General features: G+C 43.3%; 1 protein-coding gene across 4 annotated transcripts; it reads right to left on the bottom strand.

Moving 5' to 3' along the window:
- Positions 1-19,073: 19,073 nt before the first annotated feature.
- On the bottom strand, positions 19,074-50,623 carry HEMGN (hemogen). Of its 4 annotated transcripts, none has more exons than XM_056552106.1 (5): positions 50,472-50,623; positions 27,704-27,794; positions 25,958-26,337; positions 20,489-20,542; positions 19,074-19,482 (listed from the first exon to the last, which is right to left on the bottom strand). In XM_056552106.1, exons 1-5 carry the CDS (start codon positions 50,563-50,565, stop codon positions 19,373-19,375), a joined length of 729 nt encoding a protein of 242 aa, XP_056408081.1. In that variant the 5' UTR covers positions 50,566-50,623; the 3' UTR covers positions 19,074-19,372. The 4 variants fall into 4 exon arrangements, with proteins under 4 accessions (XP_056408081.1, XP_056408082.1, XP_056408083.1 ...); XM_056552107.1 differs by having other exon boundaries at positions 27,716-27,794; XM_056552108.1 differs by lacking the exon at positions 50,472-50,623 and adding an exon at positions 38,247-38,505.
- Between the last annotated feature and the right edge of the window lie 21,466 nt (positions 50,624-72,089).

The raw sequence follows: 72,089 nt of genomic DNA, 5'->3' as shown, positions 1-72,089 counted from the left end.
TTGCCTTGAACGGTCAGATGCGTCGTTGTCAAGGCAACGGCTCTATTCCGGGCCGGAAGCGCGGAGAAGAGGCGCCCCCGGTGAAGATAGCAGCCCGGAACCGCTATCCCACCGGACCACCTCCTCACCGGACAGCCCTGCAGGACCGGACCAGCGCCGAGCGGAGGTGAGTACTCAGAACTAAAGGGGGTGAGAGGGGGCTGGATGATGTTGAAGGCCGCAGTGGTCTTCAACCTGCGGACCTCCGGAGGTTTCAAAACTACAACTCCCAGCAAGTCCGGACAGCCGATGGCTGCCCGGGCTTGCTGGGAGTTGTAGTTTTGAAACCTCTGGAGGTCCGCAGGTTGAAGACCACTGAGGGCGAATGATGAGAAGAGGATGATGAAGGGGGGGTGTGGGGATGATGAAGGGGGGTGGGGATGATGACAAGGGGATGATGAAGGGGGGGTGTGGGATGATTACAAGGGGATGATGAAGGGGGGATGTGTGGGATGATAAGGGGATGATGAAGGGGGGATGTGTGGGATGATGACAAGGGGATGATGAAGGGGGGGATGTGTGGGATGATAAGGGGATGATGAAGGGGGGATGTGTCGGATGATGACAAGGGGATGATGATGAGGATGTTAATGACGGGTCTGGATGATGACAGGGGGGGATGAGGTATTTCCCACCCTAGGCTTATACTCGAGTCAATAACTTTTCCTGGGATTTTGGGTTGAAATTAGGGGTCTCGGCTTATACTCGGGTCGGCTTATACTCGAGTATATACGGTAGAAACGCTGGAGGGGCCAGATATATACCCCCCCAGCGATTCTATACATCTTTGCCCACCACAGCACTTCTATATTAAAACCCTGCCAGGAGCCCTGATTGGCTCCTCGGTCCCGGCCATTCAGGGCTCCTGGTGGGGAATTTAAAAATGAAAGTTTACTGTACATTGCAGGGGATCGGAACATGCCGCCCGCTCCCCAGCTTAATAACATCTGATCGGATTGGGTCTCAGAAGTGAGACCCGGTGAGATCAATCCCTCAGCCCCTCTACTACTACCCCCAACATGGAACAGACCCTGTTCCATGATGGGGGTAGTAGTACAAGCACTAATGTAGTCAGAATTTGCAGAGACTTTTTTCTGTTGCACAGAATACATTTTGTGCGACAGAAAAAACCCTGCGACAGAAAGAAAGGGAAATTGGGAGACAGATTAGCATAAGAAAAAAAAAGGAGTAAAGGACTTGCAAAAACACAAACCCACACTCCACTCTTAGTAAATGAGGGCCTACATATATATGAAACATTTTAATGACTTTAATGTACATAATTTTCCATGACCAATAATACATGTATACAAGGAGGAAATATATTCCACCACACACATGACTGGAAAATACCATCATCCTGTACTCAATAGAAAGCACTATACACAGACAAGTATTCCCCCAAACAGTGCCTAATATAATGGTAAATACCAGCTGTACACAGGACAGGATCTGCAGACCATATAAGTGATTATATACAGGGCCATATGGAGGTAGATACCAGATGTGCACAAACTGTAATAATGCCCCTCTTGGTGTCCTGCACAATAAAAGGGCAGGTAGGTAGCTAATTAGGTATCCAGGTATGTAGGTTGGTATGTAAGTAGATAGCCCAGTATGTAGGTATTCAGGTAGGTAGTTAGGTAGCCAGGTATATACATAGGTAGCTATTTAGGTAGCCAAGTAGTTAATTAGGTAGCCAGGTATGTAGGTAGATAGTTCTGTAGCCAGGCATGTAGGTAGTTAGGCAGCCAGGTATGTAGGTAGGTAGCCAGGTTAGTTGGTAGATAGTTAGGCAGCCAGGTATGTAGACCAGGTAGGTGTGTAGGCCAGGTAATTAGAGCCAAGTATATAGTTAGTTAGCCATGTATGTGGGTAGGTAGACCTCCCCACACCCTTTGTGCCAGGTTGAAGGAAATAAAATAAAAGTAAAAAACAAAAGGAGATACTCACCTGTGCCACACAGTGATCTCCTCCGCACTACTGCCAGGCCACGTTTTTCTTTCTCCACAGTGATTTAGACTTCATCAGCCCCTGCACTGCGTGGGAGCGGAGGTCACGGCTCCTCTCAGTGTAGGCCACTAATGCAGCTCACACTGAGAGGACACAAGTGTCCTGGGTCCCCAGTAGCAGCAGCGGGCCCTTTACCCAGCCGGGCCTTCGGCCCACCTTTGAATGAACCAGTCAGCCCCTGTTCATTGAGTAGCTTTCTCCTATGAGCACAAGGTCTATGCTATTTAACATAGGGGCCCATTTGAAAAGGGGTGGCCCAAGAAGTGTCAAGTGGACTACAGTCTGAACAAAATGTATGATAACGTCTTGATGTTAGTTGTATAAAATGTGCTAAGAAGCAGTAGGTAAATGTATAACATGTGGACTAGCGGCTATATATTTTGTTTTCTGTCGATAGAGCTATACTATAGAGAACACTGAGGCTACTCCCCCTTTTTTTTGAGATTCTGTGGTGCTTTGACTAGGTAAGTACAAATTTACTGAAACTCTGATAGGAAGTGTTGATAAATCTTCCATGGATTCCATGAAAGAGCATAGTAGGCATAAAACATGTCTAGGATCAAACGAAAAGTCTTTAGTAAATCTGAGCCTTACCACAAGTATTACAGCATCCAGCACAACCTTTGCAGTTCCATCCATAGAGGAAGCAATCTTGCCACAACGTGTATTATATATGCAGCATGCACTTGCTCTTTGGGGATCCTGCTTTTGTAAAAGTTTTGCTTTGATATTGATTATTAATAGACTCTTCATAACATTTTGCATATTTCCTTTTTTAGTGACTTGTCTGTCTTTTGTGCTTGATATACAGTACAGTCAAATATCTATATGCTGCAAACAGGAGCCAGTTTCATGAGTATAGCCTGTAAACATATTTACTCTCTCCATTTATAAAACCCAACACAATTCATTGGGTAATCTTTTATTTATCCATACAATTCATACTGTTTGTTCTTCATGGGCCACTAACTTTGAAATTAAGTTTCTAAATGTTTATTCTGTAATGTAGTAGTAGAGTGCCTATCGAGATAATCTTCTGTTGAAGGAAATACCATACAAGCCAAAAAAGATAAGAGATTATTTATTGTTACATGTAGGAACAAGTAATATTCAAACAAGTGTTTGTTCATTTAGCTACAAGTTGTGGTAGTTATTTAACAATAGATTTGTTGAGATTACTTTAAGGTGCCACTTATAGTCTGGCCCAAATGCTGCTTCCACTTTGCATTGCTTTTTCCTTGATGCATATGTTCTGTAAAATGTAATGCAAAATTATTATAAGGTTGTTTACAAGTTGCTTTCAAATCTGAGGCAGAAACCAAGGCTGACTTTGGGATTTCAGACATGAATGTTCAGTTTGCGTTGCTGTGGATCCACACAAGGACCCCACCTATTGTCATTTATCAGGGCTAGTCCTCAGCTTTTCTATTCAGAATCCACAAATGAGTAGCATGCTACATTTTCCATTGCAGACTTGCGGCAACCTTATTCCAATGTATAGGATGTGGATTGTCATCAAATCTGACATGGATTTTTAGCTCAAAATCAAGAAGTGCATGAACAGAACCTTACAGAGCTACCATTAAAGGGGTACTCCGGTGAAAAACACTTTTTTTTTAAATTTAACTGTGCCAGAAAGTTAATCAGATTTATAAATTACTTCTGTTTAAAAATCTTATTCCTTCCAGTACTTATCAGCTACTGTATGCTCCAGCTGATAAGTAATGGAAGGATTAAGATTTTTAAATAGAAGTAATTCACAAATCTGTTTAACTTTGCTGCACCAGTTGATTAAAAAAAAAATAATAATAATTCCACCGGAGTACCCATGTATGCAAGTTATCCCCTATCCACAGAATAGGGATAACTTGCTAATCAGAGGGGCAACGATTGCTGGGAACTAAGTAAAAATGCAGTTCCGAATTAACAGAGTAGGCTCTGCATGTGCTGCCACCACTCCAATGATTCGGTGGGAAACTATTTGTTTCATATCAACTTGCTCCAGAAAGTTAAAGGAAAACCGTCACCCGTTCACCCGCACTATAACCCGATACATCGGGTTATAGTGCGGGTGAACAGGAGACCGATGCGTGGTCTCGGACTGCTATACCTACCTGCAGTCCAGAGCCCCGATCCCATGAAGGTCCTCCTCTTCCAGCACTGACTTGCACTTTTGAGGCGAGCCCGCCGGCTAGATTTAAATATTCATAAGCGCTGGTAACGTGAGCGCTCGTGCCTACTGAGACCTCACGTGACCGACACTGATGAATATGTAAATTTAGCCGGCGGGCCCGCCTCAAAGTGCAAGTCAGTGCTGGAAGAGGGGGACTTTCGGGGGATCGAGGCTCCGGACTGCAGGTAGGTATAGCAGTCCGAGACCCTGCATCGGTCTACTGTTCACCCGCACTACGCACTATAACCTGGGGTAGCGGGTTATAGTGTGGGTAAACAGGTGACCGTCTTCTTTTAAAAAGGTTTGTAAATTACTTCTATTAAAATATCTTAATCCTTCCAGTACAACATCAGCTGCTGTATACTACAGAGGAAGTTGAGTTGTTCTTTTCTGTCTGACCACAGTGCTCTCTGCTGACACCTCAGTCTGTATCGGGAACTGTCCAGAGTAGGAGCAAATCCCCATAGCAAACCTCTCCTGCTCTGGACAGTTCCTGATATGGACAGAGGTGTCAGCAGAGAGCACTGTGGTCAGATAGAGAAGAAATTTTAAAAGAAAAGAACTTCCTCTGGAGCATACAGCAGCTGATAAGTACTAAAAGGATTCAGATGTTTTAATAGAAGTGATTAACAAATCTGTTTAACTTTCTGGCACTGGTTGAGTTGAAAAAAAAAAATAGTTTTCCACCACTTTATAGAGCCTCCTAAACAATGCTGAGCACAGATTAAGGCTAAGTTTCCACTTGGTTTTTTTTCTGGCAGTTTTTGGATATCTGCCACTGCAGTTTTTGAGCCAAAATCAGAAGTGGATCCATAACGGACGAGAAGTGTAAGTCCTTCCTTTATATGTCCTATTCCTTTTGAATACACTTCTGGCTTTGGATCAAAAACTGCAGTGGCAGCATTCCAAAAACTGCTAGAAAAAAACACAAGTGGAAACTTAGCCTGATATCCCTATTATTCTGAATGGGCCTTGTTATACGAAATGTCATTTGTTATAAACATTTTTCTCACATATACTTCCATAGGTTGGGCTAACTAATAAACCTCAAAAAATCAACAGTGAGTCATCTAGAGTATGCTTATGTTAAATTGATGATTTAGGATTTCAAACAAGAATACTATGTACTATGACACCACACATCCATACACTGTAACATCACATTTACACGAACTCTTTTTACTCTTGGAGAGCTAAATAGTCTAATATACATTGTATTGTTAACTAGCCACCTTTATAATTAGCATTTGTTAGCTACTTTATTCTTTCCATTAGCAAATGAAGCATGTGTAAATGCACAGGTATCTACTATACTTTGAGCATTTGTGCAATAAAAAGGAGACATTATGATATACATCTCAATATTGAAGGTTAAGACAGTAAGCTTTTGATCTTTTGTTGCTCTTGCTCATTTGAAAAGGATGACTTGTAAGATCGAAATCTGATTAAAGGTATTACAGCTACACTACATCGCCTCCTAAACATTCCTTTTGTAGACTTTTTGTTTTGTAAAGCATCCAGGACATCAACTGATAACCTTCTGCTTCTTTTTCTATGTAGCGCATTCTCATTAAATCTATTCATTTCATTTATGCTGACTTTTGGGTATCTCTTTATGCTAGGTGGTAAAAGCTTGGCATTTTTGCAGTATGATGAACTGAGCTGTATTTCAAGTGTTGCTGTTAGTCTTTGCAAGTCTTGTCGCCAGCTGGTATCCTGCGTGTTCCCCTTGGTTGACTTGCTATCACTTGTCAAGCTTTCCTTGTTGGGAGATGGTGATTGTTCTTGGGTCGGTGCTTTACAGCCTAGTTTGGAAGTAGTTTGCAGGACCTTGTTTTTGGTTGCATTGTAGAATTTTGTCCTTTTATCCCAAATGAGAGCTGGAATAGTTTTGTAAGGCTGTTTATATTGTATCCTATTGACTTTTGCAGTAGAATGCTGCTGTGATTTCTTCGGTGCTTGATGAGTGGTTCCCAATGTATTTGAAGTATCTGCTATATGTAAACCATACTTCTTAAAAATGTCTTTTAGCATAGTTGCAATTTTGACATTTTCACTTAAGGCTGCATACCAGAGTACAGTGTGTTTCCATTTATCCGTATGATTTAAATCACAGTCTAATGCATTGAGGAACAATATGACAAGGCTTTCTCTTTTGTACATGACCGCATACATCAGGGCATTTCGACCCACCTTGTCACATAAGCTTAACTTTGCGCCATGCGTCAGCAGCAGTCTTGCTGATCCCAATGCCCAGGTCTCTCCGTCATGTAGACAGCAGTTTATCAGAGGAGATCTGCCTTCCTTGTCTTGTAGGTTAACATCAGCGCCTGATACCACAAGAGTTCTTAAAAGGTTAAAATCTCCTTTAGATAATGCCTTATTTATATCCAATACTTGCAGCATTTTCATGAAAAAAATGAATCCACGCAACTTATATGTTGCTTGTTCTCAGTTGTTCAGTTGCAGCAGTTGCTTGGAGAACATTATATTGTGGAACTGCTACTGACAAGCTGCTTTATCGCTAGGAAAACCTCTGATGTAAGTGATACTGTTGGGAGGGCTCTTGTTGACAGGACATCATTGATTTGCAATAATCTGTTAATTCTGTTTGGCAAAGTTAAACGTAGGTTTGCTTAAACTTTGTTAAACCTCCTGTACAAATGAATGATTAACAGATTAAGGGAACAGTAATTCCATGTAATTTACGGTTATGCTAGAAAAGAGACTGACATTTCTTTATTAACTTTACAGCACAGTGCCAGCTATAGATTTAGGCATTTGACCAGGTATTGTGGAAAACCAGGGAGAGAGTAGCAGTGTAATGTATAATAGATTTATCACCAATGTTTGCCCTGTTGATAAATGTATCATAGTCTTTAGACAGAGCCAAGACCAAGCTGACTTTCTACAGTTTTCAAAGTAGAAAAGTGTTGAAAAATGTTGCTAAACAAGCCACTAAGCCATGCTAAGTTTTCTGGCATACACTATATACAATTGTAGTGGCATCGGGCTTCATAAATATGACATTTGGCTCAAGCAAGCACAATTTTCCACTCACATTTGGCATACGCAGGAGCAATAGACTGTAGAGGTAATCACATGGTTATATCATGTGTCCCTGTTTAGGAGTATAGTACACTCACTGTGCAGCTTTTTGTATCTAGAATTAATGTCATATACAACAGGCGATTAAACAATTAATAATGTACAAACATACCGTATTTACTTACAAATATAGATAACTAAAAAAAAGTATGACATAATCGTAACAATTACAGGAACAGGAAATAGATCACTATATTATCTAGCTTACAGTCTAAATGGGATGTGAACAGAAATAGGAGGTGGGGTAGGCAATTGGTATACTCAAGTTTCTGATTTGGTATTGAAGTAAAATTCATGGAAGAGTTGATTAAGTTGTTCGAAAAGCTTACAAAGTACTTGTAAATACAATCCTTTGTGGAGGCAGCATGTTATTGAGCAGAAGAGGGTGAATAGATTGAAATATAATTTTTTGGGGGAAAAATTTGAATAACTTGTAATACATTGATCTAAATCTCTGCTCATTAGAGGCCTTAGGAGTCCAGTTGGCCATCCTACTCGGTGACTGACAGCTATCTTCATGTAAAGATGAACGTTCTCAGTAACTGAGTAGGACCACCCAGTAGACTCCTAAGCATAGAAAGAACACCTCGTAATCTCTGGGAGAGGACTGCGACTCTCTCATTGATGAGCGTGTCCCATCTATCATGCACTCCATTTATTTCTATGGGAATGCCGATGATGCCAGAGTGCTGTACTTGGGTCTTTGCAGTGCTCCCATAGAAATAAATGGAGTGCGTGTCATCTGCAGCACATGCTCCTCACTGAGAGCTGGGTCCCGTTCTGGAGATTATGGGAGGTCCCAGCAGCCCCCCACAATTAGCTACTTATCCCCTATCCTGTGGATAGGGGATAAGTAAATTTTTGCCGAAGTTCTCCTTTAATATTCTGTCCTATGGGCAGTATGCTACAGATAAAAAAAATGTGTGCCATTTAACCATAAGGAGGTCCTCTTGAAAAAGACTGCAAAACGTGTGTTGAGATCGGGGAAGGTGCCAATGCTAAACCATTAAAGGGTAGCTCCCACCATCCTATTTTTTTTTTGCTAGCCCGTTCAACACCCCCCCCCCCCCCCCCGCTACGGCACTAGCCCGTTCCCTCCTCCCCCTCCCCCCGCCCCGCATACCCCGTTCCCTCATTACACTTGCAGTTACTGCAGAGTCCGGCAGCGGGCGTGCAGGGACAGTGGCGGCAACGAGGCGGCGGCGATGTGCGGGAGGAGTGGCCTCCCAGCCAGTGGCCGGGGAGCCAATGCTCTCGCTCCCGCCTGTCTGATTGACAGGCAGGGAGCGAGTGCAGCCTAACTGAAAAAGGACTGATTGCCACTCCAAAATCAGTCCTTTTTCAGTAGCCGGTTTTTAAATGTAAATTAAACCTTTTTAATGAAAAAAAAATTATAAAAGTATATTAGAGATATGTTGTAGTACATAAGTACTACAACATATCAAAAAATAAAGTTGGTGGCAGTGCCCATTTAAAAGATATGGGTAAACAGAACACTGCATTTGGTGATATGTGTATGTGATAGATACAATTGTAATATAGGGGTTGGGTCTCCACAGGTGAGAGATTAATTTCCCACCCCAATACATGCTGTTATATAGAGTATTGGTGATTTTGCTGCATAAAAGCATAAATAATCCCATGTAAAATTGACATCTAATACAGTGATAGACTTAATATCTATGTACGGTTTGGCAACTGGTATTCCTCTTCCTTCATGTACTTTATAGTACTGGATTGTTGCAATAAAGGACCTGATCATGCGTAATATATGTTTTATGGAATTTAAATAAAGGTAATATTTTATTGGTTAAACAGTGGTTAGGCTCCCTCTCTTCTTTTTGTATATATATTGTCATGGAGCAGCATGTATACTGCAATAAGGTCATCTGGAAATAAGACTGTATAATATAATCACGGTGATGATGAGAATAACAGATCCATACCCAGTAAAAACTATTGTGTATTTGTTACGTAAATGTGCAGCATGGTGTGTTAGGGCCCAGGTGGCTATGTCTCCAATTTACATCCACTGTCGCCAAGGGGTTAAAAAGTTTTTTTTTTCACAACTTTTTAATTGATTGCCTATCCTTGTAATATGTTTGAATGTTTGAATTTGTGAAGCCCAGCAGCCCATAGTTTAGGATAAATTGACATCTACCAACATATTTTTCACACTCACAAAAAGGGAGTGCAGGTTAAAAACTTAAACCAGCCAATGGAAGGCAAATACATAATAAGTCACATGATATGTGTAACACTCACGGTTGGAAGACAGGAACACTGGAGGTAGTGGATCCGATGGACCTTTGTGTCAGATGACACAGGCCGTACCAGGGAGTGGAGTCTAATTTGCCGCTGGTTTTCACCAGAGCCCGCCGCAAAGCGGGATGGTCTTGCTGCGGCAGGCGGCACCCAGGTCGCTACCCCTGGTATGACTCAACCACACAGGCGGCTGAGAAGATTCGAGGTACAGGAGGGATACAGCAACTCGTAGTCAATATAGAAGAAGGTCAGGGCTGGCGACACAGGTGCATAGTCAGGAACGTATCAGGAGGTCAGTAGGCAGGTGGCACAGGAGCAAGGTCAGGCCACAGAACAAGGGGTCAGAAACAATGCAAGGCAAGTCAGAATAAGACTTTCTAAATGGCACAAGGCAACAAAGATCTGGCAGAGATGTGTGGGTGGAGCAGGAATTTGTAAGTAAGGCACAGGTGTAAAACTAATTATGGGCGTACTGTCCCTTTAAATCTTATAGCTCCGGCACGCACGCGCCCTTGGAGATAGGGACACATGCACCAGAGCTGAGAGGCAGGGGAGGAGATAGCAGAGGACCGAGGTGAGTGACGGTCTGGGATTCACATGCGGGCACGTCCCTCGATGCGAATCCCAGCCCTGCCGGCTGGAGGAGAGAGCGGGTCAATGCGCTCACGGTCAGCGCGAGCGGCCGGAGCGCGGATCATAACAATATGAACCCAAGCTGAAATCCTGAGCCTGTACACAGACATTATAAGAGTGAAATTAAACTAAATAAGTACCTTACAACAGAGCAGTATCTCAGTAATAATGGTATAAAAAATAATTCTAATTTAAATCACTAGGGAACCTAGTATTGAAATGGAAAATATATTCAGCCTCTGTGGGTAGGAGGCGTTGCCTCCAATCCCCTCCCCTTTAGACATTTTAACCCTTTTAATGCCATAGCATAGAAATGAGGTAGAATTCACCTGTCTACCTTAGTTGGTGCCCTTTGTGATATTTGTGACACAGGCAGAATATATCTCACATCTGAATACTAGGTCCCCTAGTTGCTTAAATGTAAAAAATGATTTATTAAACCATTATATGAATCCTGAGGATAGACCATCAATTAAAATGTCATATAAAACCACTTACCGTATATACTCGAGTATAAGCCGACCCGAGTATAAGCCGAGACCCCTAATTTCAACCCAAAATCCCAGGAAAAGTTATTGACTCGAGTATAAGCCTAGGGTGGGAAATACCTCATCCCCCCTGTCATCATCCAGACCCGTCATTAACATCCTCATCATCATCCCCTTGTCATCATCCCACACATCCCCCCTTCATCATCCTCTTATCATCCCACACATCCCCCCTTCATCATCCCCTTGTCATCATCCCACACATCCCCCCTTCATCATCCCCTTATCATCCCGCACATCCCCCCTTCATCATCCCCTTGTCATCATCCCACACATCCCCCCTTCATCATCCCCTTATCATCCCGCACATCCCCCCTTCATCATCCCCTTATCATCCCACACATCCCCCCTTCATCATCCCCTTGTCATCATCCCACACATCCCCCCTTCATCATCCCCTTATCATCCCACACCCCCCCTTCATCATCCCCACCCCCCTTCATCATCCCCACCCCCCTTCATCATCCCCACACCCCCCCTTCATCATCCTCTTCTCATCATTCGCCCTCAGTGGTCTTCAACCTGCGGACCTCCAGAGGTTTCAAAACTACAACTCCCAGCAAGCCCGGGCAGCCATCGGCTGTCCGGGCTTGCTGGGAGTTGTAGTTTTGAAACCTCCGGAGGTCCGCAGGTTGAAGACCACTGCGGCCTTCAACATCATCCAGCCCCCTCTCACCCCCCTTTAGTTCTGAGTACTCACCTCCGCTCGGCGCTGGTCCGGTCCTGCAGGGCTGTCCGGTGAGGAGGTGGTCCGGTGAGGAGGTGGTCCGGGCTGCTATCTTCATCGGGGGCGCTTCTTCTCCGCGCTTCCGGCCCGGAATAGAGGCGTTGCCTTGACAATGACGCAGAATTACGTTGGCAATGAACGCACCTCTGCGTCGTTGTCACGGCAACGTGACTATTCTGAGGCCGGGCCCGAAGCGCTTAGAAGAGGCCTCCCCGGTGAAGATAGCAGCCCGGAACCAGTATCCCACCGGACCACCTCCTCACCGGACAGTCCTGCAGGACCGGACCAGCGCCGAGCGGAGGTGAGTACTCAGAACTAAAGGGGGTGAGAGGGGGCTGGATGATGTTGAAGGCCGCAGTGGTCTTCAACCTGCGGACCTCCGGAGGTTTCAAAACTACAACTCCCAGCAAGCCCGGACAGCCGATGGCTGCCCGGGCTTGCTGGGAGTTGTAGTTTTGAAACCTCTGGAGGTCCGCAGGTTGAAGACCACTGCGGGTGGGGGAGTTCACTCGAGTATAAGCCGAGGGGGGTGTTTTCAGCACGAAAAATCGTGCTGAAAAACTCGGCCTATACTCGAGTATATACGGTATCTATTTGTCTTTTATTATGGCCTGTGGAGGAGGGTAAGTTGGATAAAACCCATATGAAACCCAAAATGCAGTTTTTATATGTGGTCTTGACTTTATTTTTTATTCATGATTTTAGTGTCATACTGTATACCCTGACAATATGGAAATATTTTTATCTTTAATTTTTATATCAACTGACCTGTATATTTCACTTTCTTGCAATAATAGTATCTTTCATGCCATCTTAATAGCTGAAATTCAACATGGATAAAGTTGAACATATTCTTAAACTGTTGTTTGATTGCTTATTTAATCCTTTAAGTAAATGCCTTTACTTTAGCCTCCCAACATTGCCTGGGGTAATTCTTGACTCTGTTCTCATGCAAACAATGGAATCCAAACACTTGTGTATATTTGGCTTCTCAGAGAACAATGACAATGGAAGAGATTTATAAAAACCTGTGTAAAGGATAAGTGAATCAATTGCCCATAGCAACCAATCAGATTGTTTCATTCATTTAAAAAAAAGCCTCTGAAAAATTAAAGAAACCGTCTTCTTGGTTGCAATAGGCAACTGCACCACTTTTCCTCTACACGTATTAAAGGGGTACTCTGCCCTAGACATCTTATCCCCTATCCAAAGGATAGGGGATGAGATGTCTTATCACGGGGGTCCCGCTGCTGTGGACCCCTGCAATCTCTCCTGCAGCCCCCCAAGTCTTCACTGGACGGAGCTGCGTTTGCTCCTTGTGTGATGACTCACAATACAGGGGCCGGAGTATCATGACGTCATGACTCGGGTGGGGCGTGGCGTCACAAGTGGGCGGAGCCGTTATGTCACGCTACTCCGGCCCCTGTAGCGTGAGTCATCACGCACAGAGCAAACTTAGCTCCGTGCAGTAAAGACTTGTGGGGTTGCAGGAGAGATTGCGGAGGTCACTAGCAGCGGGACCCCCGTGATCAGACATCTTATATAAGATGTCTAGGGCAGAGTACCATTTTAATAAATCTCCCCCACTGGATCCCAGGGAACAAGCACAAACAACACAAGAAACTTAAAAAAGAGACCTCAATTATTACATCCTCACATAAGAATACTGTATATTGTAATGTAACATTGGTTTTAACTCATTTTTAGATGCTATTTAAAGTTTTTTTTTTTTCCTTATAACTTCTTGTGTTGATAGAAATGATGCACAAATTTACAATTACACTAAATTTGGACATGGTTCTAGAACTGGGATCGAAAACTGGGATCCAGGATATTGTGGCTATGTTGAGCTACACTGCAGATAATGTGTAAGATGCACAGAAATGTGTAAAGTCATCTGAGGATAATACTTGTTTTTAGGTACATTTTTTTGTTATGATCATATAGCACAGGAGCAAAGACTCCCATCAAAGACAGGAGCCACTACTTCTGTACACTGAGTGGTGAGGCATACACTGTATGCCTCGCCGCTCAGTTAACATCGGCTGAGACACTGGCCCAGCAAATTTGTGGTGTCATCTGGAGGTTGAAGAGAATTTGTAATTTAATTTGTATTTCACCACAGCCAAGGTGACACAGGTTTCAACTCTGGCATGCCTCTCTTGACAATACGTGAGTGTGGTTCACATATAAGCCTTTTGACACCAATTTGGCATTGGCTAAGGGACCTTCTCATTGTTGATCATTTTATCAAGGTATGACATTTCATATTTTTATGTATCAGTATGATTTTTTTTTTTTTTTATTAAAGACATAAAATATAATTAAAAATAAAGCAGCAAAAATAAAGTGGCATAAAATAACTAATATAACATAAGTAAACAACTAATTAAAATAGGCCACTAAATAAGAAAAAAAGTAAAAAATAAAAACGTAGTTTTTCAATACATCAGGATTATTTTATGCCAGAACAGTACATCAGTAAAAACGCTAAAGAGCCTAAGGGACCTTACTGTAACACACCCTGTGCTCTTTTTGGTACCTTAAAGTGTACCCGTCGTTAAAAAAAACTTTTGATATAATGTAGATAATACCATTATATGTATATTTCTAAGATACATTAATTAAAAATGTTCTTATATTTTTGGGTGAAATAATGCTGTCCCTGCAGCTGTTACCTGTGTGTCTCTATGAGGAGTCCAAATACATGAAGTGAGGGCAGGACAAGCAGGGTTATGTGCAGGGTCCTGACTTGTCAATCATCGTGATGTGTGAGCTGGGGGCATGTCACAGAGCCTCAGTGTACAGAGCCCTGCTTGTCCTCAGTGTACAGAGCCCTGCTTGTCCTCAGTATACAGAGCCCTGCTTGTCCTCAGTGTACAGAGCCCTGCTTTTCCTCAGTGTACAGAGCCCTGCTTGTCCTCAGTGTACAGAGCCCTGCTTGTCCTCAGTGTACAGAGCCCTGCTTGTCCTCAGTGTACAAAGCCCTGCTTGTTCTCAGTGTACAGAGCCCTGCTTGTCCTCAGTGTACAGAGCCCTGCTTGTCCTCAGTGTACAGAGCCCTGCTTGTCCTCAGTGTACAGAGCCCTGCTTGTACTCAGTGTACAGAGTCCTGCTTGTCATCAGTGCACAGAGCCCTGCTTGTCCTCAGTGTACAGAGCCTTGCTTGTCATCAGTGTACAGAGCCCTGCTTGTCCTTAGTGCACAGAGCCCTGCTTGTCCTCGCTGCACAGAGCCCTGCTTGTCCTCACTGCACAGAACCCTGCTTGTCCTCACTGCACAGAACCCTGCTTGTCCTCACTGCACAGAGCCTTGCTTGTCCTAACTGCACAGAGCCCTGCTTGTCCTCACTGCACAGAGTCCTGCTTGTCCTCACTGCACAGAGCCCTGCTTGTCCTCAGTGTACAGAGCCCTGCTTGTCCTCAGTGTACAGAGCCCTGCTTGTCCACCCACACTTCCTGTATTTGGGCTCCTCACAGAGACACACAGTAGGGACAAAAATATGCACATTTTTTAACCAATGTATATTGCAAATATACTGTACAGATAATGGTATTATCTACATTATATAAAAAGTTTTTGTTAATGACAGGTACACTTTAACCTGTTGGGGAATGAGGGCGTACCTATATGCCCCTTGCCCACTCCCTTTTTATAACGCGGTGCCATGCGCAATTAACCCATTAGACGCGGCGTTCAAAGTTAAAGTGAAAGTAAGACATTACCGGTTAGCTCAGGGGGCATCCCGAACAGCTTACAGGACAGCAGGAGGGTCCCTACCTTCCTCCTTGCTGCCCGATAGCCAAATGACTACTCAGTGCCTGAGATCCAGGCATGAGCAGTCAAGCGGCAGAATCATTGGTCAATGGTTTCCTATGAGAAACCATTGATCAATGTAAAAGATCAGTGTGTGCAGTGTTATAACCCTCTATGGGAGCTATAACATTGCAAAAAAAAGTGAAAAAAAAAGGTGAGCAAAGTTCATTTAACCCCTTCCCAAATAAAAGTTTGAATCACCCCCCTTTTCCCATAAAAAAAAAAACAGTGTAAATAAAAACAAGAATAAACATATGTGGTATCACATATGAGCCCTCATACCGCTGCGTCTGCATGAAAATAAAAAAGTTATAGGAGTCAGAAGATGACAATTTTAAAAGTATACATTTTCCTGCATGTAGTTATGATTTTTTCCAGAAATAAGACAAAATCAAATCTATATAATTGGGTATCATTTTAATTGTATGGACCTACAGAATGAAGAGAAGGTGTAATTTTTACCGAAAAATGTACTGCGTAGAAACAGAAGCCGCCAAAATGTACAAAATGGCATCTTTTCTTCAATTTTGCCGCACAATGATTTTTTTCCGTTTCGCCGTAGATTTTTGGGTAAAATGACTAATGTTATTACAAAATAGAATTGGTGGTGCAAAAAATAAGCCATCATATGGATTTTTAGGTGCAAATTGAAAGGGTTATGATTTTTAAAAGGTAAGGAGGAAAAAACGAAAATGCAAAAATGGGAAAACCCTCCGTCCCCAAGGGGTTATAGAGAACCTGACATCAATTTCATACTGCCCAAAGCATGTGCAGCATAAGACAGCATACAACAGTCTTTGATTTGATCTGGATTTCTACTGTGTATCAGAGAAAGCAAGGATTCAAAAATGACCGGGGAACGGGGCTATAAGTCACTGGGCCCTTCCTCTTTTATCTTTGAATTTTCACCCCATTTCTAACTGGTTTTTAAACTTTGATTTTACAGAAAACATCAGTGTAGCGGGGTATGTTATATCTGGTTGTAACAAGGAAGACTGTCATTGCATTATTACAATCATTTCAATGTTTTTCAATGAATTTCTTACTTAGTTTCTTATATGTGCCAGTCATAGTCTCACTTTAAATAGCATTAAAATTGCCTTTTCTCATTTTCTATATACAAAGCATTAAAATTGCCTTTTCTCATTTTCTATATACAAAGAATTACTTATCTTTTACATACTGCAGTACCTATATTGATATAGTCATGGCATGATGCATCAAAGGAATGCTCGGTTATGAAGGTAAAAATATTCCCCTTACATACTTGTTTACAGCACGATGACCATTGCTGAGTGAGTCAGGGCCTTGTAGTCCCTTCTGACTGGTTCAGTGAATCTGACAAATGGGAGGTTCTTTATTTCCATATGGGCTTTGTTCGGCTTAGTTCTGTGCAGTGACTGTATGGGGTGTGAGATATCCCAGGGGAATTATCTCAGGGATCGTCCCTCTAACATCAGAGGACATGTTTTCATGCAGGGGTAACCACGTCACATCAGCTGCCTTGTGAAGATCTGGCTCCTCACCAGGTTTATTAGGTTGCAGGAATAACAAAACAAAATAAAGCCAAACAAAGCCCTCGGCACCTTGGCCACTAACTAAACTTTTATAGCTTGCCCTAACTATGCCAGAAGAGGGCTCACCCCTTTCACACTATAAAAACACTTCCATTATGAACGCCAGTTTGGAAATCGGCAGTTATACGGCCGGTACAAAATACCTAACATACGTTAGAAAATCCCATTATAGTCTATGGGATTTTTCTAATAGCCGTTTTAACAGGTTATTGCCTGTTATTAATAACGGCCGTTATTTTGTGACGGGCGATAGTAACGGGAGAATTAGTGCATGCGTTATTTCTCCCGTTCATTCGCCCGTCACTAAATAATGGCCATTATTAATAACCGGCAATAGCGGTTTAAAACGGCTATTAGAAAAATCCCATAGACTATAATGGGATTTTCTAACGTATGTAGCAGTTTAACCCTGCGATCGCCCACTATTTTATAACGGGTGCTATATAACAGGTACTTTTCATAGTGTGAAAGCACCCTAAACTGACTCACTGGCTTCCTTAAAAGCACTTCCCCTCTCTTCCGGGTTTCATTCATTAGGCACAAGCTGGAAGCATATCCCAGGTCAGGCAGGCAAACACACCCTTTCAGTTCCTGACTATCACAGGGGGCATGCATATTTAATGAAGGGCCTCGTGAGCAGGAAAACCTGCCCTATGTGCGAGGCCACACCCCTTTCAATAAATATGCAGGTCCCCCATATAGTCACTGCACAGAACTCAGTTGAACACAGTCCATATGAAAGTAAAGTCCCACCCATCTGACAGATTCAATGGATCAGTCAAAAGGGACTACAAAACTCTATAACTAAGCAACAGAGGGGCCGATCATAACGCTGTAAATGGGTATGTAATCAGCCCCCCCCCCCCCCCCAAGCTTTCTACTGGTTACTTCAACTCATTTAATAGATCCTCTTTAATAGATATATATAGATGTTTAATAGAGATCCCTTTGTGTAGACCTAATTTCCTGTGATAATGCTCAATTCCATCATCAGGGCTGGTGCAAGGATTTTTGCCACCCTAGGCCAGAGGAATTTTGCCGGAGCTTGACCCTACCCATTTTTCTCTGCCCTTTGACACACCCACCTTACTACTGGGGTGAAACACTGTAACACACCTCTTGGCTTATAATCACTTTACTACTGGGATGACACACTGTAACAAACCTCCTCCTCATGTAATCACCTTACTACTATGGTGACACACTGTAACAAACCTTCTCGTCATGTAATACCCTTACTACTGGGGTGACACACTGTAACAAACCTCCTCATGTAATCACCTTACTACTGGGGTGACACACTGTAACAACCCTCCTTCTCATGTAATCTCCTTACTACTGGGGTGACACGCTGTAACAACCCTCCTCCTCATGTAATCTCCTTACTACTGGGGTGACACACTGTACCATAATTACTATACTACTGGGGTGACATCCTGTAACAAACATACATAATCGTTCACTTACACATGCTGTAAGAATCCACACACAAGCCCCCTTCGGCTGTCAGCAGCACCATCATTGTCCTCTTTTGCCGGAGCGGTGGTGGAGGGGTGGAGACAGAGTTGTGATGTCATGGGGCCGAGGACATCATCGATTATGCCTGTCTGCCTCTGAGGAGCACATCACCGCTGAAAGCAGTACTCCTCTGAGGCGGACAAACGTGATTGCCCGGAGGGGGGGTGTGGCGGTGGTGCTGGCAGGGCGTTTGCTTCGAATAAGAGGCGGGTGCTTCGAAAGCTGGCTGGCTACTAACTTTTTTTGCAGCAGGCAGAGCAGCGTCCCATCAAGAGGGCGCTCTAGGCGGCTGCCTATTTTGCTTATAGGCAGAATCGGCCCTGTCCATCATTTTGTATACTGGCCAACCATGAGAGAACCACTCCTCTAGATAACAATTTTTCAATATAATGTTGTATGGGTGTTTTAGGGGTCCTTTTCTGTAATGAGAGTTCTTTTTTAGTACCAGATCCATTCTACTTTTATCACACTTTTATCATACTCAGCTGACTGTCCCAACTAACAAAGTAGAGATTGCCCTCAATAAGCAACTTTATAACGCCCCCTACTGCTAAATCAAGTAGATTAATGCTACTGGTTTATTCAAAGAAAACTGTTGGGAAAAAAAACTTAAAAATGACTGCTACACATTTGGAATAAATAAGAAGTTGGGGAGATAAGAATATAATGCCTTTATTTCCTTTTTAGGTGACTGGTTATGTATCTCACATGATAAATGTACTTTATTAAAAACACATTTTACACATTAAAAAGAAGTAACTGAAAGATAATAGAATAATGAATCATTCACATAATCAAAATCTATGTCTTGAATGTCACTGAAAGCCATGAAAAAGACAATGGTTGTTGAGTTTGGCAGTTAACACATTTGACCTTATTGGTTTTCAGTGTAACATAAAGAAATAAACTAAAAATATTACTCTTATATAGTATGAGAACTTATGTAACAGTAGAGTTAAAGCAGTGGTGTATAGTACTGATGCTCCACTTGCTCCTGTTCAAGAGGAAAGCCAAGGACCTCATGTGTTTCTGTAGCTGGTCCAAGATCAGACATTACTTCTTTATCTGCAAAAAAAAAATTAAAAATAGTTTTACTAGGTACCATTAATACCTTAAAAATGTGCATGACAAAAAAGCTACAGGGCAACTTTGGCCATGACACAGGATGCACAGTAATTTACACACAATGCGGACACATTTACTTGTATTAGGTGTGATGCATGCAGCATGACTGCGATTCTTGAAGAAGAAACCTGTGTTGTGACCAAAGTTGCCACATAGTCAATTTGCCAAATTGCCAAAATCTTGTGATAATCTCATAGATCTAGCAAACTTTCATTAGGGTACAGTTCATGATTTAAAAATATCCTTAGATTCCTGGTAACTACTACATATTTTATTTACTTCTGTCCTGTTGCTTATACAGTACTGTACCAACATATGTCATGTTGTCACCACAGTCACTAAGTGTACCGTCCTATTTTTCTATCTTAGATACACATATACTGTATATAACACAACGGACAATTTCGTTAAGATAGCGAGGCGATAGCCTCGCTATCTGAGCGCTATGCATAGTCTGACACCCAAGTCCATTGGCATCTCCAACTAGGAGCATCGAGTCGCTTTTTGTGCGGTGAGTGCGGATATTCTTTGTATTCTGCTATTACCACTTATTGATATCTATTTCGATGCTTGTTTCCAGCACCACCGCTGACTCTCTGAACAGTGTTCCATTGCTGCACTGACATCTGTTAACCTGTGAGCTACCTTGATAACTGATAGTGCCATCCTGCATATCTACTTACATTTGTATGAATAAATGTAAAGTTATGCATCTGGGTACTAATAACCTGCATGCATTATATGTCCTAGGGGGAGTAAAACTGAGAGAGTCACTGGTAAAGACTTGTGTACTTGTGTACTTGTAGATCATAGACTACAGAATAGCATGCAATGTCAGGCAGCTGCTTCTAAGGCCAGCACGATATTGTCATGTATCAGAATAGGCATGGACTAGCCCGACAGGGACACAATACTACCCCTTTATAAAGCATTGGTACGGTCTCACCTGGAATATGCTGTTCAGTTTTGGGCACTGGTTCATAAAAAGGATATCCTAGAGCTGGAAAGAGAGCAAAGGTGTGTAACTAAACTAATAAGGGGCATAAAAATTTTTAGCTATGAGAAAAGATTAAAGCAATTAAATTTGTTTACTCTTGAGACATTTAAGAGGAGATATGATCAACATATTTTAGTATATAAATGGCCCATACAAAAAATATAGTGAAGAAATTTTACAGGAAAAACCCCTCCAAAAGACAAATGAAGACTTCGTCCATCTGGAGAAAAAAAAAGTTTAGTCTTCAGGAGTGACAAACCTCCTTTACCATAAGAACTGTGAATTTATAAAACAGTCCCCTTGAGGAACTGGTCACAGCAAAACTGGCTTAAAAAAAAAAAAGCTATGATACATTCTATAACATTAATGTGTATGTAGAAATATAGAATCAAATCCCATCCCCTTCATCTACCCATACACCTTGCCTTCACTGCCTTGGTTGAACATGATGGACGTGTCTTTTTTCAACCTTACTATGTAATGGTGGCCTACTAGAAGCACTAAGATTTTTTGTCTGTTATACATTTATATAATTTATGAAATGCCCTTTAGTGTACATTCAAAAGGTAAAAATCCTTCTGTAGGACATTCTGTAGTAAATTCTTATACTGCTGTCAGTTTTTAATGATTCCATGTCCTTTCTGACTTCTGTCTGGTGTATTGATATCATGGAAGTCATACATAGATTTAAATCCTTTCTAAGGGTGGGTTCACATTACGCTTTGATCATAGGGTCACCGTATCCGGCTGGGGGGAGTGAAAACTGGGCGCTCCCGTATCCCAGCCTGACCCTGCCTGTATCTCATTCATTTGAATTAGCCGACCGGAGTCAGAAAATGATTCTGGACGGCTCATTTTTGCCCTGTATCCGGTTTTATGACCGGACCTAAAACCGTAGTATGCCGCAGTTTTAGGTCCGTTCACAAAACCAGATAATGAGTAAAAATGAGCCGACCAGAATCACTATCTGACTCCGGTCGGCTAATTCAAATGAATGAGATACAGGCAGGGTCAGGCTGGGATACGGGAGCGCCCAGTTTTCACTCCCCCCAGCCGAATCCGGTGACCGTATTATCAAAACGTAATGTGAACCCACCCTAACTTCAGTACAGTGATTCCTCTAGTTACAATGTCCTCAGGTTACAATATTTTTCAGCACACAATGTTCTTTCTTGGACCATTGTAACTTGAAACTATACTCAACAAACAATGTCAGAAACACTTTGGATCAGTGGCTCAAATCAATGACTGGAAAATCTGCCCAATCAGATTGGGCATTTCACTGTTAAAACCCCTGTAGTGTTGTGCACTGATTTGTTTGATTTGTGCACTGATTTGTCTAGTAGCACCTCCCTACAGTGTAATGCAGTACTATATTACTCTTTATCTGTGCCAGGACTAGCTAAGGTTGGCTCCGTTTTATATCTCCAGTACACTGTGCACTGCACAGGGCCCTAAAGAAGCCCACTATGTAAAATGAATGTAGCTTCTAGCTACTATTTCTGACATTTGTATATGAAGACTCGTCTTATAAGTGTTAGTTAACTTGTCACTTTTCTTTAATCTCCAATTCTCTGTACTTTGGGTGACATTTTGGAGACTTTGGAACCAGTTGCTAGTTTTGGGAAACACTAAAGCATGGAGGTACTCTATCTACCACACAAAAATCTGACCGAGAATTTAGCCAAGGAGTGATACCCTCTCAGCACTCCAGAAAATAGTAGAAATAGACAATCAGTGATTTGGCTTCTTCTCCAGGGCTAGATATGCTACGAGTGTGTTGGGCTGTATTGGGTGGGTGTATGTATTTATGAGTATGTCAATGTGTATGTATATAAATGTGTGAATGAGTGAGAAGAGAATGAATGAGAGGGACAATATAGTTAATCTGCTTGTGGTTTAGAGGATGGTGGTTGAAAATGTATTGTGGGTTAGTTAGAATGTGACTATGTAGAGGTGTGAAACTATGTAGGTGAAAGATGTGGTATGACTCTGTATCAAATAAATCAATGTCTATGTCCAAGATATGAAAAATAATAATTTTATACAGTATAAAATTACATAAAATGGGAGTGCAGGATCCTTGCACTCACTAAGGCAATTACACTAATCAGATACAGTAAGTTGCCTAAAATAGAATTAATAAAACATATATCACACTTGCCGCATATGTTTTATTAATTCTAACTTAGGCAACTTACTGTATCTGATTAGTGTAATTGCCTTAGTGAGTGCAAGGATCCTGCACTCCCATTTTATGTAATTTTATACTGTAGTTCAATAAAATTATTATTTTTCATATCTTGGACATAGACATTGATTTATTTGATACAGACTCACACCACATTTTCACCTACATAGTTTCACACCTCTACATAGTCACATTCTAACTAACCCACAATACATTTTCAACCACCATCCTCTAAACCACAAGCAGATTAACTATATTGTCACTCTCATTCATTCTCTTCTCACTCATTCACACATTTATATACATACACATTGACATACTCATAAATACATACACCCACCCAATACAGCCCAACACACTCGTAGCATATCTAGCCCTGGAGAAGAAGCCAAACCACTGATTGTCCAGTTACTAGTTTTACCTAGGGCTATGGTCTCAAGATACAATGGTTTCAATTTACAATGTTCGTCTTGAAACCAATTAACCCCTTTACTCCTTAGCCTGTTTTGACCTTAAAGGGGTACTCCAGCCCTAAGACATCTTATCCCCTATCTGTCCGTCACGCCCCCTCCCATAGACTTGCATTGAGGGGGCGGGGCATGACATCACACGGGGCTGGGCATGACATCACATGGGGCGGAGTTGTGACATCATGATACTCCATCCATGTGGTTGGGAGGCATAAGACTTGGAGCCTCCAGCGCTTCCTGCAGTGCTCACAGGTGGGTGCTGCATGCTAGATTGGAGATTCCCCAGCGGCGAGACCCCCGTGATCAGACATCTTATCCCCTATCCTTTGGATAGGGGAGAAGATGTCTTAGGGCCGGACATCTTATTTTTTTTCGTGACATATTGTACTTTACATAAGTGGTAAATTTTGATTGATATATTAAGCGTTTTTTTTTTTTTTTTTTGTTAAAAAAAAATCCAAAATGTTGTGATTTTTTTTTTAAAAATAGCCTTTTTTTTAGATTTTACATTTATGGCACACCAAATTAATGATTAATTTACATCAATAATATCTCTACTTTATGTTCCCATCATTTGATAAACATTCTTCACTTTTTTAGAATGTTAGAAGGTTTATAAGTTTAGCAGCAATTTTCCAGATTTTCAGAAAATTTCTAAATCTGATTTTTCAGGTATCAGTTCAGTTCTGAAGTGGATTTGAGGGGCCTGTATGTTAGATACTGCCATAAATCACCCCATTTAAAAAAAACTGCACCCCTAAAAGTAGTCAAAATTACATTTAGGGTATGTTCACACATACGCAGATTTGATGAGCAAGATTTGATGCACAGGATTTTCTGCTGCAGATTTCAGTGTAAACTGAATGACTGAGCAAAGCTTCTAATCGTCAGTTACAAATCCTGCGCATCAAATCTGCACAGTATCCTGTACGTGTGAATGTACCCTTAAGATGTTTATTAACCCATTAGGTGCTTCACAGAAATGAAAGCAAAGTGAATTTAGAATTAAAAAAATTTCATTTTTTTTTGCAGATTTTCCATTTTATGAGGTGGTATAATAAAAAAAATCTATTCTGCAGTTGTTGTTTTTTAATACATTTTCTTTTCCTCATTTGTCATGGGGTATAAATGACTAACTTTGCTCTGCAGGTCAGTACAATTATGGCGATACCAAATTTATATACTTTTTTTTATATGTCACTACACTTAAACCATAACAACTATTTTTGTTTAACATGCTTGTAAATGGCCGTATTCTGAGAGTCGTAAATTTTTTACTCATTCACCGATACAATTGTGTGAGGACTCTTTTTTGTGGGACATGTTGATGTTTTCAGGGGGACTATTTTTGGGTGTGTAATATATTATATATATATATATATATATATATATATAACATTTATTTTATTATTTTTATGTATGTATATGTAAAAAAAATTCCCATTTTTTCCCATTTTTTTATTTCTTTTTCAATTTTTCAATTTGTTTTCAATTTTTTTAACACATCACTTTTTTTTTTACTGATCATACGCATAATACAGTAGATTAAACATCTGTACTCTGCTTTATTATGCCTATGTCTGTCAGAGATACACTGACAGGCAGAGTATAGCAGATAAGACTCTACTTTAGGTAGAAGCTGATCGGCTTCCATAGCCATGACAAGGTAGGCCATTGTCAGTGCCGATCCAGAACAGAGGGAGTTCCCTCCCGCTGTAAACCTAATAGAGGCTGCTGTCACCCTGAGAGCAGCATTTATAGGGTTAAATCAGGATCGGAGTGACGCTTGACCCTGAGTGCTGCAGCTGGTCTCCTCCGACGGGGCTTCTCCTCTACTCCGATCGCTTCACTGTCTGAAGCAACGGAGGAGGGGGAAGGAGGAGACCCCACAAATGTCACTACTATTGGTCTGTCAGTACTGACGGACCAATAGCAGCAATTGCCGGCCGAGCTCACTAAACTGTCACAGTGCCCAATGGTGCTCTGGTGATACCAGATATCGTGGTGATACGGCAAGTCAGCCCTAATCACCCTGTAGGTAATATTGTGTGGGGACAGTAATGCTGATGCTAAATTGAATCCACACAAGGCCATTAATAAATAATTTTAAAAAAATTGTATAGACCATAAGCGGCATGCCATACTCAAAGGATTTAGAAAATAGAATTCTATGTCAATAGGACATGTTATTAGAGTCTATGCAGGGAGGTTCTAGACACTAAGGACTCCACAAATCTCCCACTTTAGATAAGGGCCGATATTTATCATTGTCTTTAGACATTTTTTTTTATGTTTAGAAAAGACGCAAATAAGGTGCAAGCAGGGTTTATTTGCGCCTTTTTTGCGCCTTTTTGTTTACTCATTTCTGCTGATTTTGAGTTGCAATCCACTGATTTTGGCAATACACATGATATGGAAGGGTTTTATGAACTGCGCCTTTTTGTGAAAAGGCGCAAAAAAGGCGCAAAGCCACTGAAAAGTCTCTAAAACTACACCAGCCCAGACTTAGCTTAGCTTTTTGGTGTATGTGAAGATAGAAATTTCAGAAAATGTGACCTGCACAAAAATTATCAAATGCTCTGTGAGCATTTAATAAATGTGGTGCTCCTACACATTACCAGCACACACAAAAAAAAGGTGTAGAAAAATGCTTCACTTACACCTACAATGATGAATGCCGGTCAAGGTCTTTAAAGGTCTTCATTATTTATCTATTTTTATATAACAATATCAAGGTTTTATCAACAAAAATGTTACCTTGTTGCAAAGATGTAGACTCTTGTGGTAAATGTCCACCAGCATCTTCATGTATTAGAAGAGTCACATCAGCAGTGTCTTCTTTACTCACAGTGGGCGGTGAATCTTCATGATGCACCAGGGGTTCTTTCTCGTGCTCAACATGATCTTGCGGCACCTCAGACATAAGCTCAAACTTTTTTTCTGCCTCCATTTCAAAGTGTTGCTCTTGTCTTGGTTCATGTTGCAGTTCATGGATCGGTTCATGTTCTGATTCTGGTTTAGGCTCAGGTTCAGAATGTGGTTCAGGATAAGGCTCAGGTTCACGTTCCTTGACTTGCTTCCTTCTTCCACGTCCAGTTCCTTGGGTTTTTCTTTGACGTTTGCTGCTAGTCTGCTCTCTAACAATTAAAAAGTATTTTCTAAAATATATATTTTTCAATAAATTCGCGAGAATCTCCACAAACTAAAATGTAATGACCAATTTTAAATGGGTATTCCTTCTGCACCTGTGTTGAGATTAAGGATTTCTGACCTTCTCTGAACTGCTTGCAGATGGTGGAGGTGGTTAGAAAGCCTTAAAGGTGTACTCCGCCCCTAGACATCTTATCCCCTATCCAAGGGATGGGGGATAAGATGTCTGATCACGGCGGTCCCGCCAATGGCATTCCCTGCCTTGTCCCTGCTGCACCCGGCGTTCATTAAAAATGCCGGCTGTGACACCGGAGGCTCGTGAGGTCATGGCCATGTCCCCCTCGTGGCATCACGGCCACACCTCCTCAATGAAAGTAAGTCCATGGGTCGCCACGTCAGCGCTGCACTGCTAGTCATCAGGCCCAGACGACTGTGGTGCCACAGCAGAGATCGCAAGGGGTCCCAGCGGCATGAGCCCCCCCCCATGATCAGACATCTTATTCCCTATCCTTTGGAGAGAAAAACTGTATACACTAGATTTATCAAAACCTGTCCAGAGGAAAAGTTGCCCAGTTGCCCATAGCAATGAATCAGCTTGCTTCTTTCATTTTTAACAAGGCCTCTGCAAAATTAAAGAGGAAGTCTGATTGGTTGCTATGGGCAACTGGGCAACTTTTCCTTTGCACAGGTTTTGATAAATATTCCCCTATATACTTTACTATACAGTTAAAGCACACATTTAAAATGGGTTATTTCATCAACCTTATGGTCCTAGTTTAATCAATCTAAGACAAAAACTGCCTGGTTTTGCCCATAGCAACCAATTACAACTCAGCTTTCATATGTTGTGATTGGTTGCTACGGGCAATCCGGACCGTATTTGTTTCAGACAGATTGATAAATCTGAACAATTGTGCAAATAAAAAGTGTAGAAGGATGTCACAAGTTGAACCCACTAATTTTAGATTAAGCTTGGACTCTCGCTTTGGCTGACCCAGCCTATCCATACAGTACATTATCAGCTATTCATATGTTCATTCATGTATTGTATAGACAGTCACAGCCACAGCCTTCGCTGAGCAAGACTTAAAGTAGGTATTCGGTTAGGAAAAAATCTTAGGCTATGTTCACATGGGCAATGTTCCTACGGAAACTTTCCATGCAGACATTGCACCGACAGTGGAGCGCTGGGCAGAACATGCAGGCCCTAGGACCGCTTGGAAATGCGCCGTCTCATAAACTTACTGCGCTGTTACTTATTACTACACTAATTAGTTATTGTTACACATTGTTTCAAATACTTCAATATTAATTCATAGCATTTAGTACTATTGTTTTCCCCTGAAAATTTACCCAAAAACCCACTGGTAAGTGTCTTTCTGTTGAGCCTCTTCTTTCTTCCTTTTCAACATTTCTCGATCTCTTAAACGTCTTCTTATATTCACTGGAAAAAAAACATAGGCAAGTATATATATGTTTGCACAAATTTATTAAATTAATCAAATTAAAACAATTTAAAGGCTATGACTACATGGCAGATTTTGCTGACAGTGTCCCTAGTGTTTGAATCACATGTGGCAGCTTGTGAGTAGAAATATCTTAGCATTGGATTTAGATTGCAGCATGTTGTGCTTCTACTGCACAGGTCACCATGACAATATCTTTTGCAAGCTTCTGTTCTTAAGGACTGAAGGACTAAGGGTGTACAGGTACGACCTTGAGTCCTGGTGCTTAAAGGGATACTCCGCCCCTAGACATCTTATCCCCTATCCCAAGGATAAGATGTCTGATCGCGGGGGGTCCGCCATCTCCCCTGCCATCTCCGGGCCGGCACCCCAGTGTTCTGAACATTATGTTCAGAACGCCAGCTTCGGGCGGCCGTAGTTTTGACCTCATGCCACGCTCCCTCCATTCATGTTCAGAGCGCTGGGATGCCGGCCTGGAGATTGCAGGGGGTCATTTGGATAAGGGATAAGATGTCTAGGGGTGGAGTACCCCTTTAAAGAGTTATTTTTATTTCTCTTTGTTATTCCGTAAGCTGATTTTGGCAGTCTGACCACCGGAACCCCATCGATCCTAAGAACAGGGACAATATTGTCCCCAAAATAAATGGTGCACACTGTGTGTGTTTGTGTGGCCAGTGCTCCATTCATTCTATGCCAAGGGCTGAACTTGGTTTGTTGGCCCCACTAATATGGAAAGGGAATAACAAGTTGAGATGGGAATACCCCTTGTATTTTCTTGTCTGCTTTGGCTATGCAAGTGCTCCATGCACTAATAATGCACTCTTAGACTCATATACTAGTGGTTTTTAGACTGGTTGGCTTAGAGTGGTTTTCCAGGACTGTATGTTTGATGGCCTATCCACAGGCCATAAATTGTGTTGGCACCCTCACAATCAGCTGTTAAGTGCCCTGCACTACACAATGAATGGGGCCAAAAGCCTCTGCACTAGTCACTGTGTATTGGCTGCACTGGGATTCTGCAGCTTAGTTTCCATTGAAATGAATAGGAGGTGAGCTGCAGTAACCCAGTGCCACCACTACATAATTAACGGCGCAGAGGCTTCCAGACCCATTTACTCTGTAGTGCAGAGCACTGGACAGCTGATCGTGCGGATGCCATGTTTTGGTACACCACAGATCATCAATTGATGGCCTTTCTTGTGATTAGTCCTGAAAAAACCCTTTAAGAACACTGTGACCAGATGTTAGCAGAGAATCCAAAGTGAGAAAGTAGCAGAAAATATAAAGTACAGCTTGTTACAAGGCGTATAATTAGGCAAAAAAACACTAGAAAAAAAGCTCTTCTAGCTGTTTTGACTGCATATATCCATGTGCTATATTAAAATTTACCGGTCATATCACAGAAAACATAATACTCATATATGTTGCTTACTATGTCATGCAGATTCTTTACATGTCTTTTTTATGTGTTTAGCTTCTGTATTTGGCTCACCCTTTGCTCTGCTGCTCGCTCTTTCTTACATCCACTGCTCAGGAAGAGGCAAACATTAAGCCTGCCCTCACCATGCTTTCACTTCTGCCCTAAGTCTGCTGTGCTTGGTCTTTTCATCCAATCACTGCAGGCTGCTCTGTAACCCCCTCCTCTCTGTTTTCATGCTGCAATATTACAAAGAGAAGGATTATCAGAGCATGCCTGCATTTTGTAGAGGTTAGGCCGCATTCACACTGCGGAAATTCTGCATATCTGCATCAGCATAATTCCACATCAATTTCCACATTGTTTGATTAATGTGCAGAATTCATGCAGAATGTGTGCAGAATTCATGCAAAAATTTCTGCAGATTTTCCTACAGAATTCTGCATGATCAGCTCCTTTTTTAAGCTTTAAAGATCGCTAAAAATGGATGTACATTGCGTTTTTTTGTTAAATTTCGTAGGTTATCCCAAGAAAAAGAAACAGGAGTGATGCTGTATGGATGCTAGAAATTGTAGGTAACGAATTACATTTTTTTATAACAAATTTTTATTTAATTTAAACATGGGGAGCCATTATTGGGAGCGGGCAGTGAGTAAAGAAAGAGCCTCCGACATCGCAACAACGGAAGACGGGTATGTATAATTTTATGTGATAGTTTTAAACTTGAATTAATGGTGACTGTATAGTGTGATATGTAATTTTATTAAAAATATAGAAGGAGATTTATCAAGCTCTGTAGTAGAATTTTTTTGTGTAAAACAGTTGCACGTACTTGCGCTTGTTCGACTTTTCCATACATGCTGCTACTTTTTGATTTTTGCTTATTCCAAAGCAAATTTCTGAAATCTGCTCACGTAGTCATTTATTTTTTTTTACTTTGCAGTGGTCATGTATTTATCAAATGCGATAGTCGCTATTTACGAAGAAAAAAAAGTGGCATCTCCATTTAAAAGTTGCATATGTATTCCAGGTCCAACCTGGCTTACGGAAAGTGCACATGTCTGCAGAAAAGGACATTAACATCCACTTTAATAACTGTTCTTGTTCTACATCATGGAAAAAAGCTACTACATTAATGGTAATGTTAATTATCGAAAAAAATTAATTATATAACTAATAACTATTATTTTTAAGGTTGAAAATGCACACTGCACACCCTGTTAATTTTAGGACATGTACATGCTGGCATACCCACTGAATTTTAAAATGAATGTTGTGCACAAAAATATTGTGTAAGAATTTTTACAGACTACGTAAATAACCCATATGTGGCACAAAATTTTTTCCTTAAAAAAAAGAAGAAACATCCATAGTAATACGGCTTCATGCACACTTTGGGGTGGGTAACGTACCAAGAGTTTTTATTTTTTTTATTTTTTTGTGGCTTCACTATTGTTTATGTGCCTGTTATTGCTGCGCAGTCCGCAGTCTTCCTTCCTGACGTAAACTCCGCCCTCAGTGCAGCAACGCAAGACTCCGCCCACCAACGTCACAAAATGTGGGCTCAAAATTAAACATAAAAGCCTCCAGAGTATGGATATTCATGGTGCGGCATAGTATGTTTTTAATATTTTTTTTATTTCTGAGAAGGGCAGATAGGTTGTTGCAGGATAGTTGGAGTGCAGCTATTTAGTGCCAGGCCGGCCAGTCAGGGTGTCACCCGATGCAGTACCCCCCCTCCCCGTCACTCTCTAGCAACACTACTGGTAATAAAGGGTAGATAAAGAACTTTGGCTATTAACATAAGGGAAAACTTTTCTACTTTAAAATATGCTTTTGTAAGCGGGTTTCACAGGTTTTGCTTACGTGTGATTTATTTATCAAGGTCGTGCAACTATTTTATAAATAGGTCTCATGTAAGCAAAAGTAAGTTAAACAAAATTGTCATATAAAAGCCATACGTTTGAAAAGAATGATAAATCTCCTTCATGAAGTTTAACCTTTTGTGTTATGTCATAAGCATTTTATAAATCATAAAAATTGTTATATGTGTATAAATCTGTTTCGCTAACTCTCACTGCTGTTATCTTTCATTACAGATTTAAAATTGCTGATCTGAGCTGTCAAATGTCATGTTAAGTGGCAAAACCACAAACTTAATTGGCCAGGCCACAAACTCAATAGGCAAAATCACAAACTCTGGTGGGAACTTTTTATTTTATTTTTTTTCTTCAAATTAACTGGTGCCAGAAAGTTAAACAGATTTGTAAATTACTTCTATTTCAAAATCTTAATCCTTCCAGTACTTATCAGCTGCTGTATACTACAGATATACTAAAGAGAAATTTGTGAAGTTCTTTCCAGTCATACCACAGTGCTCTCTGCTGACACCTCTGTCCGTGTCAGGAACTGTCCAGAGCAGGAGAGGTTTTCTATGGGGATATGCTTCTAATCTAGACAGTTCCTGACATGGACGGAGGTGTCAGCAGAGAGCACTGTGGTATGACTGGAAAGAACTTCACAAATTTCTCTGTAGTATATCTGTAGTATACAGCAGCTGATAACTACTGAAAGGATTAAGATTTTGAAATAGAAGCAATCTACAAATCTGTTTAACTTTCTGGCACCAGTTGATTTGAAAACATTTGTTTTCCACCGAATTTCCCCTTTAATTGCCTATTACATTTTAATGAACTGATGCCAGAAAGTTAAAGGGGTACTTCGGTGGAAAACTTTTTTTTTTATTTATTAAATCAACTGGTGCCAGAAATGTAATTTGTAAATTACTTCTATTAAAAAATCTTAATCCTTCCAGTACTTATTAGCTGCTGAATACTACAGAGGAAATTATTTTCTTTTTGGAACACAGTGCTCTCTGCTTAATCACGAGCACAGTGCTCTCTGCTGACATCTCTGTCCACTTTAGGAACGGTCCAGAGCAGCATATGTTTGCTATGTGGATTTTCTCCTAATCTGGACAGTTCTTAAAATGGACAGAGATGTCAGCAGAGAGCACTGTGGGCATGATGTCAGCAGAGAGCTCTGTATTCCAAAAAGAAAATAATTTCTTCTGTAGTATTCAGCAGCTAATACGTACAGGAAGGATTACAATTTTTTAATAGAAGTAATTTACAAATCTGTTTAACTTTCTGGCACCAGTTGATTAAAAAAAAAATGTTTTCCACCAGAGCACCCCTTTAAAGTTAATGAGAAATAAATTCACGGGGAATTCCGCACGGAAAATAAGTCCTTATTAGAGACATTCTAGGATATTACATGATGTCCACGTCTTATACATATATCTGTGTGTTATATTGTATTGTATATTTATATCTATATATAAACTTTAAGTTGGAAACTGCAGGAGAGCTCAGAGGTATATTGAGCCACTGTGTTCGCTCCAGCGAGTGCTCTCTGCATTCTGATAAACAGGACAGGAGTGAGAACAGAGGAGTGCTCGTTCAGCCCTTGCTGGACTTTGACCTAGCCCGTGCTTCAGCTGGGACAAAGATAAAAGACTCCAAGTAGTCTTTTTTATGAAGTATATTAGAAAGGTTAATGTTTTGCCAAGAAGTATGACATATAAAAAGTGTTTGAATTCAAGAGTGTCCATTTAACATATGTTATAATAAGCACAAAATGGTCACAACTATGATTGCCTGGGGGGGGGGGGGGGGGTTCCTACTAATATAAGCTGCCCCTTGGTATATGTTTTTTGTGCTTGTTCATTAAATATTCATAATTTTAAGTCAGACCATTTGTAGCAACTAATAATGTAGAAAAAAAAGCCCAGAAAAAAAGTACAAAAACTGCACATAAATATGTGTGAACTCAAATAAGGCTGGGTTCACATCATGTTTTTACCAATACAGGACGGCATTCGGCTGGGGGGAGCTAAAACCTTGCGCTCCCGTATCCCTGCCGTATTTCGCCTGTATGCAATTAATTTCAATGAGATGACCGGAGTTAAACGCTGACTCCGGTCGGCTCATTTTTGCCCCGAATGCGTTTTTCCACCAGACCTTAAACCGTGGTTGACTACGGTTTTAGGTGCGGTGGGAAAACCGCATACGAGGCAAAAATTAGCCGACTCATTGAAATGAATTACATACGGTCCGGTATTGGTAAAAACGTGATGTGAACCCAGCCTTTTGGGAAAATAACAGCGAAAGTAACTTTCAGTCTAACCTTATATTTGTACAAACTTTAACCCCTTAAGAATGAAGCGCATTTTGGCCTTAAGGACCAGGCTGTTTTTCGTTTTTGCCCTTTTGTTTTTTCCTCCTCCCCTTATAAAAATCATAATGCTTTAAAGAGTACCTATCATGATCTAAACTCTCTCTAATTTAGATTAGATTAGATTTTCTAATCTAATCTTCTCCTCCCTGTTTACAACTGCATGTGCAGAGAGAAGAAAGATCGGAGCTCAGATAGTAAAATAAATGAGGGTATGCAGTAAGGCAGAGTCAGGAGTATGCCCTGCCATGCTATGAGCACAGTGCTGGCTCCTGCCTGTCTGATTGACAGGCAGGGAGCAGTGCTGAGCTCGTCTGTGTCCGGCTGCAGTCTGAGATTTAGGACTCCAGCATGAGTCTGAAATCTCTATAAAAGGGCTTGCTGCCAGGACTGGTAGGGAGACCCCTAGTGGTCAATTTTTTCAAAGTGGAAAATTAAATAGAAAGAAGCATTTTTTAAAAACATGCAATTGGAAAGTTATTCTGGATACATTAATCTATAATATATCAAAAGTTTTTTTGATGAAAGGTACCCATTAAATTTTGCACCTACAGACCCATATAGGGCTTTTTTTTTGTGTCAACAATTGTACTTTGTAATGACATCACTTATCTTATAACAAAATCTGCGGCAAAACCGATAAAAAACTTATTAGTGGGGTGAAATAGAACAAAAAAAAATACCATGTAATTTTTGGGGGCTTCAGTTTCTACGCAGTGCACTTTTCAGTAAAAATGACACCGTATCTTTATTCTGTAGGCCCATACAATTACAAAGATACCCAATTTATGTAGGTTTATACTTAAACCTACATAAATTGGGTATCTTTGTAATTGTATCTTAGTACATTTAAAATTGTCATCCTCTGACCTCTATAAGTTTTTTTTATTTTCCGCATACGGGGCTATATGAGGGCTCATTTTTTGCGCCGTGGTCTGTAGTTGTTTTTTTTTTTCTGTCCCTGCCTATTTCCCATCTAACCCCCTCCCTGCCTTTAATTTTTTTAACATATTGAAAATGCCTTTTGTCTGCCTGGTAGTGTGCTCATTACCAGGCAGACTTCCCCAGCAGGCACGACGTCACTAATGCCTGCTGGGGGGCACATTCCACCCTTAGTTCACCTATACAGTGTACCTCCAGCTGTTTCCCCAAGGCAACTCCCAGCTTGCCCTGACATCTATTGGCTATCAGGGCATGCTGGGAGTTGTAGTGGGGAAAGAACTGGAGGCATACTGTATAGGTGAAAATCGTATAAGTGATGGCCGCACATCCTAGTTTTTATCGGTACCATTTTTATTTTGATGAGACTTTCTGATCACTTTTTATACATTTTTTATGGTATATGAAGTGACCAAAAATTTCACTTTTAGGTGTACGCCAACGACAATGCGGTTTAACTAACCTTATATTTTCATAGTTTGGGGATTTACGCACGTGGCAATACCACATGTTTACCGTTTTTTTTATTATTCCGTTATTTTACTTAAAAAATGGGAAAAGGGTGCTTGTCCACATTAACTTTTTTATTTTTATATTTTTTACAAATTTTACTTTTTTTTTTTAGTCCCCATAGGGGGTGTCAGGCCCAAGGCCTGATTATTAAAATCCTATATGTGTATTATAAATTATAACTGTGTGTGATGTATTATCCAAGACATGGGTGAGAGGTCATTCAGACGGTGTATCCTTTGGTGTATTGCATTTTATTGGGGGTCTGGCTGTTTGTTTGTATCTCCTTGAAGTCAGAGGCTCTTTTGAAGCAGCAGGATGTAAGGGGCACTCTGGTCCCATCATATAATCAACCAGATAAGAGGGCCAGGAACAGAGATGCCCCCCTGGTGGGATCAAAGGGGAGGGGGGAATGGAGTCTCCCTCCAAAAAGGCAGATATATAATATTCAACAATGCTGGACTCAACTGCTGTTCAAGGCTGTGCGCAAAAAGCTGACAAGAGCTGGACTCTCACTCACTGAAGGACTGCTATACCATCATGCTGTAAGAACTTCATCTTTTGCTTTCTGAACTTGTCTTGCCAAACTCTTTCATATTTTTGTAACTGTATGCCATATGTTTATTTTTATATAGTCAGCACTGTGATACCTTTTATCAGATTAAATGTTTAATTAATCAGCTCTGGTCTTTGATCTCTAAATATATGAGCTCACCTTTCTGAATGCAGCTCTGGTGGAAACACGTTTATCTAAGGGTTAATTTGGTGACTTGCTGGGACTAGTAGTGGATACCCAGAGGTCTGGTGGCCTTAACCCTTGCACCATCACACTCTCTCTAATGTCTTGGCTGGACCGATAGGGTGTGATCGTGACAGGGGGCTATACCATGCAATCTTTTGATTGCATACACTGTTCAATGCTAAGCTTTTGCTCAGCATTGAGCAGTGTAATCGGTGCTCTGTTGCCTGCGGAGGCTGAAGACAGCAGAGGATCAAAGATCGGATGGCGAGAAGGCAGGTAAGGGCCCTCTGGCCTTCGTCTCAGCTGATCGGGATTTTGCTATTTCATCGCAATGGTCCCCATCAGCTCCGTTGAGCTGCTGGGATCATTTTACTAAAGGGTTAATGCCAGGCATCGGCAGTCGGGACCCACCGGGTTTGAAGCGTGCTCAGCCCGTGAGTGTGTTTTAAACACCGCTAACAGGACCAGGGTGTACAGGTACGCCACTGGTCCTTAAGTAACAAGACGCAAGCATGTACCCATTCGCCCTTCATCCTTATGGTGTTAATTTGTCAATGAAATATCCAAAACAATAATAGCAACACTCACAATACAATGCAAAGTGTAAAACATGTTGATTCTTTGCAAAAAAAAAATATATATATATATACAGTTCTTGTACAGCTTAAATGGGTAGTTAGTTAAAGAGTACCTATCATTAACCAAACTTTGCCTAATCCCCTCCCAGCTGTCCCTGACTCTCTCTGACACTATCCCTGTTTTTTCACTTTAAACAGCCCATAAATAAATTATTTTCTTTGAGCTCTGCTGCTCATGCTGCCGGCCGTCTGTGAGAGAGGAAGGGGGCGTGGACTGGCAAGTGTGATGTCACATGAAGCCTGACTGGCCTAACTTCCACCCTTCCTCCTCTATGCTGTGTTCCCTTTCGGGAGCGTGCATTGAGACTCAGCAGATGGCAGGCACATACATTCTCTCTATGGCCGCTCGTGCTGCACTGAGATTGCACTGGGATCAATATTACAGGAGGAGAAGGGGGAGATTCAGGGGGTGGTGATATTAAAGGGTAGCTCCTACCATCCTTTTCTTTTTTTTTCTGTCCCTGCCTATTTCCCATCTATCCCTAAACCCCTCCCTGCCTTAAATTTTTTTTTAACATATTAAAAATGCCTTTTGTCAGCCTGGTAGTGTGCTCACTACCAGGCAGACTTCCCCAGCAGGCACGACGTCACTGATGCCTGCTGGGGGGGGGGGGGGCACCTATACAGTGTATCTCCAGCTGTCTCCCCAAGGCAACTCCCAGCTTTCCCTGACATCTATTGGCTGTCAGGACATGCTGATAGTTGTAGTGGGGAAACAACTGGAGGCATACTGAACAACTGGAGGCAGACTGAACACCGTGTCTGTGATGGCCGCACATCCTGCTCCCCGCAGAGGACCTACAACCTCGCGGCCCCGCCACACTGCTCAACTCAATCCACCACCCCTTAGTTCACCCATTCAGTGTACCTCCTCCCCGCCACAGCCCGCAACCCCCTTGGCCCCGCTGCGCTGCTCCGCTCAACCCACTCCCCCTCCCCCCCCCTCTATTCAGTGTCCCTCCAACTATTCCTCACTACAACTCCCAGCTTGCCCTGACATCTATTGGCTGTCAGGGCATGCTGGGAGTTGTAGTGGGGAAACTGGAGGCATACTGTATAGGTGAACATGCAACCCCCCGGTATAATATTTTTACCTGTCCCCGGAAGCCGGGGCCGGTGTGCGAGGCCAGCCAGGGAGCCTGCACGCATCCTCTTCCTTCACAGCGCTCGCTCCCGCCTGTCTGATTGACAGGCAGGGAGCGAGCGCAGCCTGACTGAATTTGGGCCCCCTAGTGCCCGTTTTTTAAATATAAAGTAAACCATTTTAATGGGAAAAAAATAAAAAAAAGTATATTAGAGATATGTTGTAGTACATAAGTACTACAACATATCAAAAAATAATAATTTGGTGACAGTGCCCATTTAAGTTAGGCGGTTTCATATACAGGCATGCTATACCAGTAGGGAGACCCCTAGTGGCCAGCATTTCAAAGATAAAAAAAAACTGTGTTATAACTAAATTTTTTTTTAACAAATATATTAGAAAGATTTTTATTTTAATAAGGTATAACATATCAAAAGTTTATTTTAATGAGAGTGCCCATTTAACAGTAGTTTACTGATGTGATCCTATTAGATAAAGACAGTGTGGAAATTCTACACAACCAAGATCTCTAACTGCAACTGTGACTCTTAGAGGATTCTACTACCGTATATGTATATATAGGGTATGGTCCCACGTAGCGCTTATGCAGCGTCTATCCGGCAGCAGCCCTGTGTGTTCAGTGAGGTTTGGAGGCGGGGCCATTCATCACAGTCACACCAAACCTCACTGAACTCACAGCGCTGCTGGCTGGTAGCCCTGTGTGTATGCTCATCATAGAATAAGCAGGGTATTTTCCGCTGCACAGCAGATTTTGTTCAGCATGAAATATGCTGTGTAAGTGCTACATGGGACCACACCCATACTGTGTAATCACAAAAGTGCCTCTACAAAAGTAAACCTTACCTTTATAGATTCACAGTTGCCAAAACATGCAAACTTCCCCATTTTCAACCCCTGTAAGAAAAAGTCCACAAATAAAAAAAATGTAAAATAGCAATAAAATCTCCATACTGTGGTCTTGCTTCTTGAAATTATGCCTTAATGTAATATTTTAAAATATAATAAATGGACTGACTATTCCAGAGGGAGCATTTTAATGGGCAGTGATGTTTTTAACAACTAGGAGCCTCAAGTCTCTCTCTGTGTTCTAGTTACATGCAGCCACTCCTATAACAAGAAGCATTCCCTTTATAGAGAACAGCCTTCTATGTAGAATGGAATCCTTCTGATTTATCAGCTATAATGTAATTATTTGCAGAGCAAACAGTTTAGGTGGAACACTGTGTATTCATGTGTTTTGCTCTTTTTCTGTTTGCTTTTAAATCTTTGTATGGATTTGGGTTGATGCATAATATACAGGCAGTTAAAATGCACCAATCATCCAGCTAATTTACATAGTCTAGTTCGCTTAGTATATACTTAGTCCATAAGAATGGCTGCCTCCGCGGATTTTATATTTAAAAGAATTGTTAAAAGACCAGCAAGAATGAGATTTTTGATTTGGTTGTTATTTTACATTTTTATACAGACTTTTGTACTAGAAGTGAAAATGAGGAAACAAAATTATGATGGAATAATACATAAAAGTGTACCTGTCATTAGCAAAAACTTTTTATATAATGTTGATTATACCATTATATGTATATTTGTAATATACATTGGTTAAAACATGTGCATATTTTTGCCCCTGCAACTATTGCCTGCATATGTCTGTGTGGAGACCAAATACAGGAAATGTGGGTGGACAAGCAGGGCTTTGTACACTGAGGCTCTATGACAGTGATGGCGAACCTTTTTGAGCCCGAGTGCCCAAACCGTAATGCACGCCAGCTTTTTTTTCCCTCAAAGTGCCAGCACAGCAATTAAATCAGAATACTGAGGTTTAAGTTTTAAAAAAACAACTTAGGTAGGCAGTATAGTTCCCCCACATCAGGTTGCAGTTCCCCCACATTAGGTAGGCAGTATGTTCCTCCACATTAGGTAGGCAGTATAATTCCCCCACATTAGGTAGGCAGTATAGTTCCCCCACATTAGATTGGCAGTATGTTCCCCCCCATTAGGTTGGCAGTATGTTCCCCCAAATTAGGTTGGCAGTATGTTCCCCCACATTAGGCTCTAGTTCCCCCACATTAGGTTGGCAGTATAGTTCCCCCACATTAGGCTGTAGTTCCCCCACATTAGGTTGGCAGTACGTTCCCACACATTAGGTTGCAGTTCCCCCATATCAGATTGTAGTTCCCCCACATTAGGTTGCATTTCCCCCACACTAAATAGGCAGTATAGTTCCCCCACATTAGGTAGGCAGTATAGTTCCCCCCACATTAGGTTGGCAGTATGTTCCCCCACATTAGACAGCCTGGAGTGCTGAGGGGGGTGTGGCTCAACAACAGCATATGGCAGTTAAGTGTGAGAGGAGCTATAATTGGATGAGGCTGGACACACCCCCCCTCATCACTCTAGGCTGCACTTCCTGTGTTTGGGCTTCGGTCCAAAGTCTGTGTATGAGAATGGGGAAAATGTGCTCTTGAGATTTTTTTTAAGCACAAATAAAACATAGAAGACTTCATTATTTTTTTTTTAAACAAAGTATATTAGAAATAATTTTTATTTGCCATAAGGAGTGCAATAGCAAAAATTAGTTTTAATAAGTTACCCTTTAAAGTTAACGTGGAGTGGCAGAAAGGTAACCGGACATCCTTGTGTCCCGAAAAGATCTTTCGGGACACAGGGATGCCCCGGTTTGCCACGCCTGGCTAACTATAGCCGCGTGCGCACAGAGGGGGCTCGGCGTGCCACCTGTGGCACGCGTGCCATAGGTTCGCCATCACTGCTCTATGACATGCCCTCGGCTCACACATCAGGATGACTGACAACTTGGGAGCCCTGCACAGAGCCCTGGTTGTCCTGCCCTCACTTCCTGTATTTGGACTCCTCATAGAGCCACACAGGCAATAGATGCAGGAACAGCATTTTTTTCACCCAAAAATATACACATTTTTTAACCAATGTATATTACAAATATACATATAATGTTATTATCTACATGATATAAAAAGTTTTTGCTTATGACAGGTACACTTTAATTGCCTTTTAAGCGGTACAAAGCAATTGGAGTGTATGAAATATCCACAAATCTATTTCAGGAAACAATCAAATAAAAAACATTTCCAGAAATCCCCTCAAAAATTGTATAGTAAAAAGTCAGTTCACTCATTTTATTTTTATTACAAACATGTGTATGCGAGATAGAGGCATTCTGTCATTGAAACCTGCACCAGTACCCTTCCACCTCGAACACTGTAATCGCAGCTTGGGTAGCAATTTATCGGAATATTTGGTACTCAGTCAGATGCAGATGAATATTTTTTCATAATCTGTTCCTATTTTAATTTTATAAAAAATTTAGTACATTTTGTATGGGGCAGCTATCATGCATGAGCCAATTTAAAGGGGTACTCTGCCCCTAGACATCTTATCCCCTATCCAAAGGATAGGGGATAAGATGTCTGATTGCGGGGGTCCCGCTGCTGGGAACCACCGCCACTGAGAACCCCCGCGATCTTGTAGCACCCCCTGTTATCTTGTGCACGGAGCGAATTTCGCTTCATGCCTGATGACAGGCGATACAGGGGCCGGAGGATCGTGATGTCACAGCCGCACCCCTCAATGCAAGTTTATGGGAAGGGGCATGGCAGCTGTCACGCCCCCTCCCATAGACTTACGTTAAGGGGGTAGGGCACGACATCATGAGGGGGTGGGGCTGTGACATCACGATTCTCTGGCACCTGTATCGCTGTCATCAGGTGCTCAGTGCACCAGATGACAGGGGGTGCTGCAGGAGAGATCACAGGGGTCCCCTGCGATCAGACATCTTATCCCCTATCCTTTTAATTGAGGATAAGATGTGGAGTACCCCTTTAAAGTGGTATTCCAGGATTTCTTTTTTATTTGACTGTGCTACAGGGACTGTAAATTTAGTGTAGTTCATAATATCATGTCTATCAAGTGTTGAAAGGAAGCCGTGCTTGCTGTGCTTCAATGGGTGGAGTGACCGCTGGGTGGGAGGCAGATCATTCTCCACAGGGCTGCAGGGAATTGTAGTTTTGAACACAGCACACATGGAAGGGAGCCTGGCTGTGCTGCAATAGGGGGAGTGGCTGATGTGTGGGAGGGAGATAAGTCACCTCCCACCTAGAAACAAGAGATCCTGGGGATTGTAGTTTGCGGGAGGGCACAGAAACAGGAAATAGCCAATTCACGCAAACAAGCCAGCAGTGTTATGTTGGACTCAGGACATGGCCATTTACCACGCATGTACAAATCCTTCCTAAGCATGCCCATTACTGTCTGGCAGGTAAGTACTAAAGGCAACTTATGTTGGATAACCTCTTTAACCTGTTGGCGATGAAGGGTGAATAAACATATGTGGTATTGCCGCATACGGAAATGTCTGAATTATAAAAATATATCATTAATTAAACAGCACGGTCAATGGCGTACGCGCAAAAAAGTCCAAAATAGCCTATTTTTGGTGACTTTTTATATCATGAAAAATTTATAAAAAGCTATCAAAAAGTCAGATAAATACAAATATGGTTCCACTAAACACTTCAGATTAGAGCGCAAAAAATGAGCCCTAATACTGCCCTGTACGCGAAAAAATTTAAAAGTTATAGGGGTCAGAATATGACAATTTTAAACGTATAAATTTTCCTGTCATGTAGTTATGATTTTTTCCAGAAGTACAACAAAATCAAACCTATATAAGTAGGGTATCATTTTAATCGTATGGACCTACAGAATAAACATAAGGTGTAATTTTTGCCGAAAAATGTACTGTGTAGAAACATTGACTTAGGAACAATAGACTGGAGCTGACCTTTATGACTTCTATTAAGGCAGTTTTTAAGGCATGCTCTACAGAGGTAATTGTGCAGAGATGAAGAGGGGGGGGGGGGGGGTGTTGAGCTCTCATCATCACATATTGTGCACCTTTGAGTGTAATTCTGCCTATGAAGATAAGTGGAAAAAATGGCTGAAATGTGATCTGTACAGCTTATCATAAATAAATCAAAGTGGCCAAACTGAAAACTAAAAAAAAATAAAAAGATTATTTTTTCTTTCTAAGGCTCCGTTACAAACAGATGTTAATGGCTTAATTTTTTTCTACTTTGGCTGCCATTAACGTCCGTTATTGTAATGGAGCAAAACGGGAAGTATAACGGGCAAAAAGGATCCCATTCCTCCAAAGTCCATTATAAGTCCTGTTATGATAGCGGGAGAAAAAGACGCGACGTGCACAAATTTTTCTCTCGCTATCTTCCTAACGGACGTCACCTTCTGGATGAAAACAGCAGTGAGAAAGGAGCCTTAGGCTAGGTCCAGACTACGGAATTTCCGCCTGCAATTCCGCTTCGAAATTTCAGGCGGAAATTCCGCTTGCTAAAATGTACTGTATAAGTGAATGGGTTTCCGTTCATAAAATTCACACTTCGGAATTTGTGAAGCGGAATTTGTGAGCGGAAAATCCGCTTGGAAATTTCCGCCTGAAAAATGGCGTTGCTCTTTCTTCAGGCGGAAATCTGCGCGGAACACATTGCAATCTATTGGAGACTGCAGTGTCCGCACGGTCCTAGCGCCGGCTGATTCAGTCAGCGCTGGCCGCACTCGGAATCTCCGGGCGGAAATTTTCTGCCCGGAGATTCCGTAGTCTGAACCTAGCCTTAGATGTATATCTATAGGGTAGTGCTGTGACTCCACAGCACTGAGTTTATGATCTGTACCTGCAGCAGGGTTGACGCCTTAATTTAAATTTGTAAAAAATACTATGTAGATTTGACACAAATAGATCAATAAACAGACTATAGATGATAGCTTATACTTCCAATAACATTAGTGTACCAACAAGCATGATATTATTTCTTAGTTTTAACCCCTTAAGGTCTAAGCCCATTTTGACCTTAAAGGAAAACTGTCACTTGTTTTCTCCCACACTATCCACAGGTACTGGTGGATAGTGGGGAGACGCTGATTAAAATGAGCCCTACCTTGTCCGGATCTGCGCCGCCGTTCTCTCGCAATTGTAGTTTTATTATCTGTTGAAATCTTCCTGTAACTGGCACGGTCAGGGCTTCTGCAGCTAACTGGCACTGACATTAGCACCGCTTATGAATATTCATCCCCCCTCCCTCCAGTTCTCTCTCTCTTTGCAGCTCCTAACTGGGGGGGAGGGGTGAAGAATATTCATAAGTGGCGCTGACGTCAGTGCCAGTTAAGCACCGAAGCCCCGCCCGTGCCAGTTACACTAAGATTTCAACAGATAATAAAACTACAAATGTGGGAGAACGGCGGCGCAGATCCGGACAAGGTAGGGCTCATTTTAATCAGCGTCTCCCGCACTATCCACCAGTACCTGAGGATAGTGCGGGAGAAAACAAGTGACAGTTTTCCTTTAAAGGGGTATGCCACTGAGAGACCCCTGCTGGAGACCCCTGCAATCTCCAGGCCAGCAGTGGAGGCGTCCGGAACACGGAAACGTGGAGCATCCGGGTTCGTGACGTCATGCCATGCCCCCTTCATTCATGTCTATGGGAGGGGGCGTGATGGCAGGTACGTGATCGTCACCCCTCCTTCCATAAACATGAATGGAGGGGGCGTGGCGGCCGTGTCCGCCAGTCATCGAGCATGAATGACAGGGTTGCACTGAATGACAGGTTTGCCACAGCGGAGATCGCTGAGGGCTAATTTTTTGTGCCGTGATCTGTAGTTTTTATCGGTACCATGGGACTTTTTGATCGCTTTTTATAAAAAAAATTTCAAATATATGATGTGATTAAAGGGTACCTCTCATGATCTTGTTAAATCACCCACACAAATAACCTGTATCTCAGGTAATGCAGGTAATGCTGCTGTCAGTTTCCCTATAAGTACATAACATAAGAAGCAGACAAACTGGTACAGCTGAAAAGGGTCCCTGCCACTGAGAGCATCCAATGTACAATGGAAGGAGAAAACGGGTGAGCAAAGAAGTTGTTGTAATGATGGGTAAAATTCTAACCTGTTGGGATAATGAGTTTCAGAGTATGGTGGATGCACAGGAAAAATCTGGGAGATGGTTGTGTGAGGACCAAACAAGAGGGGTACACAGAATAAGGTCTTGTGTGGATCAGAGATTATATGAGAAATATTGTTAGGTCAGAGATTTATGAAGGGAATAGGTTGAAGACAACCTTAAAAGTCATTATTAACAGTTTAAGCTGAATTTGTTAAAGAGTACCTCTCACCAAATAAAACTTTTAATATAGTGTTCCTTGTGTAATTAGCAGACACTTTCCCATTCACTTGCTTTTAAAATTATCAAAATAAATATGTTTAAAATGTAATGTAATGTTTAATTGTGTTCCATGCCACAATTAATACAGTGAGTTTGGTCTCCTCCTGTCCTGGCAGGAGACCAAACTTAGGAAGTGTTTCTCTGCACTGAGCTTTATTGACAGCTGCAAAGAGCCTCATTGAAAGCTGCAAAGAGCCTCACTGAAAGATGCACAGAGCCTCACTGAAAGCTGCAAAGAGCCTCACTGAAAGCTGCAAAGAGCCTCACTGAAACATGCACAGATCCTGAGGTCTTCTAGTCATCACAGCACTGCAACCATGTGAGGGCAGAAGTGGTCCCCCAGCAGGCTTTAGCAATGTCATGCCTGCTGGGAAATGCCCACTTTCTCCTGCTGGGAGATTGCACTATGTGAGCAGGAATAAAGGTAAGATAAAGAGCTTTTTAAAGGTCTGAAATGTTTTTAAGGGTAGTTAGGAAACTTAGTTTAGAAAAGTTTATTTGGTGACAAGTAGTTAGAAAACTTAGTTTAAAAAAGTTTATTTGGTGACAGGTACTTTTTAGATCGTGGGTTGCCAGTGAACAAATTATTAGCGGGGTGAGCTGAAGAAGGATTGAAGGGGAGAAATGTTGCTGTAGTCTAGACAGGAGAAGGTCAGTCATACATTAGATCATTTGTATGTGCAGCTTACACAAAGTGCCATATAATTGACTGTAATCAGTCACTCATGCAGTACAGTCGGAAAAAAAAACATAACAGATAACTATTTCCATTGTAAAAGATGGTCTGTGCATAATTTTGAAATGCTAACCAGTCATAATAGTGAATTATTGCCAGACATCACCTTTATTTATTGATGGAAATAAGAGACATAAGCAGTAAGCACATGTAATTTTGTTACATCTGGAAGAATATGCACAGTTTCTACATCACAGTGGAGTGCACCCATATAATATACACTTTTACACTGTTCTTAGAATTTCTTCTGTAGTGATAAAGCCTCCACCTAGCACTAGTTAAAGATGTGAAATTGTTCAGTTTCACACCCATTTTATCTATGGGAACACATTTGCTGTACACTGAATTTTTTTATGTTATAGAAATGTAAGTGTACAGAATCTTATCTACAGATGGATTTATGCAACTACAGGGTCAATTCAACTGGTGTCCCTTATCTTCTTAGAGACTGTATACAGTGTAGCAGCAAACAAATCCATGTTTTGTTGTCATGGACCTTGTATTGCCAACAATTTAGCTACTAAAGTAAAGTAAATTAGGTCATTTTTTCACAGTATAATATGGTACAAGACCAGAAGATACATGAGCAGTAGTGCACAAAAAGAATAGGACTAGTGCAAAGCAAATGTGCTGCCAATATTCAAAAAAGGGTCAGTCAGTTTAACCAGTCGCATGTAAATAGTTTAAGGGCTTTCAATGAAATGTATGACCCCACATCAGCATGGGTTTATGAGAGGTCAGTCCTGTCAAACTAACCTGATCAGCTTTTATAAGGAGGTGAGCTCAAAACTGGACCTGGGTACATCCTCTACTTCTAGAGGAGAGAAGGTTTCTATACCAGCACAGACAGGGGTTGATCCATAGTTTTATTCTAATTGCCAGACTGGATTCAGAAAGGAATTTTTACCCCGAAAATGAGAAAAATGTATATATATTCAATATATAGAACATGTAAGCCAGGACATTCCCCTGACAAAAACCTCATAGAGTCAAGGACACCAGCCGAAGGTCCGTGTGCCGAATGCCTATAGCAATAATAGAACAGAAAAAACCCTCCACTCCCCAAACATAAACCCCCTCCCCAACCCAAGTTATCAAAGAGACCCCCGAGGGCCACCCTCTGCAGCAAAACCCAGCCAGTATGACAGTGTAGTAGAAAATAGTAATAAAAAAAAACATGTCTACAGACATCTGCGGTAAAAGAAAGGAAAAAACGCAGCATGGTTCCAACAGCCTCCATCTTCCAAAAGCCTCTCCAATCCCACCATTAGTAAACCTAAAGAGTAGGTGCTGTCCCTGAAGAGATATCCAGCCTACCTAGAGAACCCGCTAAAGACCTGGTCAGGTACCATGTAGTCTCCCTAAAAGGTCCCATGATCTTCAGTATTTCCTCGTCAGACAAAAACGTTACCATGTAAGTCCTCCATATTTAAAAAAAAAAAAAAAAAAAAAAAGATTTAGCCGATTTTTCCTACGGCCCAAATCTCCAAGGTCAATAAAAAGATACCTCTTGATTTGTAGGAAAACTTCAGATATTGCGGGTGTAGAAGTTTGTAACTAGTGAGACAACAAGCATAGTGTCGCTACCAGGATAATTAGGTGAAGTAGTATCGTTACAGTAAGACCATCAGGAGCTATATGGAGAACTATGAGAGAAGGGTCAATTTGGAGGGATACATGTAATTTCCGATTCAGTACCTCAAAGAGGTCAGACCAAAACCGATCTGAGAACGGGCAGGTAACCAGCCCATGGAGCAGGTCTGTTTTGTGCTGCCCACACTTAGGGCATTCCTCTATGCGGTCTGAATGTGCAGGCGTCTGGAGAAAGATGAAACCAAAGACAGCATGATGGATAATCCGAAATTGCGTTTCCCTCCATGACTCATTACAAACCGCTCGGCGAACCTTCGCTAAACCCTCCAGAATAGGAAGAGTTAAGTCAGCCCTACCTAATTTCCCTTCCCAATACTTGAACAAAGACGTCTGTGTCCCAGTTACATTTTTCCTGTTAAGATGTCAGTATTGCCCTGATAGGGAGTTATAGTCCATAATTTGACCTCTCAGCACTGCCTTAGCGGCCTCCCAGAACAATTGCGGAGTGTAAGCATGTTCACAGTTAGTCTGCTTGTTTTCCTGCCAACACCCTTTTAAGAGCAATTGGAACTGCTCATCCCTTGCTAATCCTAAGGGAAATCTCCACACAAAATCTGCCTCCCTCGGAATTAGATCAGTAAGGTGAAGCAGAAACGGTGAATGGTCAGAAATAACTAATTCCTCCAAACTGGCTTGTTGCACCCTGGGGAACAGGGCAGGATGAATGAAACCATAGTCCAACCTCAACCATGAAGCATGTGCATGGGAATAATGACTGAAGTCCCTTGCCTCAGGATGCAACACACGCCAGACTTCTAAGAGACCAGTCTGAGTCTGTTGTCTGGGTAACGAAGGGCCTCCCCCGGCGCTTCTATGGTCCTTATCAGTATGCATGACCGCACTGAAGTCCCCAGCCCCTACTTGGTTACACCCCTGACTAGACTGAACCTCCACCGCCAAGTAAGACAGAAATGATCCATCATCTACATTTGGACCGTATATATTAAATATCACTATGGCCCTCATTTACTATTCTAAACCCGACTTCTTTTGTCGGTTTTTTTTGTCGCATCTTTGTCTGCGCCATGTCGCAGACATGGTGCGCCAGTCTGCGACACGATGCAACATTTTTTCCCGACGGACCCGATGTGGGGCGTAACCCGACATTTCTGAGCTTTCCCACGTATTTATAAAGGTTTCCAACCCGAATTTGTTGAATTGTTGTGGATTTTTTCCCGACAGCTCAGAGGAGTTGGAAACCAAAACCAACAAAACGCACGTGCGACAAACAAGATGCGACATAATAATAAATACCATGGGAAAAAAGCAGTCGGGTAAGAAAGCAAGATAGACTTACAACCCGATTTTCTAAGTAAATGAGGGCCTATATCCTCAGAAGTCGTTTTCAGATGTATGCTACACAGCCTCCCTTCTGCTTCCCTGCGTATTCATATGATATCATAAATAAATGATTTATGAAATAAGAATAATATATCTGCCTTCCAAGCCATGGACGGGGACCCTTCCACTCTACCCAACCACCATTTCCTCATATGGTGAAAATCCGCCTCCACTAAATGTGTTTCGTGCAAGAGCTCTATATCAGGGGACAAGCACTTCAAATGACGTATGAACCATGCTGTGTATGTTAGGGGAACGTTACCCCTTAACGTTCCATGAGACTAACCGCATGTTCGGGCATAAACCCCAGGTAATAAAACAGTAGATAAACAAAAAAATACTGGCCATGCGCTGCAGATGTGTCTTTCTAGTTGCCCTCCCCCAACTATAAGGACAACCAAAAACCACCCAGTAAAGAAAATAGGCAAGACACTGAGACCTCCCACCCTCACTCGGGTCACGATCACCTTAGGGACCTCCAAATATCCCATGCCTGGGACGTAATTCCATCAACTGAAGTCCCCCTACTCCCCAGAGACTATGGAGAGAAAACCCCCTGGTGAGACCTACCCATATGAACAAGAGAAGTCCAAGACCATCGACCATAAGGCACTTAGAGAAAGATAACCCAGGTATGTATTACGTAACAACAAAGAATGGTATAAACATTTCCAAACTTGTCTCCCAAGCGATGGCACTCCGATTCTAGGAACACGATGCGGGAGTCAGTTTTGTCTGATGTTTCTTCCACATGGCATACCCTCTCCTCTATTTCAGTAATGCGGGCGCCATGCTGTGAGACAGTTTGCTGCAAGTTCTGACAGGTCTCCTTGATGGTGGAGACCACCACCGCCTACACCTTAAGGGTAATATGGTTCGCTACCTCAGCAGCGAGGTGAGCATAGTCCTTGTTCGGCTGGTCTCTGCAATCCAGCCCATGTGGAGCTGTGATCCGACATAGCAGAGGAATTAGTGCGACTATAGGCTGGAGACTCCACCATTTTGGATATGTTGCCTGTTCTCACTGAACGCCATCCTCTGTTCTTTTGACTGGTTTTCCGGCCCTTACGGAGCAGGTACCGGTCTATGCAGGAACCCCCACTCCCGCTCCCTCCTTGGGGGAACAGTGGACAACCGGAATGTGGGTAGAGAAGGTCAAGTATCAGGTGCGGGCAGGGGGCTCTTCACCGCACGTCCTTATGGCATGGCGCCGAAACAGGAGGTCAGGGCTTTTTGACTTCCCATGAATCAACACTATAGGGTACTAGGCAGAACACTATAGGGTCATACTTTGAACTAGATGGACATATGTGCCTTTCAGCCTTACAAACTTTGTAATAATTAACAATTAATGTTTATACAATCATATTGTTTTTGATATTTCACAATTTATTATCCAGTATAACAACCAGCATTGCAATAATTAAAAAAAATATTGAAAAACTGTTCATATTGCAGACAAATCCAGGATAGTGTAAGATCAAGGTTATGTTTGTTATAGCACCTCCTATTGGTAGACTTCATCTGCTCTGACATAGATGTACTGTATTTGTTGAGACTTAAATATTTAAAGCATTATAACGAGAGTAGAATGCATGGCATAAGATCAGTACACGACACGTATAACTATTTGCAAGATTCTATGTGGACTGTAAAATGACATTTAGGGATGAAACTATATTAAACATAACATGACAGAGAAAGGAGACTGATTATGCATAGTATATAATGTGTTATGCTGTTGGTATGAACTCAAAGCTCCTTATATCCTGTAACCATTAAAACTGTATATGTGTTTAACAAGAAAATGGTCCTCTCTTTCCCATGGCATGATAAATAATATAGTACCATTCATTTGCAATCTAGGTTAAAATGACCGACATATCTAATTTTTCTAAAGTATGTCATGTATTTTACTTAATCTATTTGAAAAAGGTGACAACTTTACTTTGTGTTTTATGTAATCTAATACAAGCCCATACAATACAGTTAGAAATAAAACATATAAGCCACATACAAATAGAGTCATTATGTAGAGAAAAAGACCTTCCCATCCAAATCTTACCTGGACTTTCTTGCTTTACCTCATGATGCCCAGTTGCCGAGGCAGAGGCTCCAGAGGGTTCAGAATAATGATGGTCCTTCTCAAAGTCCCCCATTGTTATTGGTAGTGCTTCTCTGGTCTCCTTCCCCCAGTAATTTGCACAGTTATTTGAAAATAAGATTGCATTTTGAAAAAAAAGGAGTGACCATAACAAACTTTCCTTCCCGCCCCAAGTGTCTTATCAGTCCATGCCACTACAGAAGGCCAATAATGATTCCTTATCACAGGCTAAATAGGTGTGTTTTTGGCTTCTTGCTTGGGTTAATTGGCTTGTGGCTCAACATTCTGGTTAATTATGATGGAAGTACCGTATTTATCTTCACGAATGTAAATGTGATATGCGAACATTTTTGGGTAGTGTTGAAAAGCAGCGTCAAAGGTTTTCATGTATGCTAATGCTGAACATGCACAGAATCTGAATATAATAGTTGCAGGTCATTTTATGAGAAAACAGGCATAACACTTTTGTAAAAAATAATAATAATAATAATAATATAAAACCGCCATACTCGGCATATGGCATTTTTGTTGGACAAAATCAACGTGGCCTGATGTTAGCTGGGAGACAATAGGGAAATATGAAATGCAATAACCACATGTATTTTTTAGGTTCAGTGGCAGCTTTTCAAAATTCCATCATGCTCTGGATGTGGCTTTTTTTCCAGAAATGCCATGTATGTTAGTGATTTTTCCCCACAATTTTTCAATAGAAATTCTTAAGTCACAATATGTTGTAATAAGAAAAACACAGGAGAAATAACACGTTTTTTAGGAAAAGAAAAAAAATAACCCACAAAAACTGAATCATGGGGGGAGAAAAATGTGGGAGTTGTTTGTTGTAGTGTTTTTTTTAGGCCACAAAAAGGCCAAATATAAGTTATGTCTATTCACAGACTTAAAGCGTACCCATCAGATCCAACAAAAATTTTTTTTTAAAATATATCACTCAGTACCTAATCCTGACCATGTACATTTAATTTTTATGTGTCTAGCATGTGTCTTTATGTATTTTTTTATTACACTTTTAATTTAGCTCATTAGTCTGAATTCCTACCAAAGGGAGGGGGCGGGGCCTCACTGTGCAGGTCTCTGCCCCCTCCCTCAGTATGCTGTCTCCTCACATTTCCCCTAGCATTAGCAAAACTACAACTCCCAGCTTGTCCTCACTGACAGTAGCGGGACACAAGCTGATAGTGGGAGGATTTTTCCTCCAGTTGTGAGCCCTGCACTCACAGCTGTCAATCAAGGAAGTGTGTCCATGACGCATGGACACAGCAGAACTAGTATGTGTCCAAGCAGGGGGGGGCAGTTGTTTGACTGTCTTTTTCAGTATGAAATACTGAAAATTTTCTAATGAAAGCAATTGAAAAACCTATTGGTTTTGCATACTGTACAATATATCAAAAGTTTTTGTATCTGACAGTGCCCATTTAAGTTGTATATTCAAGCAGATTTAGATAGTTCTAAAGGAAGGCAAATGAGCCACTGTCACTAGAAGAGTACAGTATACAAACTATGATAAATACTAAAGAAATACACAGACAGGGGTGAAATTCCAATGTCCCACTCTATTATACCAGCACTAATTCACATATCTTTATGAACATTTCAGATCAGTGAAAGGCTTATAACTTTTCATGTGTATCATAGATTTAGATAAAACTACTCAGTACCAATTCTGCAGTGTCATCAGGAAAATAGAAAAAAAGGTGAACGATGAGGGCCCAGGCCCTTATAATCTTTAGTCACCTTCACTGAACTCCACTGGCCCGCTGCGAGTTACGCTACCATTCATTTGAATGGGTCCGCGGACAGTCCGCAAATCTGACACTATTGTGGTCTGTGGACCCATTTAAATCAATGATTGCGTAACTCGCAGCAGGATTCCTGCAGTGGTAAACTGGCTGCTAGTAATAGCATGTGAACGCACCCTAAAGGGGTATTCCAGGAATCAAAAAACAGGTCTTTTTTCTTTCAAAGACAGCACCTTCCTTGTCTCCACTTTGGGTGTGGTTCTGCAGCTCAGCTCCATTGAAGTAAATGGAGCCAAGTTGTAATACAGAACCCAAAGTGGAGACAAGGAGGGCGCCGTCTTTGAAAGAAAAAATACCAGTTTTTTTTTTTCCTGGAATACCCCTTTAACCCTAAGATCTGAGCTCAAGTGCTAACTAATATGAACACTCATTTTACAGCAAACAGCTGCCAATCCAAGTGCCAATCGACTATATGCTACTGAACCGTACAATCACTGGACCATTTGTGCAGTCGTTCACTTCTTTCTTTGTTGTCATTACATCACTTGTGGAAACTCAATGTTTCTAGGGCCATACAATATATGCAATCAGAAGAAAAAAAAAGGGTTTGTTCACCCATTGTAAAAGACCTTAAAGGGGTTATCTAGGAAACAGCGCACCTTTTCCTCAATTTCTGTGTGGTATACCAGCTTAGTTTAGGATAGTTGTGGTGCTGTTTTTTGAAGAAAGCAACTATATTTTCCTAAACCTGGATAACCTCTTAAAGGGGTACTCCGGTGGAAAACTTTATTTATTTATTTATTTTTTAAATCAACTGGTGCCAGAAAGTAAACAGATTTGTAAGTTACTTCTATTAAAAAATCTTAATCATTCCAGTACTTATTAGCTGCTGAATACTACAGAGGAAATTCTTATCTTTTTGGAAAACAGTGCTCTCTGCTGAATCACGAGCACAGTGCTCTGTGCATACATCTCTGTCCATTTTAGGAACTGACCAGAGCAACATATGTTTGTTATGGGGATTTTCTCCTACTCTGGACAGTTCTTAAAATGGACAGATATGTCAGCAGAGAGCACTGTGTACCATAAATAAAAGAATTTCCTCTGTAGTATTCATCAGCTAATAAGTACTGGAAGGATTGAGATTTTTTAATAGAAGTAATTTAAAAATCTGTTTAACTTTCTGGCACCAGTTGATTAAAAAAATTAAAAAAAGTTTTCCATCTGAGTACCCCTTTAAGTAACACTTGTGACTGTTAAACCCATGTGGACAATTTCACATTCCCCTTATTAAAAAAACAGCTCCATATCTGTCCCCAGGTTGTGTGTAGTATTACAACTTGGCTCCTTTCACTTCAATGGAACTGAGCTGCAGAACCACACCAAACCTGGAGACAGACAGTGAGCTTTTTTTGAAAGAAATTAGCTCTGGTGACCCGGAAAATATGGGAGATTGGGGCAGTCCAAGACACCCCCAATCCCCCTGAAGGGATAGGAGTGAGGTGGCAGGGGTGTCACTCCTCTTATCCCTGCTATTGGTCGGTCACAAGCGACCAACCAATAGCAGATCGGGGGTGGGGGGTGTTAAAGTTCGGTTCCCCCGCTCTGCCCACCAACGGTAGTCCGGGCAAAGCGGGGGAACTGTCCTGTAAGCGGCAGCGGAGGTCCCTTAACGGCGGCAGGTGATGAGCGGCGACCCCCCTCTGTGTGCGGTGGTGGCGATCCTGCTGACGACAGAAGCCAGTAGGTGAGTTGTTGCCTGGCAACATCTGGAGGGCCGCAGTTTGAAGGCCACTATACAGTGGTCTCTAAACTGTAGACCTCCAGATGTGGCAAAACTACAACTCCCTGCATGCCCACACAGCAGTTTGCTGTCTGGGCATGCTGGGATTTGTAGTTTTGCAAAATCTGAAAGGCCACAGTTTAGAGCTCACGTTGCGGTGGTCTCTAAACTGTACCCCTCCAAATCTTGCATAACTACAACAGCATGCATGAACAGAAAACAGCTGTCTCGCCATGCTGGGAGTTGTAGTTGCGTGCCTTCAGCTGCTGCATAGCTACATCTCCCAGCATGCCCTTCGGCGATACTTACATGCTGGGAGTTGCAGTTTTGCAACAGCTGGAGGCCCACTGTTTGGAAAATACTGAGTTAGGTAACAGAACCTAACTCAAGATTTTCCAACCAGTGTGCCTCCAGCTGTTGCAAAAGTACAACTCCCAGCATGCACGGTCTGTCAGTGCATGCTGGGAGTTGTAGTTTTGCGACAGATGGAGGTTTGCCGCCCCCATGTGAATGTACAAGGTAAATTCACACAGGTGTGGGTTTACAGTGAGTTTGCTGCTTCAAGTTTGAGCTGCGGCAAATTCTCCGAGCGGTAAACTCACCATAAACCCCCGCCCTTGAGAATGTACCCAAAAAACACTACACTACACTACAAAAAATAAACAGTAAAACGCTACATATACACCCTGTTACACTGCCGCCCCCCCCCCCCCTCAATAAAAATGAAAAACGTCTCGTACAGCAGTGTTTCCAAAACGCAACCCCCAGCTGTTGAAAAATGGAGCCTCCAGCTGTTGACTGTCCAGGCATGCTAGGAGCTTAGCAACAGCTGGAGGCACCCTGTTTGGGAATCACTATTTATGGTAGCAGAGGCAAGCGCCATGCTTGCATCCAAGTCCATCCCTATGCAAATCCCTAATTCAGACCTCAAATGCGCATGGCGCTCTCTCACTTCGGAGCCCTATCGTATTTCAAGGAAACTGTTTAGGGCCACATATGGGGTATTTCCATACTCGGGAGCAATTGTGTTACAAATTTTGAGGGACTTTTTCTCCTTTTACCCAGTATGAAAAGGAAAAGTTGGGGTCTACACCAGCCTGTTAGTGTAACATTTTTTTTTTACACTAACACAGGGGTGGCTGATTGTTACAGTGGTTCTGACATTTAAAAAAAAACACCAACATGTGACCCCATTTTGGAAACTATACCTCTCACGGAATGTAACAAGGGGTATAGTGAGCCTTAACACCCCACAGGTGTTTGACGAATTTGATTTATTTCACTAAAAATGCTGGTGTTACCCCAAACTTTTCTTCTTCACAAGGGTTAATAGGAAAAAAAAGCCCACCAAAATTTGCAACACCAGGAAATCCCCAATATGTGGATCGTAAGTGCTCCGTGGGTGCACTACAGGGCTCAGAAGGGAAGGAGCAAAAAATTGTTTTTTGGAGAGAGAGAATTTGGCTGGAATTGAAGGCCATATGTGTGGACGTAAAATGCTCTGCGGGCGCACAACATGGCTCAGGAGTGACAGCGCATTATGTACATTTGAGGCCTAAACTGGTGATTTGAACAGGGGAAGCTGATTTTACAGCGGTTCTGACATAAACGCAAAAAAATTGAATACCGACATGTGACCCCATTTTGGAAACTAAACCCCTCATGGAATGTAACAGAGGGGTATAGTGAGCCTTAACACCCTACAGGTGTTTGACGAATTTTTGTTAAAGTTGGATGTGAAAAAAAAAATCACTAAAATGCTGGTGTTACCCTAAATTTTTCCTTTTCACATGGGAAAATAGGAAAAAAAGCCCCACAAAATTTGTAACCCCATTTAATTTGAGTATGGAAATATCCTATATCTAGATGTAAAGTGCTTTGCAGGCGCACTACAATGCTCAGAAGAAAAGGAGCGCCATTGGACTTTTGGAGAGAATGTGTCTGTAATTAAAGGCCATGTGTATTTACCATGTGTATTTAGCCCCCATGGTGCCAGAACAGTGGAACCCCCACATGTCACCCCATTTTGGAAACTACACCTCTCACATAATGTAATAAGGGGTGCAGTGAGCATTTACACTCCTCAGGTGTCTGACAGATTTTAGGAACAGTGGTCAGTGAAAAAATACAATTTTTCATTTGCACAGCCCACTGTTCCAAAGATCTGTCAAATGCCAGTGGGGTGTAAATGCTCACTGCACCCCTTATTAAATTCAGTGAGGGGTGTATTCTCCAAAATGGAGTCACAAGGCCCCCGACTTCCATTCCAAACAAATTCTCTCTCCAAAAGCTCAATGGCGCTCCTTCTCTTCTGAGCATTGAGTTCACTTTACATCCACATATGGGGTATTTCCATACACAGATTAAATGGTGTTACAAATTTTGGAGGGCTTTTTCTCCTATTACCCCTTGTGAAAATGAAAAATTTGGGGTAACACCAGCATTTAGTGAAAAAATCTCATTTTTCATTTTCACGTCCAACTTTAGCGAAGACTCGTCAAACACCTGTGAGGTTTTAATGCTCACTATACCCCTTGTTACATTCTTTGAGGGGCGTAGTTTTCAAAATAGGGATGTTTTTTTCTTTTACTTTTTGTTGCTGTTCTGGCACCATAGTGGCTTCCTAAATGCGATATGCCCCTCAAAAACCATTTCAGCAAAATTTGCTTTCCAAAAGCCAAATGTGACTCCTTCTCTTCTGAGCCCTGTTGTGCGCCATCAGAGCACTTGTTGTCCACACATGGGGTATTTCCATGTGTTGCTATTGGGGGCTCCAGCAACAAAGCTAAAAAGTCAAAGGTTGCTACAGAGGCGGCCCGGCAGTCCTCTGAAGATGAAAACTCCTCTGATGAAGGTTCTCCGCAGTCCAGTGGACCATCCCACAGGGACTCATGTGTACCTACTCCTCTTACATCTAAAGTGTCGTCCCATGCAGCTAAAATTCTCAGTCAATACTCCAGGGCCCAGGACCACCAGAGAGCCCACTCTCTGCCTTAGATATTGACCAGAAATTTGCCGTACTGGCGGCTATTACAACCTGCCAAACGTTAATGCTTTCCAGGGTTGATGAATTGAGGCAAGACTTTGTAATTCTGCGCCATGAAACCCAGAAGATCAGAGAGCGCACCATGGAGGTGGAGTGCAGGGTCTCTACAGTGGAGGATACATTGCAGCCAATTCCTCAGCAAATAGCTACTCTCCAGCACCATATGAAAGGAGTGGCTGACCAGGCAGATGACTTTGAGAACCGTTTACGCAGAAATAATATTCGACTGGTTGGCCTCCTGGAGAGGGCGGAGGGTGCTGATGCTGTCGCCTTCCTTGAAACCTGGCTTAAGGAGCTCCTGCCTGCCAATACTTTTTATCCTTACTTCTCAGCAGAGCTGGCGCATAGGTTCCCGGGCAGACACCCCCCCCCCCCCCCCACCTAAGGATCCTCCTAGACCCTTTCTGGCAAAACTGTGGCACTACAGAGAGAGAGGCTATCCTGAGAGCGTTACGCATTAAGGGGGAAGTTCTTTTCAACTGTGCCAGAGTGGCCTTTTACCCGGACTTCTTGGTGGAACTCCGCAAGTAAAGAACAAAATTCACTGAAGTTCGCCAGCGTCTTAGGTCCAAAGGATACCAGTATGCTATGCTGTTCCCGACGCGGCTGCGAGTGGTTGATGGCGAGTCTACGAAGTTCTTCACCTCTCCTTCTGATGCTCTGCAGTGGGTGGATGCCGTGCCACCTGCTCGCTCTCCGGACTGAACTCTGCTGATACAGGACTTGTAGTCTCCCCTTATTATTTAGTTAGTCCAGGAGTTAGGGGTTCCCTGTTTAGGGCCTTCCCTAGGTTCCTGCTTCCCTAGGGCTTTCAGTCACAGGGGTATTGGCCTTAGGTGGGTTAGTTGTTCCCTATAGTTCTTTGGTTGGGGGGGGGGGGGGTTGGGTTGCGGTATTGTTTTCTTAGCTAGAGCTAGTATTTCCCCCAATTTATGTCTGTTTAGGGTATAGGTCTGCTCGTGTTTTCTTAGTGTAAGACAGGGAGTTTTGGGAATGTTCTTTACGGTTCTTGTTTTTTTGTTTTTGTGTGTCTTTGTGCCCAGTTTGTTGGTATGTCTGTGGTTTGTCTGGTTTGTGAGCACTGGGGTGCTCCTCCCTCCATCTGGTGTATTGGCGTTGTCTCCTCTGGTAAGTAGCGGTCTCCGACAGAAAGGGACAGAAAGTGTTGGCCCTTAAGAGGGCATGGGTAGCCAAGGGCTATCATGCCTCCTATTCCACTTCTGCTAAAGGGGTATCGGTTTTGGTGTCTAAAGCATTGTCGATAGATCACCCAGATGGCCTGTGACCATTTTGGGTGTTTTGTTATTCTCCACTGCTCTTTGTATTCTTTTAGTTTTGTCTTGGTGTCCTTGAATGTCCATCCTCCTTATAGGATCGAGGTGTTGGATGTATTTACTGCTAAATTGCTTACCTTTCCTGCTGACCCTGTTCTTTTTATAGGTGACTTTAATGCTGTATCTGATCCACGGCTCAATCTCACTAATGTCGCGGACCCTGGTTCTCTTCAGCTTGCATCTTGGCGTCTGGCGTTGGCTCTCACTGAAGTCTGGAGATGGAAGTATCTGACTGACTTGGGCTTTTCCCTTTATTCTGCAGTGCACAAGTCCTTTTCCTGAATTGACCTTGCCTATGCCTCATCTGACCTACTGCCTCTGGTAAGCGATATCCTATACACCAGTAGAGGAATCTCAGATCATTCTGTTCTCATTCTTACTCTAAAATTAGGCCCGAATTCTTCCTCTAAACTCTGGCGCATGGGTGTCAAACATGTGGCCCACAACGAATATCTTTGCAGCCCGGCAAAGTTATTCATTGCTCTGGTCAGGGCCGGACCATCATTGGCGCTCCTGGAGCGCCTGCTCCGGGCTCCGTGCCCACAGTGGGCCCCCGTCACATTCGGGGCATCCCTGTGTCCCGAAAAATCTTTTCAGGACACAAGGATCCCCCGGTTACCTCTCTGCGGCCCCATGTTAACTTTAAAAACACAGGGGCCGACGGGAGGTAGCGCACACAGGGACGTTACTGACGTCCCATGCGTGCGCCCATAGGAGAACAGCGGAGTGGAGCAGTGAGGAGGACGCGCAGGTATGGTAAGTCACCACTCACTAGCACGTCATCTTCGGTGTTCAGACCATCGTTCCTCTGGTCCCGGGACCTACTGCTATGGCCCATAGTCCATAGCAGTAGATCGTGACCCCGGACCAGAGGAGTGGTGGTCGGAACACTGAAGTGGGGCAGGAAACAGGCATACAGCCTCCAGCCATACAATTTATATGGCTGAAGGCTGTATGTCTGTGGGGGAACTGTACTGCACCTAATGTGGGGGAACTATACTGCCAACCTAATGTGGGGAACTATACTGCACCTAATGTGGGGAACTGTACTGCACCTAATGTGGGGAACTATACTGCACGTAATGTGGGGGAACTATACTGCACCTAATGTGGGGAACTATTCTGCCAACCTAATGTGGGGAACTGTACTGCACCTAATGTGGGGAACTATACTGCCAACCTAATGTGGGGGAACTGTACTGCACCTAATGTGGGGAACTGTACTGCACCTAATGTGGGGAACTATACTACACCTAATGTGGGGGAACTGTATTGCACCTAATGTGGGGGAGCCAGTAAACAAGTGAAGAAGCGGCACTCCAAAGATCATTTAGGCTGTATTTATTCACCCATCAGGTGCAAAGGTGCGACGTTTCAGACTCACAATGAGGCTTTTCTCAAGCTTGAAAAGCCTTATTGTGAGGCTGAAACGTTGCACTTTTGCACCTGATGGGTGAATAAATACAGCCTAAATGATCTTTGGAGTGCCGCTTCTTCACTTGTTTACTGGATGTATCCTGGTTTGGGGTCAAGACCTTAGAGGCAGAGCACCCGCTGTTGAGCTATAAGCTCTTGGTTTCATACAGTGCCGATTTCTCCACACCTTTGGCCTAATGTGGGGGAGCTATACTGCACCTAATTTGGGGAACTATACTGCACCTAATGTGGGGAACTATACTGCACCTAATGTGGGGGAACTATACTGCCAACCTAATGTGGGGAACTATACTGCCAACCTAATGTGGGCAATGTGGTTTCCCCGGTGTTGTGTGATAGAGTGTATGGTTGTGTGTTTGTGTGCTGGGCTTGTTTTTGCTTGGAGCTACATGGGCTGGGACTATGCCTGAGGGGTATTGTAAGAATCATATGGGACTATTCCGTTACAATTTACTATGTGGACTTTGCCTGTCTGTTCCCATTCACTTGTTCATGGAACTTGCTATGCTGGTCTTGTGTTCGCTCCTATGGGGCTCTTAGTTGTATTGTTTTGTTTGTTACTATTCTTTAAAATTAATAAATAAAACTTAAAAAAAAACTTTATGATGCAAACATAAAGTAGACATATTGTATATGTGAATCAATATATAATTTATTTGGTATGTCCATTTTCCATACAAGCAGAGAGCTTCGGAGTTAGAAAAATGCAAAATGTTATAATTTTTCTTGGAATTTTGGAATTTTTCACCAAGAAATGATGCAAATATCGACAAAAATTTACCACTAACATAAAGTAGAATATGTCACGAAAAAACTGTCTCGGAATCAAATTCATAAGTTAAAGCATCCCAGTAAAGTTATTAAAGGGGTAGTCCACTGGTGAAAAACTTATCCCCTATCCTAAGGATAGGGGATAAGTTTGAGATCGCGGGGGGTCCGACCGCTGGGGCCCCCTGCGATCTCTCTGTACGGGGCCCCGGCTCTCGGCCCAGATAGCGGGTGTCGACCCCCGCACGAAGCGGCGGCCGACACGCCCCCTCAATACATCTCTATGGCAGAGCCGGAGATTGCCGAAGGCAGCGCTTCGGCTCTGCCATAGAGTTGTATTGAGGGGGCGTGTCGGCCGCCACCTCGTGCGGAGGTCAACACGCCCCCTTCCCGCGGGCTGTCGGGGCTCCGTACAGGAGATCGCAGGGGGCCCCACCGGTCGGACCCCCCGCGATCTGCAACTTATCCCCTATCCTTAGGATAGGGGATAAGTTGCTCACCACTGAGTCACCACTGGACTACTCCTTTAATGCTTAAAGTGACAGTGGTCAGATTTGTAAAAAAAAAATGCTCTGGTCCTTAAAGGGGTACTCTGCCAATAGACATCTTATCCCCTATCCAAGGATAGGGGATAAGATGTATGATCACATACATTCCTGCTGTTGGGGACCCCCCCCCCCCCAGTCTCTCCTGCAGCCCCCCAAGTCATCAGCTCTCCAGAGCTACGTTTGCTCCTTGGCCGATGACTCACGATACAGGGATCAGAGGTTCGTGATGTCATGGCTCCGCCCCCTCCTGATGTCACACCCCCTCCCATAGACTTGCATTAAGGGGGCGTGGCGTGATGTCATGAGGGGTGGATCCATGACATCACGAACCACTGGCCCCTGTCATCAGCCACGGAGAAAACCTAGCTCCAGAGAGCTGATGATTTGGGGCACTGCAGGAGAAATCACGGCAGCGGGACCCCTGCGATCAATCAACTTACCCCTTATCCTTGGATAGGGGATAAGGTGTCTAGGGCGGAGTACCCCTTTAAGGTGAAAATGTGCTTGGTCCTTAAGGGGTTTTAAGAATGATGGTTTACATTTGGATGGATTTCCATTGACTACAAAAGACTACAACTTTTTGTTGAGTGAAAAATAATTGTATTTACTGAGACTGGAATATCCCTTCAATGGGTGCTCTGTTAGGTATGTGATAGGCATGATACTTCACTGGCTTTAAAGTCCAAACTTGGCCATATTTAGCCCAAATTAAACAGTTGCAAAAATGTTGTGCCAATGCTTTCCAAGGGCTTTCTAAACATTTCTAAACAGTCTGAATGAACTTCAATCTTTTATGCCTCAGAAATAAGCTCAGCTGTAAAGCTGGCCAAGCATATCAAACAAATGTCAGCTGGACCAGGATCCCATCTAATGTGTGTGAGGGCCTCCCAACTCTCCCCTAACAGGTGATGTTGGATGAGAAAATGATCTGACTGTTACGCTGAGCGCTCCGGGTCCCCGCTCCTCCCCGGAGCGCTCGCTACACTCTTCCCGCTGCAGCGCTCCGGTCAGATCCACTGACCCGGGGCGCTGCGATTCCGCTTCCAGCCGGGGTGCGATTCGCGATGCGGGTAGCGCCCGCTCGCGATGCGCACCCCGGCTCCCGTACCTGACTCGCTCTCCCTCGGTCCTGTCCCGGCGCGCGCGGCCCCGCTCCCTAGGGCGCGCGCGCGCCGGGTCTTTGCGATTTAAAGGGCCACTGCGCCGCTGATTGGCGCAGTGATTCCTATTAGTGTCTTCACCTGTGCACTTCCCTATATCACCTCACTTCCCCTGCACTTCCTTGCCGGATCTTGTTGCCATCGTGCCAGTGAAAGCGTTTCCTTGTGTGTTCCTAGCCTGTGTTCCAGACCTCCTGCCGTTGCCCCTGACTACGATCCTTGCTGCCTGCCCCGACCTTCTGCTACGTCCGACCTTGCTTCTGTCTACTCCCTTGTACCGCGCCTATCTTCAGCAGTCAGAGAGGTTGAGCCGTTGCTAGTGGATACGACCTGGTCACTACCGCCGCAGCAAGACCATCCCGCTTTGCGGCGGGCTCTGGTGAAAACCAGTAGTGGCTTAGAACCGATCCACTAGCACGGTCCACGCCAATCCCTCTCTGGCACAGAGGATCCACTACCTGCCAGCCGGCATCGTGACAGTAGATCCGGCCATGGATCCCGCTGAAGTTCCTCTGCCAGTTGTCGCTGACCTTACCACGGTGGTCGCCCAGCAGTCACAACAGATAGCGCAACAAGGCCAACAGCTGTCTCAACTGACCGTTATGCTACAGCAGTTACTACCACAACTTCAGCAATCATCTCCTCCGCCAGCTCCTGCACCTCCTCCGCAGCGAGTGGCCGCTCCTGGTCTACGCCTATCCTTGCCGGATAAATTTGATGGGGACTCTAAGTTTTGCCGTGGCTTTCTTTCCCAATGTTCCCTGCATCTGGAGATGATGTCGGACCTGTTTCCCACTGAAAGGTCTAAGGTGGCTTTCGTAGTCAGCCTTCTCTCTGGAAAAGCTCTGTCTTGGGCCACACCGCTCTGGGACCGCAATGACCCCGTCACTGCCTCTGTACACTCCTTCTTCTCGGAAATCCGAAGTGTCTTTGAGGAACCTGCCCGAGCCTCTTCTGCTGAGACTGCCCTGTTGAACCTGGTCCAGGGTAATTCTTCCGTTGGCGAGTATGCCGTACAATTCCGTACTCTTGCTTCAGAATTATCCTGGAATAATGAGGCCCTCTGCGCGACCTTTAAAAAAGGCCTATCCAGCAACATTAAAGATGTTCTGGCCGCACGAGAAATTCCTGCTAATCTACATGAACTTATTCACCTAGCCACTCGCATTGACATGCGTTTTTCCGAAAGGCGTCAGGAGCTCCGCCAGGATATGGACTTTGTTCGCACGAGGCGTTTCTTCTCCTCGGCTCCTCTCTCCTCTGGTCCCCTGCAATCCGTTCCTGTGCCTCCCGCCGTGGAGGCTATGCAGGTCGACCGGTCTCGCCTGACACCTCAAGAGAGGACACGACGCCGCATGGAGAACCTCTGCCTGTACTGTGCTAGTACCGAACACTTCCTGAGGGATTGTCCTATCCGTCCTCCCCGCCTGGAAAGACGTACGCTGACTCCGCACAAAGGTGAGACAGTCCTTGATGTCTACTCTGCTTCTCCACGTCTTACTGTGCCTGTGCGGATGTCTGCCTCTGCCTTCTCCTTCTCTACTGTGGCCTTCTTGGACTCTGGATCTGCAGGAAATTTTATTTTGGCCTCTCTCGTCAAAAGGTTCAACATCCCAGTGACCAGTCTCGCCAGACCCCTTTACATCAATTGTGTAAACAATGAAAGATTGGACTGTACCATACGTTTCCGCACGAAGCCCCTTCTTATGAGCATCGGATCTCATCACGAGAGGATTGAACTTTTGGTCCTCCCCAATTGCACCTCGGAAATTCTCCTTGGACTTCCCTGGCTTCAACTTCATTCCCCAACCCTGGATTGGTCCACTGGGGAGATCAAGAGTTGGGGGCCCTCTTGTTCCAAGGACTGTCTAAAACCGGTTCCCAGTAACCCTTGCCGTGACTCTGTGGTTCCTCCAGTAACCGGTCTCCCTAAGGCCTATATGGACTTCGCGGATGTTTTCTGCAAAAAACAAGCTGAGACTCTACCTCCTCACAGGCCTTATGATTGTCCTATCGACCTCCTCCCGGGCACTACTCCACCCCGGGGCAGAATTTATCCTCTCTCTGCCCCAGAGACTCTTGCCATGTCGGAATACGTCCAGGAAAATTTAAAAAAGGGCTTTATCCGTAAATCCTCCTCTCCTGCCGGAGCCGGATTTTTCTTTGTGTCCAAAAAAGATGGCTCCCTACGTCCTTGCATTGACTACCGCGGTCTTAATAAAATCACGGTTAAGAACCGCTACCCCCTACCCCTCATCTCTGAACTCTTTGATCGCCTCCAAGGGGCCCGCATCTTTACTAAATTGGACTTGAGAGGCGCCTATAACCTCATCCGCATCAGAGAGGGGGATGAGTGGAAAACGGCATTTAACACCAGGGATGGACACTTTGAGTATCTGGTCATGCCCTTTGGCCTGTGCAACGCCCCTGCTGTCTTCCAAGACTTTGTTAATGAAATTTTTCGTGATCTGTTATACTCCTGTGTTGTTGTATATCTGGACGATATCCTAATTTTTTCTGCCAATCTAGAAGAACACCGCCAGCATGTCCGTATGGTTCTTCAGAGACTTCGTGACAATCAACTCTATGCCAAAATTGAGAAATGTCTGTTTGAATGCCAATCTCTTCCTTTTCTAGGATATTTGGTCTCTGGCCAGGGACTACAAATGGATCCAGACAAACTCTCTGCCGTCTTAGATTGGCCACGCCCCTCTGGACTCCGTGCTATCCAACGCTTTTTGGGGTTCGCCAATTATTACAGGCAATTTATTCCACATTTTTCTACCGTTGTGGCTCCTATCGTGGCTTTAACCAAAAAAAATGCCGATCCCAAGTCCTGGCCTCCTCAAGCGGAAGACGCCTTTAAACGACTCAAGTCTGCCTTTTCTTCGGCTCCCGTGCTCTCCAGACCTGACCCTTCCAAACCCTTCCTATTGGAGGTTGATGCCTCCTCAGTGGGAGCTGGAGCTGTTCTTCTACAAAAAAATTCTTCCGGGCATGCTGTCACTTGTGGTTTTTTTTCTAGGACCTTCTCTCCGGCGGAGAGGAACTACTCCATCGGGGATCGAGAGCTTCTAGCCATTAAATTAGCACTTGAGGAATGGAGGCATCTGCTGGAGGGATCAAGATTTCCAGTTATTATTTACACCGACCACAAGAACCTCTCCTACCTCCAGTCTGCCCAACGGCTGAATCCTCGCCAGGCCCGGTGGTCTCTGTTCTTTGCCCGATTTAATTTAGAGATTCACTTTCGTCCTGCCGATAAGAACATTAGGGCCGATGCTCTCTCTCGTTCCTCGGATGCCTCAGAAGTTGAACTCTCTCCGCAACACATCATTCCTCCTGACTGCCTGATCTCCTCTTCTCCAGCCTCCATCAGACAAACTCCTCCAGGAAAGACCTTTGTTTCTCCACGCCAACGCCTCGGAATCCTCAAATGGGGTCACTCCTCCCATCTCGCAGGTCATGTGGGCATCAAGAAATCTGTGCAACTCATCTCCCGCTTCTATTGGTGGCCGACTCTGGAGACGGATGTTGTGGACTTTGTGCGAGCCTGCACTATCTGTGCCCGGGATAAGACTCCTCGCCAGAAGCCCGCTGGTTTTCTTCATCCCCTGCCTGTCCCCGAACAGCCTTGGTCTCTGATTGGTATGGATTTTATTACTGATTTACCCCCTTCCCGTGGCAACACTGTCATTTGGGTGGTCGTTGATCGATTCTCCAAAATGGCACATTTCATCCCTCTTCCTGGTCTTCCTTCTGCGCCTCAGTTGGCTAAACAATTTTTTGTACACATTTTTCGTCTTCACGGGTTGCCTACGCAGATCGTCTCGGATAGAGGCGTCCAATTCGTGTCTAAATTCTGGAGGGCTCTCTGTAAACAACTCAAGATTAAATTAAATTTTTCTTCTGCATATCATCCCCAGTCCAATGGACAAGTAGAAAGAATTAACCAGGTCTTGGGTGATTATTTGCGACATTTTGTTTCCTCCCGCCAGGATGACTGGGCAGATCTCCTTCCATGGGCCAAATTCTCGTACAACTTCAGAGTCTCTGAATCTTCCTCCAAATCCCCATTTTTCGTGGTGTACGGCCGTCACCCTCTTCCCCCCCTCCCTACTCCCTTGCCCTCTGGTCTGCCCGCTGTGGATGAAATTTCTCGTGACCTTTCCATCATATGGAGAGAGACCCAAAATTCTCTCTTACAGGCTTCATCACGCATGAAGAAGTTCGCGGATAAGAAAAGAAGAGCTCCTCCCGTTTTTTCCCCTGGAGACAAGGTATGGCTCTCCGCTAAATATGTCCGCTTCCGTGTCCCTAGCTACAAGTTGGGACCACGCTATCTTGGTCCTTTCAAAATTTTGTGTCAAATTAATCCTGTCTCTTACAAACTTCTTCTTCCTCCTTCTCTTCGTATTCCTAATGCCTTTCACGTCTCTCTTCTTAAACCACTCATCCTCAACCGTTTTTCTCCCAAATCTGTTCCTCCCACTCCTGTTTCCGGCTCCTCGGACATCTTTTCTGTCAAAGAAATCTTAGCTTCTAAAAAGATCAGAGGGAAAACTTTTTTTTTAGTGGACTGGGAGGGTTGTGGTCCTGAAGAGAGATCCTGGGAACCTGAGGACAACATCCTAGACAAAAGTCTGCTCCTCAGGTTCTCAGGCTCTAAGAAGATGGGGAGACCCAAGGGGGGGGGTACTGTTACGCTGAGCGCTCCGGGTCCCCGCTCCTCCCCGGAGCGCTCGCTACACTCTTCCCGCTGCAGCGCTCCGGTCAGATCCACTGACCCGGGGCGCTGCGATTCCGCTTCCAGCCGGGGTGCGATTCGTGATGCGGGTAGCGCCCGCTCGCGATGCGCACCCCGGCTCCCGTACCTGACTCGCTCTCCCTCGGTCCTGTCCCGGCGCGCGCGGCCCCGCTCCCTAGGGCGCGCGCGCGCCGGGTCTTTGCGATTTAAAGGGCCACTGCGCCGCTGATTGGCGCAGTGATTCCTATTAGTGTCTTCACCTGTGCACTTCCCTATATCACCTCACTTCCCCTGCACTTCCTTGCCGGATCTTGTTGCCATCGTGCCAGTGAAAGCGTTTCCTTGTGTGTTCCTAGCCTGTGTTCCAGACCTCCTGCCGTTGCCCCTGACTACGATCCTTGCTGCCTGCCCCGACCTTCTGCTACGTCCGACCTTGCTTCTGTCTACTCCCTTGTACCGCGCCTATCTTCAGCAGTCAGAGAGGTTGAGCCGTTGCTAGTGGATACGACCTGGTCACTACCGCCGCAGCAAGACCATCCCGCTTTGCGGCGGGCTCTGGTGAAAACCAGTAGTGGCTTAGAACCGATCCACTAGCACGGTCCACGCCAATCCCTCTCTGGCACAGAGGATCCACTACCTGCCAGCCGGCATCGTGACACTGACATCTTGAATTGCAACTGCCCAATCCCTTTGTTCTCTTTGGAGATAAGCTGCTACCAGAGGAGTCTGACAGCAGCTTACTGCCCCCTCCCCCTCCATTCCATTTTAAATTGCGAGAGATAGCTGCTGAATAAATGAGCATGTGTGTAGGGCTACCCTAACAACTGAATTAAATAAGGTATATTCAGGTATATGAAGCCCACGTCAACATTCCTACCATTCTTACCACATATTCCATCTAACCCCAGTAAAATGGACATTGTGGAGCTGGCAACAAAGTTATGATTAGTTTATCTGCTCCAATCTCTTAGAAGGGATACTCTTACAGGAATTGCTGAGAGAGTTAATGTTGGCTATGATAGAAGGGTGTCAAAACACTATCACACTTTGCTGTACATTGATAGGGTAATAACAGACAAGTCACAGTACTCATGCTGACCCTTTTCCACTGCCAAAAGCCTACGGTTGGCATGTGACGCCTCATAGCTGAACCATGATACAATAAAAGAAAGCAGCTTGATCTGATGAACATTTTTTAATTTTTTTTGCATTTTGTGTATGGCTGGATGTGGAAGAGGACGCTTACCTAAGGAAGAAATGGCACCAGGATGTACTGTGTGTGATGTTGTAGGCAATGTTCTTCTGGGAAACCGTGGTGCCTGGCCTTCATGTGGAAGTTACTTTAATGTCCAACATCAACCTATACATTGTTGAAGATCATTGAGTTCAAGGTGTTGACTTGGCTTACTAATTCTCCACATCTCAGTTCAATCAACCATTGTATGAAATGTGCTGGAAAAACAAGTCTGGTTCAGGAACCTCCCATCTTGTGGCCTAAAACATCTGCTGCTAATGTCTTGGTGCCAGATATCACTGGACACCTTCAAAGGTCTTGTGGAGTCTGAGCTGTTATAGTAGCCCAAGGGGGACCTTCACGATATAAGGTTTATTATTATGGCTAATGAGCGTAAAAAGAAATATCTCAATTACTTAAAATATATTTATATGTTATGTTCGTATAATTATACTGTAGATTATAAATAACATTCAATTTAGATGAATTACATTGGATTTTAAGTTTATAAATGTTATTTTAGTCAGTCTAGCTATTGATAAAGTTGCGCTGACTTTGCATCAACGGTCTCTGAAAAAGCCATGGTAGATCGCAAACTTGTTATCAGTGTACTTCTCCATGTCATGTGGTTTTATTTTTAGCATTGTCATGCTACATTTATCACTATTTAGCAGGTCTACAGTATATGCCACATAAAAAAAAAAAGTTTACTGAAGTGAAAATTAAGTGAAATGAAAATGGATACGATGCTAAAGGGAAATTAACATATACTGTATTATACAGTCATCTATATCTTTATTTTGGGCAACCCAGACTAGGAGTTCGTTATATGTTCAGTGTTACATTTGATGTCATGTAAAGGACATTTTAGATATACTCTACGGTTTATTCATTTTAGAATACGGTAAATGAGAGAAATAGAGATCACAAGTCTTTTATCATTATTGAGTATTTGAGATATATACATATATATATATATATATATATATATATATGTGTGTGTGTGTGTGTGTGTGTGTGTGTAAGAAATAAACCTGAACTTTTCCTGACAATCATTTCCATTTATGTACAGCGCACTGGCTAATATTTTAAAAGAATAAACATTATAAACAATTACATTTTTGAAGTATAAAACTTTTTTTTTTTTTTTACTGTCAGGCTTACTTAACCTTTCAGTATGTATAGAAGGGCCACTAACAAAAAATTAAGGGGTTGTCTAATTTAGAAAACAGATCTTTAAAAATGTTTTACGTTCACGCCGTTCACTGTAGTGGATCATTAGCATTATATTTTATTAGTTCGGATATTTACGCACACGGTGATACTAAATATGTTTATAAAAAAAATTTTGTTTACACATTTTTATTGGGGGTGGGGATTTTTCCTTTTTTTTCTTTTTTTACTTCTTTTTTACACTTATTTATTGTAACTTTATTGTAACTTTTTAATAGTCACTTTTTATTGTGACTATTTATAGCAATCACTTGATTGCTAATACTGTTCAATGCTATGCATAGGGCATAGCACTGATTAGTATTATCGGCGATCTTCTGCTCTGGTCTGCTGGAAGGCAGATCGCACTGAAGATGCCAGGAAGGTGGCGGAGGCAGATGAGGGGACCTCCGTCCGCCATGTTAGCTTGTCTGATCACCACGGCCATGCCGCAGGCAATCAGATCAGCCAAAACTGTAGCCGCACTGCCGCAGATGCCGTGATCTGTATTGCTCATGCATCTGAGGAGTTAATGGTGGACATCTGTGTGATCGCTGATGACGGCTATTACCAGCGGGTCCCTGGCTGCTATCAGCAGGCGGGACCTGCCGTACATGACCCGAGCATCGCTCCGATACTCGTGGTCATGTATAGGACATAAATGTACATCCTGGTGCACGAAGTACCTCTTGTCACGATGCCGGCTGGCAGGTAGTGGATCCTCTGTGCCAGAGAGGGATTGGCGTGGACCGTGCTAGTGGATCGGTTCTAAGTCACTACTGGTTTTCACCAGAGCCCGCCGCAAAGCGGGATGGTCTTGCTGCGGCGGTAGTGACCAGGTCGTATCCACTAGCAACGGCTCACCTCTCTGGCTGCTGAAGATAGGCGCGGTACAAGGGAGTAGACAGAAGCAAGGTCGGACGTAGCAGAAGGTCGGGGCAGGCAGCAAGGATCGTAGTCAGGGGCAACGGCAGGAGGTCTGGAACACAGGCTAGGAACACACAAGGAACGCTTTCACTGGCACAATGGCAACAAGATCCGGCAGGGAAGTGCAGGGGAAGTGAGGTGATATAGGGAACTGCACAGGTGAAGACACTGATTGGAATCACTGCGCCAATCAGCGGCGCAGTGGCCCTTTAAATCGCAAAGACCCGGCGCGCGCGCGCCCTAGGGAGCGGGGCCGCGCGCGCCGGGACAGGACCGAGGGAGAGCGAGTCAGGTACGGGAGCCGGGGTGCGCATCGCGAGCGGGCGCTACCCGCATCGCGAATCGCATCCCGGCTGGAGGCAGAATCGCAGCGCCCCGGGTCAGTGGATCTGACCGGAGCGCTGCAGCGGAGAGAGTGTAGCGAGCGCTCCGGGGAGGAGCGGGGACCCGGAGCGCTCGGCGTAACAGTACCCCCCCCCTTGGGTCTCCCCCTCTTCTTAGGGCCTGAGAACCTGAGGAGCAGACTTTTATCTAGGATGTTGTCCACAGGTTCCCAGGATCTCTCTTCAGGACCACAACCCTCCCAGTCCACTAAAAAAAAAGTTTTCCCTCTGACCTTTTTAGAGGCTAAGATCTCTTTGACAGAGAAGATGTCCGAGGAGCCGGAAACAGGAGTGGGAGGAACAGATTTGGGAGAAAAACGGTTGAGGATGAGTGGTTTAAGAAGAGAGACGTGAAAGGCATTAGGGATACGAAGAGAAGGAGGAAGAAGAAGTTTGTAAGAGACAGGATTAATTTGACACAAAATTTTGAAAGGACCAAGATAGCGTGGTCCCAACTTGTAGCTAGGGACACGGAAGCGGACATATTTAGCGGAGAGCCATACCTTGTCTCCAGGGGAAAAAACGGGGGGAGCTCTTCTTTTCTTATCCGCGAACTTCTTCATGCGTGATGAAGCCTGTAAGAGAGAATTTTGGGTCTCTCTCCATATAATGGAAAGGTCACGAGAAATTTCATCCACAGCGGGCAGACCAGAGGGCAAGGGGGTAGGGAGGGGAGGAAGAGGGTGACGGCTGTACACCACGAAAAATGGGGATTTAGAGGAAGATTCAGAGATTCTGAAGTTATACGAGAATTCGGCCCATGGAAGGAGATCTGCCCAGTCATCCTGGCGGGAGGAAACAAAATGTCGCAAATAATCACCCAAGACTTGGTTAATTCTTTCTACTTGTCCATTGGACTGGGGATGATATGCAGAAGAAAAATGTAATTTAATTTTGAGTTGTTTACAGAGAGCCCTCCAGAATTTAGACACGAATTGGACGCCTCTATCCGAGACGATCTGCGTAGGCAACCCGTGAAGACGAAAAATGTGTACAAAAAATTGTTTAGCCAACTGAGGCGCTGAAGGAAGACCAGGAAGAGGAATGAAATGTGCCATTTTGGAGAATCGATCAACGACCACCCAAATAACAGTGTTGCCACGGGAAGGGGGTAAATCAGTAATAAAATCCATACCAATCAGAGACCAAGGCTGTTCGGGGACAGGCAGGGGATGAAGAAAACCAGCGGGCTTCTGGCGAGGAGTCTTATCCCGGGCACAGATAGTGCAGGCTCGCACAAAGTCCA

The sequence above is a fragment of the Hyla sarda genome, chromosome 1, assembly GCF_029499605.1.
Source record: "Hyla sarda isolate aHylSar1 chromosome 1, aHylSar1.hap1, whole genome shotgun sequence".
Classification (NCBI taxonomy): Eukaryota; Metazoa; Chordata; class Amphibia; order Anura; family Hylidae; genus Hyla; species Hyla sarda.
Note: the sequence above shows the minus strand (reverse complement) of the source record. Positions and strands in the feature narration are given on the sequence as shown.

Coding starts and splice junctions, on each gene's coding strand:
- HEMGN (XM_056552106.1), bottom strand. CDS start 50,565: ATGGGGGACTTTGAGAAGGACCATCATTATTCTGAACCCTCTGGAGCC. Junction 27,795..50,471: donor GGTAAAGCAAGAAAGTCCAG/GTAAGATTTGGA, acceptor TTTTTTTTCCAG/TGAATATAAGAAGACGTTTA. Junction 19,483..20,488: donor AACTGAACAGCATATTCCAG/GTGAGACCGTAC, acceptor TTTTTTTTGCAG/ATAAAGAAGTAATGTCTGAT.